This window comes from Rutidosis leptorrhynchoides, chromosome 6, assembly GCF_046630445.1.
Source record: "Rutidosis leptorrhynchoides isolate AG116_Rl617_1_P2 chromosome 6, CSIRO_AGI_Rlap_v1, whole genome shotgun sequence".
Classification (NCBI taxonomy): domain Eukaryota; kingdom Viridiplantae; phylum Streptophyta; class Magnoliopsida; order Asterales; family Asteraceae; genus Rutidosis; species Rutidosis leptorrhynchoides.
The window spans coordinates 118,089,581-118,161,669 of NC_092338.1; positions in this window are offsets into that span (position 1 = coordinate 118,089,581).

The following is a 72,089-nucleotide window of genomic DNA, read 5'->3' on the forward strand; positions in this document are numbered from 1 at the left end:
AGCCACCATATCCTACGTATGACCCTGCCGAAGCATTCTATAGCACCTATGGTTATGCCTGGAACCCCTATTGGTACCAATATCATCCTTAGTTTACTTATTATTTTTTTTTTTATTTTGTAATTTGTAATTATTGATACGTTTAATACTTTTGTTAATATTGTAATCATTTTTATAATTATCTAACTTTTATTCTTAGATTTTAATAATTTTTGAATGTGGGGTAATATACCAAACTTCAAAAATATGTATATATGTTTGCAGTTTATCTTATGTACACAACAGGGTAAAACAACGCATTTTCAAAGACTGGCATTAAGTTCAGCAAAAGCAACTAATTTTGACGACAAGATGCAAAATATATGTGAAATAACAACAAGACGGAATGAACAAATGATGTGTACCATTTATCATTCAGCAAACAAACGCCAATATATTTGGAAACTTTGGTAAAAATTTAATCATTTTCACACAAATCACCCTCAATAATTTAAATTATTCCTGATTTCTTGCAAATGAGGGCATTGCAAGATCTTAAGTGTGGGAAGGGGTTAAATTCCTTCGGATTTTAAAATTTTTTACTTTATACACTTGGTTACCATTAAAAATACTAGTAAAGCAGTAGTTGTATTAGAATCTAGTGCTCTCTGATAAAAAAGAACAGCCCTAGTCTTATATACTGACTACCCAATTTTAGTAAAATTTTTCAAAATTTTCAATTAAATGAATTCAAAATCATGTTTATACATATTTATGAACGATAAAACTAGGTTTTAACACCGAAATTATTGTTACCTCGGAAAGGACATAAATTAAGAAACAAACTAAAATGTCAAAATTCATTTAAAATGGAATAGAGGACGATAAAAAGAAAAATAAAAAGCCAAGTGTGGGAAAATTTACCAAGTTATTTTAAACATATGTCACATATATCTGTAACAAATAACTGAAAATACTTTTGCTTTGGACTAAACTAAACTGTTTTACCCGATAAAAGAAAATAAGAGATGGATCTACACGATGAATCAATTCCATCATTAAAAGGAAGTAAAGTCTTCCGAAAAAGACACGCGCTTCTTGATTTAGGTCATGAAGTTGTCGTCCAGACCAGCTGTAGGTTGACGAAAAATCTAGAAAAGTCATCTCTAAAATCAGCAGGAAATCCACGGACCTCAGCATTAAACAGGGTCGCCATGTGGTCAGATTTATCCTAACCATGAGAAGGATTTATCTCGTACAATGGGAGGGCACCGTGCAAATTAGCTTGATAAGACTAATGAATCAGATCCCCAGAAAGGATAATCTCCTTAAAGATAAAAAATCAGCTTTTAAGACTGATATTACTCAATCCTAGAGATTGACCCTAAAGATTGAGAATTCAAACTCATAGAAGTCAATGATATCTAAACTCGAGCTTGAACGAGAAAATATTTTGATCAAAATTACAAACCGATTTGTTTTCTGAAAACCCTATTTTCAATGCGTTCATTACCATTGAACGTAAAATCCTAGGAATTCACCTGGAATTCATTAGGTCACCTGAACTAAATAGGGTGTCAACCGTAAGAACGGTGGTTGCATAGTGGTCAAAGACAGGACCTTGTGCCAGACCGAAAAATTATAAGGGTGAGCTTTACTATTGCTCCTACCAAGGATAGTAATTGCGTCCGACACGTTATAGACCATAATTAAAAGCATGTCAGGGGACATTGCCTTAACAGTTGCTTGTTCAACGCTTTCCTTTACAACCGGACGGTAGTTTACCGAAAGGTAATATACGGGACAAGTAAACTGGACGTGTTGCTTTCCAAATACAAGGTTAGCAAGTGGGTGACACAAAACCGCAAGTTTTGAGCTAAAATTTTCAAATCTAAAACCCACCAAACCCACAAAAATATTTTGCAAACACCGGTAAAGGGTTATCCCGGAAAACTTATCTAGGGTAAAAACTAGATTTAATTTTCAAAAGATCAAATGTTTTCATAAAGATCCAATTTCCTTAATGGATCTAAATTTTTATAGTCATGTGGGACTGTAAACCATATTGTTACTACCATTGTTTATACCGCCGTATAGAAATCACTGATGTACAAAGTGTGAAGAATAAAGAAGTGATTCTAGTATTTCAAGACGATATTGCTTGAGGACAAGCAACGCTCAAGTGTGGGAATATTTGATAATGCTAAAAACGAACATATATTTCATAGCATTATTCCTCAAGAAAGACAAGCTTTTAGTTGCAATTGTTGTATTTACAAGTGATATTCGTTTAAATAATAAAAGGTGAAGACAAAAGACAGATTCGACGAATTGAAGACGCAAACGACCAAAAAGCTCAAAAGTACAAAAGACAATCAAAAAGGTTCCAATTATTGATAAGAAACGTCTCGAAATTACAAGAGTACAAGATTCAAAACGCAAAGTACAAAATATAAAATTGTACGCAAGGACGTTCGAAAATCCGGAACCGGGACCAGAGTCAACTCTTAACGCTCGACGCAACGGACTAAAGATTACAATGTAACTAGGCATATAAATATAATATAATATATAATTAATTATATTAATTATATATATATTATATATATATTATAAAACCGTCGGCAGAGAAAGACTCCAAGGGTGTGAGCTGTAAATTCATTCTCCGCGACTCGCGGAGTTTGAAGAGGATTTTACCGCGAGTCGCGGAGCCCCAAAAATCGACTCTGCCTATAAAGCAAACCGAATTCTGATCATTTTTCATAATCTATTTTCTCTCTTCTCTCATATATACGATATATATATATATATATATATATATATATAATTTATATTTTAATTTTAATTTTAATTATAATTCTAATAATAAGGGTATGTTAGCGAATGTTGTAAGGGTGTAAGTCGAAATTCTGTCCGTGTAACGCTACGCTATTTTTAATCATTGTAAGTTATGTTCAACCTTTTTACATTAATGTCTCGTAGCTAAGTTATTATTATGCTTATTTAAAACGAAGTAATCATGATGTTGGGCTAATTACTAAAATTAGGTAATTGGGCTTTGTACCATAATTGGGGTTTGGACAAAAGAACGACACTTGTGGAAATTAGACTATGGGCTATTAATGGGCTTTATATTTGTTTAACTAAATGAAAGTTTGTTAATGTTAATATAAAGATTTACAATTGGGCGTCCCTATAAATTACCATATACACTCGATCGGACACGATGGGCGGGGTATTTATATGTACGAATAATCGTTCATTTAACCGGACACGGGAATGGATTAATAGCCACTAGAATAATTAAAACAGGGGTGAAATTACATTCAAGGGTAATTGGTGTAATTGTTAACAAAGTAGTAAAACCTTGGTTTACACGCAGTCGATAACCTGGTGTATTCATTAAACAAAGTATTAAAACCTTGTTACAATTCCAATCCCCAATTAGTTGGAATATTTAACTTCGGGTATAAGAATAATTTGATGAGGACACTCGCACTTTATATTTATGACTGATGGACTGTTATGGACAAAAACCAGACGGACAGATTAAATAATCCAGGACAAAGGATAATTAACCCATGGGCATAAAACTAAAATCAACACGTCAAACATCATACAAACATGGACTCCAAATCTTGTCCTTATTTTAGTATGCAACAGCGGAAGCTCTTAGTATTCACCTGAGAATAAACATGCTTTAAACGTCAACAAAAATTTTGGTGAGTTATAGGTTTAACCTATATATATCAAATCGTAACAATAGACCACAAGATTTCATATTTCAATACACAACCCATACATAGAGATAAAAATCATTCATATGGTGAACACCTGGTAACCGACATTAACAAGATGCATATATAAGAATATCCCCATCATTCCGGGACACCCTTCGGATATGATATAAATTTCGAAGTACTAAAGCATCCGGTACTTTGGATGGGGTTTGTTAGGCCCAATAGATCTATCTTTAGGATTCGCGTCAATTAGGGTGTCTGTTCCCTAATTCTTAGATTACCAGACTTAATAAAAAGGAGCATATTCGATTTCGATAATTCAACCATAGAATATAGTTTCACGTACTTGTGTCTATTTTGTAAATCATTTATAAAACCTGCATGTATTCTCATCCCAAAAATATTAGATTTTAAAAGTGGGACTATAACTCACTTTCACAGATTTTTTACTTCATCGGAAAGTAAGACTTGGCCACTGGTCGATTCACGAACCTATAACAAATATGTACATATATATCAAAGTATGTTCAAAATATATTTACAACACTTTTAATACATTTTGATGTTTTAAGTTTATTAAGTCAGCTGTCCTCGTTAGTAACCTACAACTAGTTGTCCACAGTTAGATGTACAGAAATAAATCGATATATATTATCTTGAATCAATCCACGACCCAGTGTATACATATCTCAGTATTGATCACAACTCAAACTATATATATTTTGGAATCAACCTCAACCCTGTATAGCTAACTCCAACATTCACATATAGAGTGTCTATGGTTGTTCCGAAATATATATAGATGTGTCGACATGATAGGTCGAAACATTGTATACGTGTCTATGGTATCTCAAGATTACATAATATACAATACAAGTTGATTAAGTTATGGTTGGAATAGATTTGTTACCAATTTTCACGTAGCTAAAATGAGTAGTTTTTTACCAATTTAGTTTTGCTCGCCATTTCTTCGTTTCTAATCCGTTTTGAGTGATTTAAGCTGCCACGGTTTCGTATTGAACTTGACTTTATGAAACTAAACAGAAAAGGTATAGGTTTATAGTCAGAAATACAAGTTACAAGTCATTTTTGAAAGAGGTAGTCATTTCCGTCGAAAGAACGACATCTTGATGTCTGTTTTGAAAAACATACTTTCACTTTGAGTTTAACCATGATTTTTGGATATGGTTTCATGTTCATAGGAAAAATCATTTTCCCAGAAGCTTTTAAATCAAAGTTTTTCATAGTTTTTAATTATCCAAACCAAAACAGCCCCCTGTTGTAACTACGACGGCGTAAATCCGGTTTTATGGTGTTTATCGTGTTTTCTGGTTTTAAATCATTAAGTTAGCATATCATATAGATATAGATCATGTGTATAGTTGATTTTAAAAGTGTAGTTAGAAGGATTAACTTTATTTGCGAACAAGTTTAGAATTAACTAAACTATGTTCTAGTGATTACTAGTTTACCACTTCGAATATGATAGCTTTTTATGTATGAATCGAATGATGTTATGAACATCATTACTACCTTAAGTTCCTTGGATAAACCTACTGGAAAAGAGAAAAATGGATCTAGCTTCAACGGATCCTTGGATGGCTCGAAGTTCTTGAAGCAGAATCATGACACGAAAACAAGTTCAAGTAAGATCATCACTTGAAATAAGATTGTTATAGTTATAGATATTGAACCAAAGTTTGAATATGATTATTACCTTGTATTAGAATGATAACCTACTGTAAGAAACAAAGATTTCTTGAGGTTGGATGATCACCTTACAAGATTGGAAGTGAGCTAGCAAACTTGAAAGTATTCTTGATTTTATGTAACTAGAACTTGTAGAATTTATGAAGAACACTTAGAACTTGAAGTTAGAACTTGAGAGAGATCAATTAGATGAAGAAAATTGAAGAATGAAAGTGTTTATAGGTGTTTTTGGTCGTTGGTGTTGATAATGCTAAAAACGAACATATATTTCATAGCATTATTCCTCAAGAAAGACAAGCTTTTAGTTGCAATTGTTCTATTTACAAGTGATATTCGTTTAAATAATAAAAGGTGAAGACAAAAGACAGATTCGACGAATTGAAGACGCAAACTACCAAAAAGCTCAAAAGTACAAAAGACAATCAAAAAGGTTCCAATTATTGATAAGAAACGTCTCGAAATTACAAGAGTACAAGATTCAAAACGCAAAGTACAAAATATAAAATTGTACGCAAGGACGTTCGAAAATCCGGAACCGGGACCAGAGTCAACTCTTAACGCTCGACGCAACGGACTAAAAATTACAAGTTAACTAGGCATATAAATATAATATAATATATAATTAATTATATTAATTATATATATATTATATATATATTATAAAACCGTCGGCAGAGAAAGACTCCAAGGGTGTGAGCTGTAAATTCATTCTCCGCGACTCGCGGAGTTTGAAGAGGATTTTACCGCGAGTCGCGGAGCCCCAAAAATCGACTCTGCCTATAAAGCAAACCGAATTCTGATCATTTTTCATAATCTATTTTCTCTCTTCTCTCATATATACGATATATATATATATAATTTATATTTTAATTTTAATTTTAATTATAATTCTAATAATAAGGGTATGTTAGCGAATGTTGTAAGGGTGTAAGTCGAAATTCTGTCCGTGTAACGCTACGCTATTTTTAATCATTGTAAGTTATGTTCAACCTTTTTACATTAATGTCTCGTAACTAAGTTATTATTATGCTTATTTAAAACGAAGTAATCATGATGTTGGGCTAATTACTAAAATTGGGTAATTGGGCTTTGTACCATAATTGAGGTTTGGACAAAAGAACGACACTTGTGGAAATTAGACTATGGGCTATTAATGGGCTTTATATTTGTTTAACTAAATGAAAGTTTGTTAATGTTAATATAAAGATTTACAATTGGGCGTCCCTATAAATTACCATATACACTCGATCGGACACGATGGGCGGGGTATTTATATGTACGAATAATCGTTCATTTAACCGGACACGGGAATGGATTAATAGCCACTAGAATAATTAAAACAGGGGTGAAATTACATTCAAGGGTAATTGGTGTAATTGTTAACAAAGTAGTAAAACCTTGGTTTACACGCAGTCGATAACCTGGTGTATTCATTAAACAAAGTATTAAAACCTTGTTACAATTCGAATCCCCAATTAGTTGGAATATTTAACTTCGGGTATAAGAATAATTTGATGAGGACACTCGCACTTTATATTTATGACTGATGGACTGTTATGGACAAAAACCAGACGGACAGATTAAATAATCCAGGACAAAGGACAATTAACCCATGGGCATAAAACTAAAATCAACACGTCAAACATCATGATTACGGAAGTTTAAATAAGCATAATTCTTTTATTTCATATTTAATTTCCTTTATTTTATATTTAATTGCACTTCTAATTATCGCACTTTTATTTATTGTTATTTAATTGCACTTTTAATTATCGTACTTTTTAATTATCGCAAGTTTATTTTATCGCACTTTTATTATTCGCAATTTCATTATCGTTATTTACTTTACGCTTTAATTTAAGTCTTGTATTTATTTTATATTTTACATTAGGTTTTAACTGCGACTAAAGTCTTAAAATCGACAAACCGGTCATTAAACGGTAAAAACCCCCCTTTATAATAATAATATTACTTATATATATGTTTGTATTTTTATAAAAGTAAATTAATATAGCGTTGAGCTTTGTTTAAAGATTTCCCTGTGGAACGAACCGGACTTACTAAAAACTACACTACTGTACGATTAGGTACACTGCCTATAAGTGTTGTAGCAAGGTTTAAGTATATCCATTCTATAAATAAATAAATATCTTGTGTAAAATTGTATCGTATTTAATAGTTTTTCCTAGTAAAATATAAACTATTTCGTATACACCTGCTAAAACATCAGGTGTATGGATTAGATATAAAAGATATGTAATTTTGTTTTCATGTAAATAAGTCATGAATGATTACTCATATTTTTGTAATTTTATGAGATATTTCATGCTAGTTGCCAAATGATGGTTCCCACATGTGTTAGGTGACTCACATGGGCTGCTAAGAGCTGATCATTGGAGTGTATATACCAATAGTACATACATCTAAAAGTTGTGTATTGTACGAGTACGAATACGGGTGCATACGAGTAGAATTGTTGATGAAACTGAACGAGGATGTAATTGTAAGAATTATTGTTAAGTAGAAGTATTTTGATAAGTGTCTTGAAGTCTTTCAAAAGTGTATGAATACATATTAAAACACTACATGTATATACATTTTAACTGAGTCGTTAAGTCATCGTTAGTCGTTACATGTAAGTGTTGTTTTGAAACCTTTACGTTAACGATCTTGTTAAGTGTTGTTAACCCAATGTTTATAATATCAAATGAGATTTTAAATTATTATATTATCATGATATTATGATGTATAAATATCTCTTAATATGATATATATATACATTAAATGTCGTTACAACGATAATCGTTACATATATGTCTCGTTTCAAAATCATTAAGTTAGTAGTCTTGTTTTTACATATGTAGTTCATTGTTAATATACTTAATGATATGTTTACTTATCATAATATCATGTTAACTATATATATATATATCCATATATATGTCATCATATAGTTTTTTACAAGTTTTAACGTTCGTGAATCACCGGTCAACTTGGGTGGTTAATTGTCTATATGAAACCTATTTCAATTAATCAAGTCTTAACAAGTTTGATTGCTTAACATGTTGGAAACACTTAATCATGTAAATAACAATTTCATTTAATATATATATAAACATGGAAAAGTTCGGGTCACTACACTGTAGATTTTGGAAATAAGATAAAAATGTATAAGTGGATACATATAACTACATAATAATGCTTTCAGAAATAAAGTTATGATCTTAGTTTTGGATTAGTGAATGATTAAGTGTGATTACATGAGTTGCTTTGTGTTAATTTATGTTTATTGAGTCACATGGGTAAACTAAATATAATAGCCAACTGAAAATGGGTCAAATGGGTTGACAGTGACTCAAATTATAACTTCTAAATCATTTTGATAAACATTGTATATACTTTCAAGTCTACCAAATTCGAATCATTTTGACCTCCACTAAAAATGACCCATTCTGCTGCAAACTCTGACCCGTACGTGACACCCCAACAAAAACCGTTAAATACAAATATTTACATCTACATTCCTAGTTAAAAAAACTACTAATAAACTACGTAACTACATACAACGACCAACATATATAATACCAATGAAAATACCTTAATGTGGAAGCGTTGCAGACTGCGAATGCGATAAGCTGGAGATGATAAATAGTACATGAATGGCGACGACTTAACATGCAATACAACAGCTATAAATTATATTTTGTAAACAAAAAATCAACGACGAAACAAAGACAGTCCAATACTAAAGATGAAGCATCAAAACACTAATAACACACCCATATGATTCAAAGACATACATATACACATGCTTATTGTAACGATCCGGATTTTTCCGCTAATATATAGAAGATTAATATTTACATAATTAATGTTTCCAACATGTTAAGCAATCAAACTCATTAAGATTTGGTTATTTGAAATGAATTTTATACAAATGTTTGGCCACCCAATTTGTCTGGCGATTCACGAACGTCATAACTCAAAATAATTATATAATGATGTATATATGGATATATATATATATATACTTATGATTTGATAAAATGATATTTAAGTATCTCATTACATATAATAACAATTGGTTATATACATAAAATGAGATTACTAACTTAAAGACTTCAAGATTATATATATATATATATATATATATATATATATATATATATATATATATATATATATATATATATATATATATAACGATTAACGTTGTAATAACTTCTAAATTAAAATGTATGTATATGTATTGTATTAATATGTATTATGTATTAATACACTTTTGAAGGACTTAACCATACATACTAACATACTTAAATACTATGAGTATATACCAATATGAAATACCAATTATAGCCTCCTTAGTAGCCCTATGAGTCACAAGACAAGGATAAACATGATGGAGACTTGTAGAAACCAACATTTAACTTCTAGTTTGCATTATTATGCTATATTCCAAATTTTGATAAAGTCTCTTAACCATATGCATGAACCACGACTTTTAACACTCTTTTTTACTCATTCATATCAGCTATTTAACTTACCGTCACTCTCATAATACTCACACACAATAACTCCAAGTATTCTCTCCCATTTCTTACTCTTTAAACACTCTTTAAACACACATACTTCAAGTACAAGAAAATCTTCATTCACTTTGATCATAAACTAGCTTCAAGAATACTTTGTTAACTCATCTACTCCTCTTTATCAAGGTAAGAATCATATATAAGCTTTGGTTCAATTCATATACTTATAACTATCTTAATTCAAGATAGAAATCTTATTCGAACTTTTGTTCATTCTACGATTCTACTCCAAGGATTACAAGCCATCAAGGATATCTTAGATCACAAGATTATCATCTTATTTTCTCAGAAACTTTGTTCATTTAATTTGAGGTAGTCACCTTATTCATAATCTTTTTCGATTCATATCCATATAGCTATCTTATTATGAGTTTATAACTTACAACAACAAGAACATAGTTTAGATTAATTCTAAACTTGTTCACAAACAAATTTAATCCTTCTAACTTGACTTTTAAAATACTTCAACACATATATTATGACAGTATGTCAAGCTAACATAAGGATATAAAACTTATAAACACGAAGAACACCTTAAAACTGAACATACGCCGTCATAGATCATCGGGGGCTGTTTTGGGTTTAATTTTAAAAACCTATCTTAAACTTTGAATTGAAATATTTCATTTGGTGAAAAATCTTATTTTATATGGATATGAAATATATCCAAAATCCATGGTTAAACTCTAAGTGGAAGTATGTTTTTCAAAAGGGTCATCAAGATGTCGTTCTTACGATGGATATGACTATCTTCTCTTATTTGACACCTAAGCTGTATTTTCGACTATAAACTTATACTTTTTCTGTTAATATTAATAATGTTGAGTTCGATACGAAACCATGGAAACTCGAATCACTCAAAACGGATTTGTAACGAAGAAATTATGGGTAAAATAAAATTGGATATTTTTGCTTGTTTTTAGCTACGGTTTTGATTAATAAAAATGGATGCTAACCTTATCCTAGCTAACTTACCTTCTATCCTACATGTATTTATACATGTCTTGTTCCCGAACTTATGGAAATACAATTTATAATAGTCGTGATTAAGTTCTACGACAATATATTATAGTCTTAATAAAGATCGTAAGACACCATATATATATATATGACTTGATCACCGTGGATCCGTATACAGCGTTTTGACATATCATTTTGATTTCTTCTATATATATTATTGGAACGAACTATAAGACACCATTGGCAGTAATTTCGAGTTAGCTGTGGGTCGAAGTGGATTCCAAAATATTATATACTTTGAGTTGTGATCGAGCCTGAGACATGTATACAATGGGTCGCGGAGTGCTTCAGACAATATACATATTAGGTGTCTTATTGTATTAAGATAATATATTATAGTGTTAGTGAATTCTAACACAATATACGCATTTATATTTATATATATATTTATACTGTTGGACTATTGGACTATTGGACTACGAACGTTGGACTACTAACAATGGACAATTAAAATTATCACAAGTATCTTAAGTATGGAATATTAATTATATATATATATCTTGACACAAGAATATTATTATTAGGTTCGTTAATTTGTCAAAAGGCCAAGTCTTATCACCATCTATTCGGAAATCATCACAAGTGAGTTATAGTCCCATTTTTACTATCTAAATTATTTTGGGATGAGAATACATGCAAATTTATAAATGTTTTACAAAATAAGCACAAGTTCATGAAACTACATTCTACGACTGTTTTGTTATACCAGATATCTGTACTTATTATTATTATGCTGGGTAACCTAAGAATTAGTGAAAAACACTAATTGACGCGAATTCTAAAGGTAGATCTACGGGCACCAACCACCCCCATTTTCGAATAGTGGAAATGCTTTAGTACTTCGAAGGGTTCTTGTCATACATTTTATAGTGGAATGTATGATGCCAGATATCTTAAGCGCTCTATGTTAAGGTCGGTTACCAGGCGACTCATCGTATGAATGATTTTTGCAGTTGTAATGATCCTGCGCATTTAATTAAATGAAATCTTGTGGCTTATTAAATGTTATGATTATTATATAGAAATTAAACCTATGACTCACCAACATTTTTGTTGACGTTTTAAGCATGTTTATTCTCAGGTGAATATTAAAAATGCTTCCGCTGTCGTATGCCAACCCAAGGTCAAGATTTGGAGTCGGCATAATTGTTTATATTGTTTAAACTTGCATTCGGAGTATTTGTTGTAATATATTTGATCATATTGTAATGGGTTGTGTAAAAACTTATTTATTTGAGGAGATTGTCTTTGATAGACAATCTAAATTATGTCATTAAGACCTTTATTCAATAATAAAGGTTATGGTTGTTTTTAAAAACGAATGCAAGATTTGAAAAACGTCTCATATAGAGGTCAAAACCTCGCAAAGAAACCAATTAATATGAAACGTTTATAATAAATATGAACGGGGCATTTCAGTTGGTATCCGAGCGTTGGTCTTAGAGAATCAGAAAATTTTTCATTAGTGTGTCTAACTGATTTTTTGATGCATTAGTGAGTCTGGACTTCGATCGTAATTATTTTAAAAATGATTGCTTAATATAATTGTTGGAAACATAAGATTATTAACATATAAATATTATAAGATATATCATTCTCTTAACATGCCTGCTATTATGTGATAGATGACTTCATCCGATCATATAAGCATCTCTAGTGATTCAGATTTCATTTACTTATCAAGTGATTTGGAGGCTGAGTCAAAGCATACGACTTATGAACTAACGGAAAAGTTAACTTTTGGTGCTGCCATTAGAGTGGAAAATTGTTGGGAAATTGGGAAGATTCACAATTGCCAGTAGAGGTTCCAGAAGAGGATCCAGAAGAAAATCCCGAAGAGGAACCCGAAGAAGAGGATCCTGAAGAAGTTGTGGAAATTACTGAACCACAACATGATTTGGAAAAATCTTTGGCTGTTATACCCGATCCCAAACCCGATGAACCTATTATGACCCAAAATGTTTGTGATCATCCACCTGAACCACCTAAGAGACCATTTTATAAAATGACCGCTCGTATAACGACTGTTGGTTTTGCTCCCAAACAATTAGCCGAAAGAACCAATTTGGAGGAATTGGAAAAAGAACTATCCAAACGAAAATCCAAGCGTTTGGCCGAGAAATAAACAACGTCAACATCTAAGAAATCTCGCCGTTCTTGAACCATCGGCAGCTATCCTGTATTCCATGCATTGTATAATATGTATTTTATTGTGTGTTTAAGTTTGTAAGAAAATCCGCAATGTAATTTTCCTTATGATTGTATAATAATAAGAATAAGCATGGAAGGTTTATTATTATTATTACAACTTATTATTACGTAGTAACGTAATAACTTACCATAGTTTTTCATATTAGAATTTTAGTAGTTAATTTGTGTGTTAGCTGCTAAGTATGAACATTATTATAGTTATAAAACGCTAATATGAAGAAAAGGCTTTTATAATAATAAGTTCATATTAAGCTACAAAATACTTTTTGGCTACTTCTAAAATTCTATATGATTAACTCAGTCGGCTATTTTTGAAGGAAATGGCTCCTCCAGCTACTAGACAACAACAATTGAACACAGAAGAACTTCAAGCTTTCGCTGCAAATATGGCTGCAGTGGTGAATGCAATGAACAACAATAACCAATCGGGTTCCAGCAGTGGAGGAAACAATGGCAACCGGGTAGAATGTTCCTATAAAGCTTTTATGGCCTGCAAACCCAATGAGTTTGAAGGAACTGAAGGACCCGTTGGACTAAAGCGGTGGACAGAGAAGGTTGAAGCTGTGTTCGCAATCAGCAACTGCGCAGAAGAGGATAAAGTTAAGTATGCCACACATACTTTCAGGGGTACTGCTTTGACATGGTGGAATACCTACATGGATTACGTAGGACAGAATACCGCCTACGCACTTCCATGGTCCGCTTTCAAGCACATGATGACTGAAGAGTACCGTCCCAGAACTGAAATCAACAAGCTCAAGGGAGAGCTTAAAGCACTGACAGCCCAAGGGTTAGATGTCACTACCTACGAGCGATGTTTCAATGAACTGGCTTTAATGTGTCCTGGAGCATTTGAGGACGAAGAAGCAAAAATTGAAGCATTCATAAAAGGGTTGCCGGAACGAATCCAAGAGCATGTAGGTGCTAACGACCCTGCAACAATGCAGAAAGCGAGCCGTATAGCCCACAAATTGATAGGCCAAATTACAGGAAGGATAAAGAAAGAAGGGGCCGAGGAGGCCATAATGAAACAGGGAAAAAGAAAGTGGGAGGAAAGCAGTGATCAGGGTCACCAGTACAACAACAACAATCAAAACAACAACTACAACAACAATCGCAACCACCCCAACAACAACAATAATCGCAACAACAACCGCAACAATAACCGCAACAACCATCCAAATAATAATAACAACAACAACAATCCTAATCACAACAATAACAACAACAAACGACTCAACAACAATAACCCTAACAACAACAACAACAACAACAACAACAACAACAACAACAACAACAACAACAACAACAACGACAACAAAAGGCAAAGAACTATATGCCCCAGGTGTGATACGTTTCATCCGGAATGGTTTTGTATAGAATTATGTACCAAGTGTAATAGGAATGGCCATATTGCAGCAAAGTGTGAAGTCTACGGACCAAATAGAAACAAAGGAGTAAATAATGCCGGAACAAATAATAACAGCATTGTTTGCTATGGATGTGGAAAACCGGGCCATACCATAAACCAGTGCAGGAATGGAAATAGGCAAGGCCGTGGGAGAGCCTTCAACATTAATGGGGAGAAAGCACAGGAAGACCCGGAGCTTGTTACGGGTACGTTTCTTATCAACAATACACATGCTTATGTTTTATTTGATTCAGGTGCCGATAGAAGTTATATGAGTAGAGAATTTTGTGCCAAATTAAATTGCCCGTTAACGCCTTTGGATAAAAAGTGTATAGTTGAAGTAGCAAGCGGTAAACTAATTAAGGTTGATAAAATTTGCCGAAATCGAAAAATTAGTTTAGTTAGCGAAACGTTTGCAATTGATTTAATACCAGTGGAATTGGGAAGCTTCGACGTAATTATTGGAATGGACTGGATGTCCAAGGTGAAAGTCGAAGTTGTTTGTCATGAGAAGGCGATTCGCATTCCGAGAGAAAACGGGTTACCCTTAATGGTGTACGGAGAAAAGGGTAATGCCAAATTAAATCTTATTAGTAATTTGAAGGCACGCAAACTAATAAGAAAAGGTTGCTATGCCATACTAGCACACGTCGAGAAGGTTGAAAAAGAAGAAAAGAAAATCGATGACGTTCCTGTTGCAAGAGAATTTCCTGAAGTGTTTCCGGACGAATTACCGGGACTACCTCTACACCGATCCGTTGAATTTCAAATAGATCTTGTACCAGGGGCCGCACCAATAGCTCGTGCTCCATATAGACTTGCGCCCACCGAAATGAAAGAATTTCAAAGTCAGCTACAAGAATTATTAGAACGTGGTTTTATCCGACCGAGTACGTTACCATGGGGAGCTCCAATTTTGTTCGTTAAAAAGAAAGATGGGTCTTTTCGCATGTGTATCGATTACCGTGAGCTGAACAAAGTAACCATCAAAAACCGATACCCTTTACCCCGAATCGACGACCTATTTGATCAACTCCAAGGTTCGAGCGTATACTCCAAAATCGACTTAAGATCGGGTTATCATCATCTGAGGGTTAAAGAAGTCGATATACCAAAAACAGCCTTCAGAACTCGTTATGGCCATTACGAATTCATGGTTATGCCATTCGTTCTAACCAATGCACCCGCAGTTTTCATGGATCTCATGCACCGAGTATGTAGTCCATATTTAGATAATTTTGTTATTGTCTTTATTGATGACATTCTTATCTATTCGAAGAATAACCAAGAACACGAACAACACTTGAGACTTGTATTAGAGTTGTTAAGAAAAGAACAACTTTATGAAAAATTCTCTAAGTGCGCTTTTTGGTTAAATGAAGTACAATTTCTTGGCCATGTAGTCAGTAGTAATGGAATCAAAGTTGATCCCGCCAAGATCGAAGCCATCAAAAATTGAGAAACCCCGAAAACTCCAACGCAAATACGTCAATTTTTGGGTTTAGCCGGTTATTATAGGAGATTTATTCAAAAAATTTCCCGAGTAGCCAAACCTTTAACTGCCTTGACACACAAGGGAAAAAAGTATGAATGGACTTCCGAACAAGAGGGTGCCTTCCAATTGTTGAAAAAGAAGTTGACTACGGCACCTATTTTATCGTTACCTGACGGAATGGAAGATTTTGTTATCTACTGCGACGTATCAAGAATGGGTTTTGGGTGTGCTCTTATGCAATGGAAGAAGGTGATTGCATATGCTTCTCGACAACTCAAAATTCATGAACAAAACTACACCACATATGATCTGGAATTGGGCGCCGTTGTTTTTGCATTAAAGATGTGGAGACATTATCTATATGGGGTCAAGTTTATTGTATACACCGACCACAAAATTCTCCAACATATTTTAAATCAAAAGCAACTAAATATGAGGCAGCGTAGGTGGGTTGAGCTGTTAAATGATTATGATTGTGAAATCCGTTACCACCAGGGGAAAGCGAATGTGGTAGCCGATGCCTTGAGTAGAAAGGAAAGAGAACCTATTCAAGTAAAAGCTATGAAGATGATTATTCATACTAATCTTACTACTCGAATAAAAGAGGCACAACAAGAGGTTTTGAAGGAAGGAATTTTTGGAAAGGAAATACCCAAAGGATTAGAAAAACAGCTTAATATTCGGGAAGACGGAACCAGGTATTTAGCTAAAAGAATTTGGTTACCAAAGAATGGGGATTTGAGGAAAGTGGTACTAGATGAAGCACACAAAACCAGATATTCAATACATCCTGGAACGGGGAAAATGTACCAAGACCTCAAGAGAAACTTTTGGTGGCCAGGGATGAAGGCCGATACAGCCACATATGTAGGAGCATATTTGACTTGTTCTAAAGTCAAAGTTGAACATAAAAAACCATCGGGTTTACTCCAACAACCTGAAATCCCAGAATGGAAATGGGAAAACATTACCATGGATTTCATTGCTAAGTTACCGAGAATCGCAGGTGGTTATGATATGATTTGGGTAATAGTCGATCATCTTACTAAGTCAGCACACTTTCTGCCAATAAAAGAAGAGGATGGTATAGAGAAATTAGCACGATTATACCTGAAAGAAGTTGTTTCTAGACATGGTATACCAATCTCTATTATCTCTGATCGTGATAGCAGATTTACTTCCAAATTCTGGCAGGCATTACACGAAGCGTTGGGAACTCGTCTAGATTTAAGTACTGCCTATCATCCACAAACTGATGGGCAGAGTGAAAGGAAAATTCAGACACTCGAAGACATGTTACGAGCATGTGTTATTGATTTTGAAAGCAGTTGGGATCGACATCTACCGTTAGCTGAGTTTTCCTACAACAACAGCTACCATTCTAGTATTGAGGCGGCACCATTCGAGGAACTTTATGGTAGGAAGTCCAGGTCTCCGATTTGTTGAAGTGATGTGGGGGATAAACAGATTACAGGTCCAGAAATTATCCAAGAAACCACCGATAAAATCATTCAGATTCAGCAACGATTGAAAACAGCCCGGAGTCGACAAAAGAGCTATGCAGATGTTAGGAGAAAACCTTTAGAGTTTGAGGAGGGTGATATGGTTATGCTTAAGGTATCACCTTGGAAAGGTGTTATTCGTTTTAGAAAGCGGGGGAAATTGAGCCCAAGATACATTGGGCCATTCAAGATTGAAAAAAGCATTGGGCCGGTGGCCTATCGACTTGAGCTACCTCCACAATTAGAAAAGATTCACAACACCTTTCATGTTTCGAACCTGAAGAAATGCCTAGCTACCGAAGATCTCATTATCCCTTTAGACGAAATTAAGATTGACGAGAAACTAAATTTCGTCGAAGAACCCGTCGAAATTATGGATCGTGAGGTCAAACGACTCAAACAAAGTAAGATACCAATCGTTAAGGTTCGATGGAATACTCATAGAGGACCTGAATTTACTTGAAAATGAGAATACCAAATGAAGCTGAAGTACCCACATTTGTTTCCCGATATCGCACATTAACTAGGTACAATTCTAAATTTCGGGACGAAATTTAATTTAACGGGTGTGTAATGTAACGACCTGGATTTTTCCGCTAATATATAGAAGATTAATATTTACATAATTAATGTTTCCAACATGTTAAGCAATCAAACTCATTAAGATTTGGTTATTTGAAATGAATTTTATACAAATGTTTGGCCACCCAGTTTGTCTGACGATTCACGAACGTCATAACTCGAAATAATTATATAATGATGTATATATGGATATATATATATACTTATGATATGATAAAATGATATTTAAGTATCTCATTACATATAATAACAATTAGTTATATACATAAAATGAGATTACTAACTTAAAGACTTCAAGATTATATACATATATATATATATATATATAACGATTAACGTTGTAATAACTTCTAAATTAAAATGTATGTATATGTATTGTATCAATATGTATTATGTATTAATACACTTTTGAAGGACTTAAACATATATACTAACATACTTATACTCAACAAAGATAGCTATACTCATAATCTCATTCAATTCCATCAAGAATTCTATTCGTATTCATTCGGTATTTACACCCGTATCATACCCAGCTTCCATACTTAAATACTATGAGTATATACCAATATGAAATACCAATTATAGCCTCCTTAGTAGCCCTATGAGTCACAAGACAAGGATAAACATGATAGAGACTTGTGGGAACCAACATTTAACTTCTAGTTTGCATTATTATGCTATATTTCAAATTTTGATAAAGTCTCTTAACCATATGCATGAACCATGACTTTTAACACTCTTTTTACTCATTCATATCAGCTATTTAACTTACCTTCACTCTCATAATACTCACACACAAGAACTCCAAGTATTCTCTCCATTTCTTACTCTTTAAACACTCTTTAAACACACATACTTCAAGTACTAGAAAATCTTCATTCACTTTGATCATAAACTAGCTTCAAGAACACTTTGTTAACTCATCTACTCCTCTTTATCAAGGTAAGAATCATATATAAGCTTTGGTTCAATTCATATACTTATAACTATCTTAATTCAAGATAGAAATCTTATTCGAACTTTTGTTCATTCTACGATTCTACTCCAAGGATTACAAGCCATCAAGGATATCTTTGATCACAAGATTATCATCTTATTTTCTCAGCAACTTTGTTCATTTAATTTGAGGTAGTCACCTTATTCATAATCTTTTTCGATTCATATCCATATAGCTATCTTATTATGAGTTTATAACTTACAACAACAAGAACATAGTTTAGATTAATTCTAAACTTGTTCACAAACAAATTTAATCCTTCTAACATGACTTTTAAAATACTTCAACACATGTATTATGATAGTATGTCAAGCTAACATAAGGATATAAAAGTTGTAAATGAAATGTCCCGTTCTTATTGATTAAAAACGTTCCATATTAATTGATTTCGTTGCGAGGTTTTGACCTCTATATGAGACGTTTTTCAAAGACTGCATTCATTTTAAAACAAACCATAACCTTTATTTCATCAATAAAGGTTTAAAAAGCTTTACGTAGATTATCAAATAATGAAAATCTAAAATATCCTGTTTACACACGACCATTACATAATGGTTTACAATACAAATATGTTACAACAAAATAAGTTTCTTGAATGCAGTTTTTACACAATATCATACAAGCATGGACTCCAAATCTCGTTCTTATTTAAGTATGCGACAGTGGAAGCTCTTAATAATCACCTGAGAATAAACATGCCTAAAACGTCAACAAAAATTTTGGTGAGTTATAGGTTTAACCTATATATATCAAATCGTAACAATAGACCACAAGATTTCATATTTCAATACACATCCCATACATAGAGATAAAAATCATTCATATGGTGAACACCTGGTAACCGACATTAACAAGATGCATATATAAGAATATCCCCATCATTCCGGGACACCCTTCGGATATGATATAAATTTCGAAGTACTAAAGCATCCGGTACTTTGGATGGGGTTTGTTAGGCCCAATAGATCTATCTTTAGGATTCGCGTCAATTAGGGTGTCTGTTCCCTAATTCTTAGATTACCAGACTTAATAAAAAGGGGCATATTCGATTTTGATAATTCAACCATAGAATGTAGTTTCACGTACTTGTGTCTATTTTGTAAATCATTTATAAAACCTGCATGTATTCTCATCCCAAAAATATTAGATTTTAAAAGTGGGACTATAACTCACTTTCACATATTTTTACTTCGTCGAGAAGTAAGACTTGGCCACTGTTGATTCACGAACCTATAACAATATATACATGCATATTAAAGTATGTTCAAAATATATTTACAACACTTTTAATATATTTTGATGTTTTAAGTTTATTAAGTCAGCTGTCCTCGTTAGTAACCTACAACTAGTTGTCCACAGTTAGATGTATAGAAATAAATCGATAAATATTATCTTGAATCAATCCACGACCCAGTGTATACGTATCTCAGTATTGATCACAACTCAAACTATATATATTTTGGAATCAACCTCAACCCTGTATAGCTAACTCCAACATTCACATATAGAGTGTCTATGGTTGTTCCGAAATATATATAGATGTGTCGACATGATAGGTCGAAACATTGTGTACGTGTCTATGGTATCTCAAGATTACATAATATACAATACAAGTTGATTAAGTTATGGTTGGAATAGATTTGTTACCAATTTTCACGTAGCTAAAATGAGAAAAATTATCCAATCTTGTTTTACCCATAACTTCTTCAATTTAAATCCGTTTTGAGTGAATCAAATTGCTATGGTTTCATATTGAACTCTATTTTATGAATCTAAACAGAAAAAGTATAGGTTTATTGTCGGAAAAATAAGTTACAAGTCGTTTTTGTAAAGGTAGTCATTTCAGTCGAAAGAACGACGTCTAGATGACCATTTTAGAAAACATACTTCCACTTTGAGTTTAACCATAATTTTTGGATATAGTTTCATGTTCATAATAAAAATCATTTTCTCAGAATAACAACTTTTAAATCAAAGTTTATCATAGTTTTTAATTAACTAACCCAAAACAGCCCGCGGTGTTACTACGACGGCGTAAATCCGGTTTTACGGTGTTTTTCGTGTTTCCAGGTTTTAAATCATTAAGTTAGCATATCATATAGATATAGAACATATGTTTAGTTAATTTTAAAAGTCAAGTTAGAAGGATTAACTTTTGTTTGCGAACAAGTTTAGAATTAACTAAACTATGTTCTAGTGATTACGAGTTTAAACCTTCGAATAAGATAGTTTTATATATATGAATCGAATGATGTTATGAACATCATTACTACCTCAAGTTTAGTAGATAAACCTACTGGAAGTGACAAGAAATGATCTAGCTTCAAAGGATCTTGGATGGCTTGAAAGTTCTTGAAGTAGGATCATGACACAAAAACAAGTTAAAGTAAGATTTTTACTCGAATTAAGATAGTTTATAGTTATAGAAATTGAATCAAAGTTTGAATATGAATATTACCTTGAATAAGAAAGATAACCTACTGTATATAACAAAGCTTTCTTGATCTTAGATGATTACTTGGAATGGATTAGAAAGCTTGGAAGTAAATTAGTAAACTTGAAGGGATTTTTGAAGTGTTCTTCCTATGATGATTATAGCTTGATTCTTGAAGTGATATTTGATGAAGATGATGATTAACTACTGGAAAAATACGTTCATAATAGTGTGTGTGTGTGTTGAGAGAGAATTAGAAAGAGAATTGGAAGTGAAATGGAGTGAATGATGAGTGGTAATTGGTGAGTGGTGAGTGGGGTTAAAAGGAGTTCTAGTTAGTTGACTAGCTCATGGTAGAAGTTAAAATTGATAAGTCATACATGACATAATCAAGAGTGGAATCCCATGCTAGTTTCTATTGGTATATACCCATAGTAAGTACGTTTTGAAGTTGTGTATAATACGGGTAAGAATACGACTAGAATTCTTGATGAAAGAAAAGAATGGGAAAGTAACTGTAACCATTTTCGTTAAGTATGAGTGTTTTGATATATGTCTTGAAGTCTTCCAAAAGTATTTTAATACATCTAAATACACTACATGTATATCCATTTTAACTGAGTCATTAAGTCATCGTTAGTCGTTACATGTAAGTGTTGTTTTGAAACCTTTAAGTTAACGATCTCAATTAATGTTGTTAACCCATTGTTTATTATATCTAATGAGATGTTAAATTATTATATTATCATGATATTATGATATATTAATATATCTTAATATGATATATATACATTTAAATGTCGTTACAATGATAATCGTTACATATATGTCTCGTTTCGAAATCCTTAAGTTAGTAGTCTTGTTTATATGTATATAACTCATTGTTAATATACTTATGGAGATACTTACTTATCATAATCTCATGTTAACCATATGTATATCCATATATATATATTGTCATGTCGTTTTTACAAGTTTTAACGTTCGTGAATCGCCGGTCAACTTGGGTGGTCAATTGTCTATATGAAACATATTTCAATTAATCAAGTCTTAACAAGTTTGATTGCTTAACATGTTGGAAACATTTAATTATGTAAATATCAATCTCAATTAATATATATAAACATGGAAAAGTTCGGGTCACTACAGTACCTACCCGTTAAATAAATTTCGTCCCGAAATTTTAAGCTGTTTAAGGTGTTGACGAATCTTCTGGAAATAGATGCGGGTATTTCTTCTACATCTGATCTTCACGCTCCCAGGTGAACTCGGGTCCTCTACGAGCATTCCATCGAACCTTAATAATTGGTATCTTGTTTTTCTTAAGTCTTTTAACCTCACGATCCATTATTTCGACGGGTTCTTCGATGAATTGAAGTTTTTCGTTGATTTGGATTTCATCTAACAGAATAGTGAGATCTTCTTTAGCAAAATATTTCTTCAAATTCGAGACGTGGAAAGTGTTATGTACAGCCGCGAGTTGTTGAGGTAACTCAAGTCGGTAAGCTACTGGTCCGACACGATCAATAATCTTGAATGGTCCAATATACCTTGGATTTAATTTCCCTCGTTTACCAAATCGAACAACGCCTTTCCAAGGTGCAACTTTAAGCATGACCATCTCTCCAATTTCAAATTCTATATCTTTTCTTTTAATGTCAGCGTAGCTCTTTTGTCGACTTTGGGCGGTTTTCAACCGTTGTTGAATTTGGATGATCTTCTCGGTAGTTTCTTGTATAATCTCCGGACCCGTAATTTGTCTATCCCCCACTTCACTCCAACAAATCGGAGACCTGCACTTTCTACCATAAAGTGCTTCAAACGGCGCCATCTCAATGCTTGAATGGTAGCTGTTGTTGTAGGAAAATTCTGCTAACGGTAGATGTCGATCCCAACTGTTTCTGAAATCAATAACACATGCTCGTAGCATGTCTTCAAGCGTTTGTATCGTCCTTTCGCTCTACCCATCAGTTTGTGGATGATAGGCAATACTCATGTCTAGACGAGTTCCTAATGCTTGCTGTAATGTCTGCCAGAATCTTGAAATAAATCTACCATCCCTATCAGAGATAATAGAGATTGGTATTCCATGTCTGGAGATGACTTCCTTCAAATACAGTCGTGCTAACTTCTCCATCTTGTCATCTTCTCTTATTGGCAGGAAGTGTGCTGATTTGGTGAGACGATCAACTATTACCCAAATAGTATCAAAACCACTTGCAGTCCTTGGCAATTTAGTGATGAAATCCATGGTAATGTTTTCCCATTTCCATTCCGGGATTTCGGGTTGTTGAAGTAGACCTGATGGTTTCTGATGCTCAGCTTTGACCTTAGAACACGTCAAACATTCTCCTACGTATTTAGCAACATCGGCTTTCATACCCGGCCACCAAAAATGTTTCTTGAGATCCTTGTACATCTTCCCCGTTCCAGGATGTATTGAGTATCTGGTTTTATGAGCTTCTCTAAGTATCATTTCTCTCATATCTTCAAATTTTGGTACCCAAATCCTTTCAGCCCTATACCGGGTTCCATCTTCCCGAATATTAAGATGCTCCTCCGATCCTTTGGGTATTTCATCCTTTAAATTTCCCTCTTTTAAAACTCCTTTTTGTGCCTCCTTTATTTGAGTAGCAATGTTATTATGAATCATTATATTCATAGATTTTACTCGAATGGGTTCTCTGTCCTTCCTGCTCAAGGCATCGGCTACCACATTTGCCTTCCCCGGGTGGTAACGAATCTCAAAGTCGTAATCATTCAATAATTCAATCCACCTACGCTGCCTCATATTCAGTTGTTTCTGATTAAATATGTGTTGAAGACTTTTGTGGTCGGTATATATAATACTTTTGACCCCATATAAGTAGTGCCTCCAAGTCTTTAATGCAAAAACAACCGCGCCTAATTCCAAATCATGTGTCGTATAATTTTGTTCGTGAATCTTCAATTGTCTAGACGCATAAGCAATCACCTTCGTTCGTTGCATTAATACACAACCGAGACCTTGCTTTGATGCATCACAATAAATCACAAAATCATCATTCCCTTCAGGCAATGACAATATAGGTGCCGTAGTTAGCTTTTTCTTCAATAACTGAAACGCTTTCTCTTGTGCATCATCCCATTCAAATTTCTTCCCTTTATGCGTTAATGCAGTCAAGGGTTTTGCTATTCTGGAAAACTCTTGGATGAACCTTCTGTAGTAACCAGCTAGTCCTAAAAACTGGCGTATGTGTTTTGGAGTTTTCGGGGTTTCCCACTTTTCAACAGTTTCTATCTTTGCCTGATCCACCTTAATACCTTTTTTTGTTCACTATGTGACCGAGGAATTGAACTTCTTCCAACCAAAATGCACACTTTGAAAATTTAGCGTACAATTCTTCCTTCCTCAATACTTCTAACACCTTTCTCAAATGTTCACCGTGTTCTTGGTCATTCTTTGAGTAAATAAGTATGTCATCAATGAAAATAATGACAAACTTGTGAAGGTATGGTCCACACACTCGGTTCATAAGGTCCATGAACACAGCTGGTGCATTAGTTAAACCAAATGGCATGACCATAAACTCGTAATGACCGTAACGTGTTCTGAAAGCAGTCTTTGGAATATCATCTTCTTTCACCCACATTTGATGATACCCGGAACGTAAGTCAATCTTTGAATAAACAGACGAGCCTTGTAGTTGATTAAATAAGTCGTCGATTCTCGGTAGTGGGTAGCAGTTCTTGATGGTAAGTTTCTTCAACTCTCGGTAGTCGATACACAACCTGAATGTACCATCTTTCTTCTGGACAAACAAAATAGGAGCTCCCCACGGTGATGTTCTTGGTCGAATGAAACCACGCTCTAAAAGTTCTTGTAATTGGCTTTGCAGTTCTTTCATCTCGCTGGGTGTGAGTCTGTAAGGAGCACGAGCTATTGGTGCAGCTCCTGGTACAAGATCTATTTGAAATTCAACAGATCGATGTGGGGGTAATCCCGGTAATTCTTTCGGAAATACATCAGGAAATTCTTTTGCAATGGGAACATCATTGATGCTCTTTTCTTCAGTTTGTACTTTCTCGACGTGTGCTAGAACAGCATAGCAACCTTTTCTTATTAGTTTTTGTGCCTTCAAATTACTAATAAGATGTAGCTTTGTGTTGCCCTTTTCTCCGTACACCATTAAGGGTTTTTCTTTTTCTCGTATAATGCGAATTGCATTTTTGTAACAAACGATCTCTGCTTTCACTTCTTTCAACCATTCCATACCGATTATCACATCAAAACTCCCTAACTCTACTGGTATCAAATAAATCTTAAATGTTTCGCTAACCAGTTTAATTTCTCGATTCCGACATATATTATCTGCTGAAATTAATTTACCATTTGCTAATTCGAGTAAAAATTTACTATCCAAAGGCGTCAATGGACAACTTAATTTAGCACAAAAATCTCTACTCATATAGCTTCTATCCGCACCCGAATCAAATAAAACGTAAGCAGATTTATTGTCAATAAGAAACGTACCCGTAACAAGCTCCGGGTCTTCTTGTGCCTCTGCCGCATTAATATTGAAAACTCTTCCGCGGCCTTGTCCATTCGTGTTCTCCTGGTTAGGGCAATTTCTAATAATGTGGCCCGGTTTTCCACATTTATAACAAACTACATTGGCATAACTTGCTCCGACACTACTTGCTCCGCCATTACTCGTTCCGACACCATTTTTTCCTTTCGTTCTATTAACCCCTGGTCCGTAGACCTCACACTTCGCCGCGCTATGACCATTTCTTTTACGCTTGTTGCAAAATTTGGTGCAGAACCCCGAGTGATACTTTTCACACCTTTGGCATAGCTGCTTCTGATTGTTGTTGTTGTTGCGGTTATTATTGTTGTTGGGATGATTGTTGTAGTTGCTGTTGTTGTTGTTGTTGTTGTTGTTGTTGTTGTTGGGCCGTTTGTTGTAGTTGCGATTGATGTTGCGATTATTGGGATAATTGTTGCGATTATTGTTGTAATTGCTGTTGTTGTTGTATTGGTGATTCTTATCACCGTTTTCCTCCCACTTTCTTTTGACTTGCTTCACATTGGTCTCTTCAGCAGTCTGTTCTTTAATTCTTTCTTCAATCTGGTTCACTAGTTTGTGAGCCATTCTACATGCCTGTTGTATGGAGGTGGGCTCGTGTGAACTTATATCTTCTTGGATTCTTTCCGGTAATCATTTCACAAACGCGTCGATCTTCTCTTCCTCATCTTCGAATGCTCCCGGACACAATAGGCACAATTCTGTGAATCGTCTTTCGTACGTGGTAGTATCAAATCCTTGGGTTCGTAACCCTCTAAGTTCTGTCTTGAGCTTATTGACCTCGGTTCTGGGACGGTACTTCTCGTTCATCAAGTGCTTGAATGCTGACCACGGTAGTGCGTACGCATCGTCTTGTCCCACTTGCTCTAGATAGGTATTCCACCATGTTAACGCAGAACCTGTGAAGGTATGCGTAGCGTACTTTACTTTGTCCTCTTCAGTACACTTACTTATGACAAAAACCGATTCGACCTTCTCGGTCCACCGTTTCAATCCGATCGGTCCTTCGGTTCCATCAAATTCTAAAGGTTTGCAGGCAGTGAATTCTTTGTAGGTGCATCCTACACGATTTCCTGTACTGCTAGATCCAAGGTTATTGTTAGTATGTAGCGCAGCCTGTACTGCGGCTATGTTTGAAGCTAGAAAAGTACGGAATTCCTCTTCATTCATATTCACGGTGTGTCGAGTAGTCGGTGCCATTTCCTTCAAAATAGTCAAATGGAACAAGTTAATCATACAGAATATTAAGAGTAGTTAATAGTATTTCGTAGCATAATATGAACTCATTTATAAAAGCTTTTTCTTCATATTAGCGTTTTATAAGTTTAAATTCGGGTAGTACCTACCCGTTAAGTTCATACTTAGTAGCTAATATACAATTCAACTACTACAATTCTATATGAAAAACTGATTATAATAATATTTCGCGTTCAAACTTTTATACAATATTTTACAAACTTACAATACCGCTTATTTTACATAAAGCATGAAATATAGCACACAATAACTTTGATACAAGATAGTTGTGAAGATAATTCTAGCTAGTACACAAGTCGTTCAGCAAAGGCAATAAAGACACGTAATTCATACGTCCAGAAACAAGTCATGCATTCTGGTTTTACAAGGACTACTTCCCATCCTTGGTCTTGTGGAACATAACTGTTATGGCCGTTGATAAGACAGCGTGTTGTAACGTCGTCAAAGGGACGAGGGTTACGTAATGTCCAACAGTCCCGTAACAATCTAAAAACCTCATTTCTTACCCCAATTACCGACTCCGTCACTTGTGGGAATGTTTTGTTTAATAGTTGTAGGCCGATGTTCTTGTTCTCACTTTGGTGAGAAGCGAACATTACTAATCCGTAAGCATAACATGCTTCTTTATGTTGCATGTTAGCCGCTTTTTCTAAATCACGAAGTCCAATATTCGGATATATTGAGTCAAAATAATTTCTTAACCCATTGCGTAAAATAGCATTTGGGTTCCCCGCAATATATGCGTCAAAGTAAACACATCGTAACTTATGGATTTCCCAATGTGATATCCCCCATCTTTCGAAAGAAAGCCTTTTATAAACCAAGGCATTCTTGGAACGTTCTTCGAATGTCTTACAAACTGATCTCGCCTTAAATAGTTGTGCCGAAGAATTCTGACTGACTCTAGACAAGATTTCATCAATCATGTCTCCGGGTAGGTCTCTTAAAATATTGGGTTGTCTATCCATTTTGTGTTTTTATACTGTAAAATAGACAAGAGTTAGATTCATAAAAAAAATACTTATTAATACAAGCAATTTTTACATATATCATAAAGCATAAGCACACTATATTACATATATTACACCACACGAATACAACTATCTTATTCCGACTCGCTTGTTTCTTCTTCTTCGGTTTTGGTTCGTTTTGCCAAGTTTCTAGGGATATATGATGTTCCCCTAATACGAGCCGTCGTTTTCCACATTGGTTTAGAAAAACCTGGTGGTTTAGAGGTTCCCGGGTCATTGTTACAACTTAAGGACTTCGGGGGTTGACGATACATATAAAGTTCATCGGGGTTGGAATCAGATTTCTCTATTTTTATGCCCTTTCCCTTATTATTTTCTTTTGCCTTTTTAAATTCAGTTGGGGTAATTTCTATAACATCATCGGAATTCTCGTCAGAATCCGATTCATCGGAGAATTGGTAATCCTCCCAATATTTTGCTTCCTTAGCGGAAACACCATTGACCATAATTAACCTTGGTCGATTGGTTGAGGATTTTATTTTACTCAACCGTTTTATTATTTCCCCCACCGGTTCTATTTCTTTATCCGGTTCCGATTCTTCTTCCGGTTCCGATTCTTCTTCTGGTTCCGACTCTTCTTCCGGTTCCTCTTCGGGAACTTGTGAATCAGTCCACGAATCATTCCAATTTACATTTGACTCTTCATTATTATTAGGTGAGTCAATGGGACTTTTTCTAGAGGTAGACATCTATCACATAATATCAAACGCGTTAAGAGATTAATATATCACATAATATTCACATGTTAAAAATATATAGTTTCCAACAAAATTTGTTAAGCAATTATTTTTCAAGTAAACACGGTCGAAGTCCAGACTCACTAATGCATCCTAACAAACTCGATAAGATGCACTAATGCAAAATTCTGGTTCTCTAAGACCAACGCTCGGATACCAACTGAAATGTCCCGTTCTTATTGATTAAAAACGTTCCATATTAATTGATTTTGTTGCGAGGTTTTGACCTCTATATGAGACGTTTTTCAAAGACTGCATTCATTTTAAAACAAACCATAACCTTTATTTCATCAATAAAGGTTTAAAAAGCTTTACGTAGATTATCAAATAATGATAATCTAAAATATCCTGTTTACACACGACCATTACATAATGGTTTACAATACAAATATGTTACAACAAAATAAGTTTCTTGAATGCAGTTTTTACACAATATCATACAAGCATGGACTCCAAATCTCGTCCTTATTTAAGTATGCCACAGCGGAAGCTCTTAATAATCACCTGAGAATAAACATGCTTAAAACGTCAACAAAAATGTTGGTGAGTTATAGGTTTAACCTATATATATCAAATCGTAACAATAGACCACAAGATTTCATATTTCAATACACATCCCATACATAGAGATAAAAATCATTCATATGGTGAACACCTGGTAACCGACATTAACAAGATGCATATATAAGAATATCCCCATCATTCCGGGACACCCTTCGGATATGATATAAATTTCGAAGTACTAAAGCATCCGGTACTTTGAATGGGGTTTGTTAGGCCCAATAGATCTATCTTTAGGATTCGCGTCAATTAGGGTGTCTGTTCCCTAATTCTTAGATTACCAGACTTAATAAAAAGGGGCATATTCGATTTCGATAATTCAACCATAGAATGTAGTTTCACGTACTTGTGTCTATTTTGTAAATCATTTATAAAACCTGCATGTATTCTCATCCCAAAAATATTAGATTTTAAAAGTGGGACTATAACTCACTTTCACATATTTTTACTTCGTCGAGAAGTAAGACTTGGCCACTGTTGATTCACGAACCTAATACAATATATACATGTATATTAAAGTATGTTCAAAATATATTTACAACACTTTTAATATATTTTGATGTTTTAAGTTTATTAAGTCAGCTGTCCTCGTTAGTAACCTACAACTAGTTGTCCACAGTTAGATGTACAGAAATAAATCGATAAATATTATCTTGAATCAATCCACGACCCAGTGTATACGTATCTCAGTATTGATCACAACTCAAACTTTATATATTTTGGAATCAACCTCAACCTGTATAGCTAACTCCAACATTCACATATAGAGTGTCTATGGTTGTTCCGAAATATATATAGATGTGTCGACATGATAGGTCGAAACATTGTATACGTGTCTATGGTATCTCAAGATTACATAATATACAATACAAGTTGATTAAGTTATGGTTGGAATAGATTTGTTACCAATTTTCACGTAGCTAAAATGAGAAAAATTATCCAATCTTGTTTTACCCATAACTTCTTCATTTTAAATCCGTTTTGAGTGAATCAAATTGCTATGGTTTCATATTGAACTCTATTTTATGAATCTAAACAGAAAAAGTATAGGTTTATAGTCGGAAAAATAAGTTACAAGTCGTTTTTGTAAAGGTAGTCATTTCAGTCGAAAGAACGACGTCTAGATGACCATTTTAGAAAACATACTTCCACTTTGAGTTTAACCATAATTTTTGGATATAGTTTCATGTTCATAATAAAAATCATTTTCTCAGAATAACAACTTTTAAATCAAAGTTTATCATAGTTTTTAATTAACTAACCCAAAACAGCCCGCGGTGTTACTACGACGGCGTAAATCCGGTTTTACGGTATTTTTCGTGTTTCCAGGTTTTAAATCATTAAGTTAGCATATCATATAGATATAGAATATGTGTTTAGTTAATTTTAAAAGTCAAGTTAGAAGGATTAACTTTTGTTTGCGAACAAGTTTAGAATTAACTAAACTATGTTCTAGTGATTACGAGTTTAAACCTTCGAATAAGATAGTTTTATATATATGAATCGAATGATGTTATGAACATCATTACTACCTCAAGTTTAGTAGATAAACCTATTGGAAGTGACAAGAAATGATCTAGCTTCAAAGGATCTTGGATGGCTTGAAAGTTCTTGAAGTAGGATCATGACACAAAAACAAGTTCAAGTAAGATTTTTACTCGAATTAAGATAGTTTATAGTTATAGAAATTGAATCAAAGTTTGAATATGAATATTACCTTGAATAAGAAAGATAACCTACTGTATATAACAAAGGTTTCTTGATCTTAGATGATTACTTGGAATGGATTAGAAAGCTTGGAAGTAAATTAGTAAACTTGAAGGGATTTTTGAAGTGTTCTTGAAGTGTTCTTCCTATGATGATTATAGCTTGATTCTTGAAGTGATATTTGATGAAGATGATGATTAACTACTGGAAAAATACGTTCATAATAGTGTGTGTGTGTTGAGAGAGAATTAGAAAGAGAATTGGAAGTGAAATGGAGTGAATGATGAGTGGTAATTGGTGAGTGGTGAGTGGGGTTAAAAGGAGTTCTAGTTAGTTGACTAGCTCATGGTAGAAGTTAAAATTGATTAGTCATACATGACATAATCAAGAGTGGAATTCCATGCTAGTTCCTATTGGTATATACCCATAGTAAGTACGTTTTGAAGCTGTGTATAATACGGGTAAGAATACGACTAGAATTCTTGATGAAAGAAAAGAATGGGAAAGTAACTGTAACCATTTTCGTTAAGTATGAGTGTTTTGATATATGTCTTGAAGTCTTCCAAAAGTATTTTAATACATCTAAATACACTACATGTATATACATTTTAACTGAGTTGTTAAGTCATCGTTAGTCGTTACATGTAAGTGTTGTTTTGAAACCTTTAAGTTAACGATCTCAATTAATGTTGTTAACCCATTGTTTATTATATCTAATGAGATGTTAAATTATTATATTATCATGATATTATGATATATTAATATATCTTAATATGATATATATACATTTAAATGTCGTTACAACGATAATCGTTACATATATGTCTCGTTTCGAAATCCTTAAGTTAGTAGTCTTGTTTATATGTATATAACTCATTGTTAATATACTTATGGAGATACTTACTTATCATAATCTCATGTTAACCATATGTATATCCATATATATATCGTCATGTCGTTTTTACAAGTTTTAACGTTCGTGAATCGCCGGTCAACTTGGGTGGTCAATTGTCTATATGAAACATATTTCAATTAATCAAGTCTTAACAAGTTTGATTGCTTAACATGTTGGAAACATTTAATCATGTAAATATCAATCTCAATTAATATATATAAACATGGAAAAGTTCGGGTCACTACAGTAAACACGAAGAACACCTTAAAACTGAACATACGCCGTCATAGATCATCGGGGGCTGTTTTGGGTTTAATTTTAAAAACCTATCTTAAACTTTGAATTAAAATATTTCCTTTGGTGAAAAATCTTATTTTATATGGATATGAAATATATCCAAAATCCATGGTTAAACTCTAAGTGGAAGTATGTTTTTCAAAAGGGTCATCAAGATGTCGTTCTTACGACGGATATGACTATCTTCTCTTATTTGACACCTGAGCTGTATTTTTGACTATAAACTTATACTTTTTCTGTTAAGATTAATAATGTTGAGTTCGATACGAAACCATAGAAACTCGAATCACTCAAAACGGATTTGTAACGAAGAAATTATGGGTAAAACAAAATTGGATATTTTTGCTTGTTTTTAGCTACGGTTTTGATTAATAAAAATGGATGCTAACCTTATCCTAGCTAACTTACCTTGTATCCTACATGTATTTATACATGTATTGTTCCCGAACTTATGGAAATACAATTTATAATAGTCGTGATTAAGTTCTACGACAATATATTATAGTCTTAATAAAGATCGTAAGACACCATATATATATATATATATATATATATATGACTTGATCACCGTGGATCCGTATACAGTGTTTTGACATATCATTTTGATTTCTTCTATATATATTATTGGAACGAACTATAAGACACCATTGGCAGTAATTTCGAGTTAGCTGTGGGTCGAAGTGGATTCCAAAATATTATATACTTTGAGTTGTTATCGAGCCTGAGACATGTATACAATGGGTCACGGATTACTTCAGACAATATACATATTATATGTCTTATTATATTAAGACAATATATTATAGTGTTAGTGAATTCTAACACAATATACGCATTTATATTTATATATATATTTATACTGTTGGACTATTGGACTACGAACGTTGGACTACTAACAATGGACAATTAAAATTATCACAAGTATCATAAGTATGGAATATTAATTATATATATATATATATATCTTGACACAAGAATATTATTATTAGGTTCGTGAATTTGTCAAAAGGCCAAGTCTTATCACAATCTATTCGAAAATCATCACAAGTGAGTTATAGTCCCATTTTTACTATCTAAATTATTTTGGGATGAGAATTGATGTTATGCGAGGTGTATATGAAATAGCTTATATTTTACTAGGAAAAACTATTAAATATGATACAATTTTACACAAGATAATTATTTATTTATAGAATGAATATACTTAAACCTTACTACAACACTTATAGGCAGTGTACCTAACCGTACAGTAGTGTAGTTTTTAGTAAGTCCGGTTCGTTCCACAGGGAAAAATCTTTTAAACAAAGCTTAACGCTATATTAGTTTTAATTTATAAAAATACAAATATATATAAGTAATATTATTATTATAAAAGGGGGGTTTTTATCTTTTATTGACCGGTTTGTCGATTTTAAAACTTTAGTCGCAGTTAAAACCTAATGTAAAATATTAAAAATAAATAAAAGATTAAATTTAAAGCGTAAAGTAAATAACGATAATGAAATTGCGATAAATAAAAGTGCGATAAAATAAAATTGCGATAATTAAAAAGTACGATAATTAAAAGTGCAATTAAATACAATAACAATAAATAAAAGTGCGATAATTAGAAGTGCAATTAAATATAAAATAAAGGAAATTAAATATGATATAAAAGAATTATGCTTATTTAAACTTCCGTAATCATGATGTTTGACGTGTTGATTTTAGTTTATTCCCATGGGTTAATTTTTCTTTGTCCTGGATTATTTAATATGTCCATACGGATTTGTCCATAATAGTCCATCAGTCATAAATATAAAGAGCGAAAGCCTTCGTCAAATTATTCTTATTCCCGAAGTCAAATATTCCAACTAATTGGGGATTCGAATTGTAACAAGGTTTTAATACTTTGTTTAATGAATACACCAGGTTATCGACTGCGTGTAAACCAAGGTTTTACTACTTTGTTAACAATTACACCAATTACCCTTGAATGTAATTCACCCCTGTTTCAACAAGTCTATTAACTATTAATCCAGTTCCGTGTCCGGTAAAATGAATAATTATTGGTATTTATAGATATTCCCCCCACCGTACCCAGTCAAGCGTATGTGGTTATATATAAATACGTCAAATTATAAGTTTGTATATTAAATTAACAAGGTATTGTTTAGTTAATATAAAACCCATTAATAGCCCATAGTCTAATTTCCACAACTGTCGTTCTTTTATCCAAACCCCAATTATGGTACAAAGCCCAATTACCCAATTTTAATATTTTTAGCCCAACATCATGATTACTTCGGTATTAAATAAGCATAATAATAATTTAGCTACGAGACATTAATGTAAAAAGTTTGAACATAACTTACAATGATTAAAAATAGCGTAGCGTTACACGGACAGAATTTCGACTTACACCCTTACAACATTTGCTAACATACCCTTATTATTAGGATTTAAAATTAAAATTAAAATTAAAATATAAATATAAATATTTACGTATACATATATAGAGAGAGATTGATTTTATGGATATTTTTTACGATCAGAATGCGCGAGCTTTTATAGGCAGTTTCATAATTAGGGGCTCCGCGAGTCGCGGCACTTCTCTTCTTCAAACTCCGCAACTCGTGGAGTTTGTAAATCCAGCTCACAAAGGTTTGGCTCCTAGCTTGCCGACGGTTTATAATATATTATATAATATATAAATAATTATAAGAATTATTTAAATATTATATTATATTTATGTGCATAGTTGACTTGTAATTTTTAGTCCGTTGCGTCGAGCGTTAAGAGTTGGCTCAGGTCCCGGTTCCGGATTTTCGAACGTCCTTGCGTACAATTTAATATCTCGTGCTTTGCGTTTTGAATCTTGTACTTTTGTAATTTTGAGACGTTTCTTATCAATAATTGGAACCTCTTTGATTGTATTTTGTACTTTTGAGCTTTTTGGTCGTTTGCGTCTTCAATTCGTCGAATCTGTCTTTTGTCTTCACCTTTTATTATTTAAACGAATATTACTTGTAAATAGGACAATTGCAACTAAAAGCTTGTCTTTCTTGAGGAATAATGCTATGAAATATATGTTCGTTTTTAGCATTATCAAATATTTCCACACTTGAGCGTTGCTTGTCCTCAAGCAATATAGTCTTGAAATACTAGAATCACTTCTTTATTCTTCACACTTTGTATATCAGTGATTTCTATATGACGGTATAAACAATGGTAGTAACGATGTGGTTTACAGTCCCACATGACTTATGAAAATTTAGATCCTTTAGGAAATTGGATCTTTATGAAAACATTTGATCTTTTGAAAATTAAATCTAGTTTTTACCCTAGATAAGTTTTCCGGAATAACCCTTCACCGGTGTTTGCAAATTCTTTTTGTAGGTTTGGTGGGTTTCAGATTTGAAAATTTTAGCTCAAAACTTGCGGTTTTGTGTCACCCACTTGCTAACCTTGTATTGGGAAAGCAACACGTCCAGTATACTTGCTCCGTATATTACCTTTCGGTAAACTACCGTCCGGTTGTAAAGGAAAGCGTTGAACAAGCAACTGTTAAGGCAATGTCCCCTGACATGCTTTTAATTATGGTCTATAACGTGTCGGACGCAATTACTATCCTTGGTAGGAGCAATAGTAAAGCTCACCCTTATAATTTTTCGGTCTGGCACAAGGTCCTGTCTTTGACCATGCTATGCAACCACCGTTCTTACGGTTGACACCCGATTTGGTTCAGGTGACCTAATGAATTCCAGGTAAATTCTCAGGATTTTACGTTCAATGGTAGTGAACGCATTGAAAATGGGTTTTCAGAAAACAAATCGGTTTTAATTTTGATCAAAATATTTTCTCGTTCAAGCTCGAGTTTAGATATCATTGAATTCCATGAGTTTGTAATTCTCAATCTTTAAGGTCAATCTCTAGGATTGAGTAATATCAGTCTTAAAAGCTGATTTTGATCTTTTAGGAGATTATCCTTTCTGGGGATCTGATTCATTAGTCTTATCCAGCTAATTTGCACGGCGCTCCCCCATTTTACAAGACAGATCCTCTCATGGTTAGGATAAGTCTGACCACTTGGCGACCCTGTTTGATGCTGAGGTCTGTGGATTTCCTGCAGATTTTAGAGATGACTTTTCTAGATTTTTCGTCAACCCACAGCTGGTCTGGACGACAACTTCATGACCTAAATCAAGAAGCGCGTTTCTTTTTCGGAAGACTTTACTTCCTTTTAACGATGGAATTGATTCATCGTGTAGATCCATCTTTCTTACAGTAATTCGGGTAAAACTTTTTAGTTTAGTCCAAAGCAAAAGTATTTTCAGTTATTTGTTACAGAAATATGTGACATATGTTTAAAATAACTTGGTAAATTTTCCCACACTTGGCTTTTATTTTCCTTTTTATTGTCCTCTATTCCATTTTAAATGAATTCTAACATTTTGGTTTGTTTCTCAATTTATGTCCTTTCCGAGGTAACAATAATTTCGGTGTTAACACCTAGTTTTATCGTTCATAAATATGTATAAACATGATTTTGAGTTCATTTAATTGAAAATTTTGAAAAATTTTACTAGAATTGGGTAGTTAGTATATAAGACTAGGGCTGTTCTTTATTATCAGAGAGCACCAGATTCTAATACAACTACTGCTTTACTAGTATTTTTAATGGTAACCAAGTGTATAAAGTAAAAATTTTAAAATTTCGAAAGAATTTAACCCCTTCCCACACTTAAGATCTTGCAATGCCCTCATTTACAAGGAATCAGTAACAATTTAAATTATTGAGGGTGATTAGCGTAGAAAAATGATTAAATTTTACCAAAGTTTCCAAACATATTGTTGTTTGTTTGCTGAATGATAAATGGTGCACATCATTTGTTCATTCCGTCTTGTCGTTATTTCACATATATTTTGCATCTTGTCGTCAAAATTAGTTGCTTTTGCTGAACTTAATGCCAGTCTTTGAAAATGCGTTTTTTTACCCTGTTGTGTACATAAGATAAACTGCAAACATATATACATATTTTTTAAGTTTGGTATATTACCCCACATTCAAAAATTATTAAAATCTAAAAATAAAAGTTAAAAAATTATAAAAACTATTACAATATCAACATAAGTGTTAAATGTAGTAACATTACAAAAATAAAATAAATAAAACTAAATAAACTAGGGTTGATACTGATACCAGTAGGGGTTCCATGCATAACCCTATGTGTTATAAAATGCTTCAGCTGGGTTATAAGTAGGATACGGTGGTTGGATCTCTATAGACCAGGGAGGAAATACGGGCGTTGGAGTAGGAATATAGTTTCTACCTATATGTTGGCAATGAGCTATGATTTGGTTTTGATGAACTTGCCAATCTTCAAATGCTCGATGTCTAGCATTTTCATACTCTTGTGAAGCTATAAACCTTTACATTTCTGTCATTTCATTTCCCCCTCCCACATTACCTGGCTGTTGATTTCTCTCAACCTGTGGATGTCTTCCATTATATCTTACTGCGGCGTTATTTCACCTTTTCAAAACCTTAGCACCATGATATACATTTAAACCAATTGTATCTCGGGGTTCTGGTTCTTCGATTAATAATCCCCCCCCCCCCCGACTTATATCCACATCGAGATACTCAGTAATTAATGTAATAAATATACCACCTCCTATTATACTGTGCGGTCTCATCCCCCTAACCATAGCTGATAAATTATAACCCACACAATAAGGTATACTTACAGCGCTTTGTGGGTCTCGAATACACATGTGGTAAAATAAATCTTGCTCATTTACCTTTTCCTTATTTTTACCTCGCTGTGTAATCGAGTTCGCTAGAAACCTATGAATTACTCTTAACTCAGCTCTATCTATATCCAAATAAGAGTAATTTCCCCCTTTAAATCGGTGATGGCTAGTCATTTGACTCCATACACCATGCGTATCAAAATTTTCATCAATCTTCCTACCATTCAATATCAACCCTCGACAATCGGCAGATGCTAGCTCCTCAGGCGTATATATACGTAAGGCCTGAGCCATGTCTAGTAGAGACATGCTGTGCATCGAACCTCCTAACAAAAATCTAATAAAAGTTCGATCGGTTAAACTAGTTACCCGATCATTTATTTCTATACTACACAATAATTCTTCACACCATACTTTATATACAGGTCTACGCATGTTGAATAATCGTACCCAATCGTTAAAAGTAGAATTATCATACCTCTGTGTAAGTAATTCCCTAATTGGCTCGGCCAATTCTACGGCTTCTAACGGTTCCCATTCTATTACCCTAGGTACTTCAACAGCTTTAGAATGAAGAGTGTGCAAGCCCCTTTGGTATTTTGGATAATCTATCCAATGTCTATCTAATCTCAAGTTCGGGTGCAAATTTTCCACGTGCATATCTGAAAATGTCATAACTGGATGAGGTATATCTTGTTTGTAATAGTTATCAACATCCTATTGTTCCGCATTCTCAGGAGGAGCAATGCGAGTTTAGGATGAAGATTCACCCCTTTCAGTCTGCAAAACACATCAAACACAATTTTTGTGCATCCAAATATGCATTAGTGTCAGCAAAATCATCAATCAAAATAATTACAATGACATGTTCAATTTATATCAAACTTATGCTCATTTTCATATTTTTATCAAATCTACACTTTTCAAATAATCATATACGAAAATGTTCGCCAAGTTCATAAGCATTCAACTCAAATAACATGTCAAAATAATCATTATTAGCAATTAAACAAGTTTCAAATGGCATTATCTCTCAAAAATCAAGTTCATGAATTTTAGACTTGAAAAAGTCCACTTTAATTCTCAAAAATCATGTTTAGGCTCAAAGTTTGGATCATTTAACTACCTAAACATGTTACACTACTTAATTTAGCAATAATTCATGACAAAAATCGGCCATAACCTGTTTATATCAAAAAGCCCCAAATTGCTCAAGAACACAAACCCTAGATTACTCAAAATTTGAAGTTTAAGGCTTCTAATCATGTTAAATAGCATCAATCTAGGTTATACAAGCATAATACATAAGCAATTTAAGCATAAGTACACTAAAAAGCATCAAAATTGAATTGAGTATAAAATTGCTCAAGAACACTAAATTTTCGGATTAAAGGGTGTTTTGGTGTAGAAATTTACCGTTTTCCTTGAGTAATTCCTTGATAGCATCCTTCTCAACATGATTTTGTGAAAGATTTGATGAAAAATGGTGAAAAAATACGAATTTGTGTGTGTTTTTTTGGGTGTGTTTTTGCAGTATTTGTGGTGTGTGTTGGGGACTGATCTGTTCTGTTCGTTTTATTTTTTTTTATGGATTTTTGATTCTCCGCGAGTCGCGGTATTTTTGTTCTTCAAACTCCGCGAGTCGCGGCTTTTTTTTTTTTTTATATAATCCTTAACTTATAAAACAAATATAAAATAAATTTAAAATTTTATTTTCCTTGGTTTTTTAGGACGAGGTCGTTTCGGATCGATGTCCTAGTCCGTCCCTCTACAAAATTTTAAAATTTGTAATTTTTAAGCGCGGTTTTAATAGTAAGATTTTTGGGTTTTTTAATGTTTTTGGCATACTTTAATTCAATAAGATTAAAAATAATGATAATAAAAGTTCTCGTCCCTCCCTCGGGTAAAGCAATTTCGGTTCAAAGACCTAGTCTTCAACTCACGACGAATTTTAAAAATCATATTTTTAACTTAGCGAAATAAAGTAAATTTTTGTTTTTAAATTCACACAACTTAAATTTAAAATGCATAAAATTAAAAATTCATATTTAAAAATTCACACCAAACTTAAATTATATTTTTGTTTTTTATACATACAAACTTATATTAATTTTTCAAATATTTACAATTTTAAATATATTGATTTAAAAAGTTTACAATATTATTTTAATTTTTATATATTAATTTTAAAACATGGTAAAAATAAAATTAAAAATCTTTTTGGCTTTTATCCCACTTTAATCAATCAAATATTATCAAAAACATGCGCCCCTCTTTTCGGTAAAGTAATTTCGGTTCCATGACCTAATTTAACTCATGACGAATTTTTGAAATATTTTGTGTTGATTGATTAAAGATATTTATACCTTAAGAATAAACATTAAATTTCGCAGTGATGTAATAAATTTTTGTATGATATCAATAATTTCGGTCGCATGACCTAATTTTATTGAATACCAATTTAATACTTTATAGCGAACAAATTACCATTTATTATCAAAAGGTTAAAAAAAAAAAAAAAAAAAACTGTACAAACTTACCTGTGAAATAGATTTCTTAGTGATATGCTCTAGCCCACTCATAAGATAGTCGGACTAATTGGTTTTCCATGGCTACATAGGCGTAACCTCGAGCATTTAATGTTTTTTCTTCTAAACATATGAACGGTCCGTCTCTGCATAAAGTAACAAATTCGGTATTTGAATAGGTTTGATTATTTGAACATTTACCTTCGTGTGACCATTTTCCGCATTTGTGACATTTTTCAAGGTGTCGTGCTCTTCTTTTCGCTGCGGATTTTGATTTTCCTTTACCAAATTGTAACTTATTATCTTCGCATCTGGATTCTTTTCTTACTCCATCCAATTTACCTCTGATTAATGATACTATTTCACTTGGAAGTGTGTCATTATTACGTTTAGTGATCAAAGCGTGTAGCATTAGACCATGGTTTAATTCACAGGAAGTCTTCATTTCGTAAAAGCCTAAAAAAAATAAAAATTCAGAATGGGGGGAAAAGACTAGTTCTTTAGGGTCTGCTAGGGAAAGACCATTCGGGTTCCATTTTCGAGAACTACACGAAAACAGAAAATCTAACTCTAACAGAAATACATAAACCTCCCTACACTTAGTTGAAATTGTGATTAACATTATTTTTAATTGAATCATCAACAACTTGTATATCTTTGACTTTTACTTCAATCCATTTGTTGATTTCCTCCGTAACTTTCACAAATTCAACTAACGTCGCCTTTTCTTTTGGCGATAAATTGGATACTAATCGGTTACATAACTTAAAGTTTCCTTTAATCTTAGCATCGTGAATCCGTTTATAAAGTTTCTTCGTTGAACTGTTAAAAATGGGTTCATCTAATTTCGTATCATCAACGGCATTCTTTGTGATTGGATCATCATTAAGTGTTTCTTCATCTTCCCCACACTTATACGTTTTTATTGGTCTAACAGTTTTGGTTGGTGGAGATCTAAACTTTCGGTTCACAAAGGTGATCGATGTATCACCATCCCTAAGTGTCATTCTACCTTCTCTTACATCAATGAATGCCTCGGTGGTTGCTAAAAATGGGCGACCTAGAATTAGAGGAATATCAAGGTTTTCCTCCATATTAATCACTATGAAGTTTGCAACAAAGGTCAAACTTCCCACGTTAACAAGTAAATTATTTGCTATTCCAACCGGGTGTTTAATGGTTTGGTCAAATGATTGAACACCTATTTTGGTTGGTTTTAATTTACCCATGCCTAATCTTTTGTATAAGGAAAGAGGCATAATATTTGCATTTGCTCCTAAATCTGCGAGTCCATTATATACAGCACCATCATTAAGCAAGCAATAAATGATAAATTCACCCGGGTCTCCTGCTTTAGTAAGTCGAGTTGGTTTGTAAACCTTTTTTGGGTGTTCTTTTCTTGGTTCTTTCACTTCTATTTGAACTTCTTGTTCACATTTTTCTTCGTTTCTTGGAATGGGAGGTTTGTATAAGAATTCTTCTTCATCACTCAAATTTGACTCCTCCCTATATTCCAATTTTGATTTTTCATATGTTGTTGATAACATATTTATGTTTTCATTTTGAAGGTTTTCTTGGGTGGTGAAATTATGATTAACTTCATTGTCAACTTCCATCGGTCCATGTATGTAATGTTTAACTCTGTGACCATTAACTTTAAATTCAATCCCATTTGAATTTATTAATTCTACTGTTCCGTATGGGAAAACTCTTTTGACTATGAATGGTCCAGACCATCTTGATTTCAATTTTCCAGGAAATAGCTTGAATCGTGAATTAAAAAGAAGAACTCTATCTCCTTCTTTAAATTCTTTTGAACTTCTGATTCTTTTATCATGCCATTTCTTCGTTCTTTCCTTATAGATTAATGAATTTTTGTATGCTTCATGTCTTAATTCTTCTAATTCGTTTAATTGACTTAATCGTGGACGTCCAGCTTCATGTAAATCAAGATTACATGTCTTCAAAGCCCAAAATGCTTTGTGTTCAATTTCTACTGGAAGATGACATGCTTTTCCATAAACGAGTCTAAAAGGTGTGGTTCCAATTGGAGTTTTGTAAGCTGTTCTAAAAGCCCAGAGTGCATCCTCCAATTTTATGGACCATTCCTTCGGATTTGATCCTACGGTTTTCTCTAGAATACGTTTTAAAGCTCGGTTGGTATTTTTAACTTGTCCACTTGTCTGTGCATGATATGCAGTGAAGATTTTATTAGTTACTCCATATCTTTTAAGAACTTTCTCAAGTTGATTATTACAGAAATGAGTTCCCCGATCACTTATTAAAGCTTTCGGTGTTCCAAACCTTGCAAAAAGACATTTTAAAAATTTGACTACAACTCGTGCATCGTTAGTTGGGAGAGCTTGTGCTTCTGCCCATTTAGATACATAATCAATGGCTACGAGAATGTATAGATTATTATGAGATTTTGGAAATGGACCCATAAAGTCAATACCCCAAATGTCAAATACTTCACATACTTGAATGACATTTTGTGGCATTTCATCATGTTGACTTATTTTTCCGGCCCTTTGACATGCATCACAGGATTTGCATAGAAGGTGTGCGTCTTTGTAAATTGTAGGCCAATAGAATCCAGCATCGTAAACTTTTCTTGCTGTAAGTTGAGGCCCATAATGCCCTCCTGTTGGTCCTGTGTGACAATGGTTTAAGATTTTACTAGCTTCATCTCCGAATACACATCGGCGTATTATTCCATCTGGACAACTTTTAAACAGATGTGGATCTTCTCAGAAATAGTGTTTTATATCACTAAAGAATTTCTTTCATTTTTGGTATGACAATCCTTTTTCAAGGAATCCACAAACTAAGTAGTTTGCATAGTCTGCAAACCATTGAATTTCATTATAATCTATCTTCAATAGATATTCATCAGGAAAGTTGTCTTGTATGGCCGATTCATTTAGAACTTCTAATTCGGGATTTTCAAGACGAGAAAGATGATCAGCGGCGAGATTTTCTGCTCCTCTTTTATCTCAGATTTCAATATCAAACTCTTGTAAGAGTAAGATCCAACGGATTAATCGTGGTTTAGCATCTTGTTTCGAAAATAGGTATCTAAGAGCAGAATGGTCGGTATAGACCACCGTTTTTGCTAGAACGAGATATGATCGAAATTTGTCAAAAGCAAAGACAATAGCAAGGAGTTCTTTTTCAGTAGTTGTGTAATTTGTTTGTGCTCCTTGTAACGTCTTACTAGCATAATATATAGGTTGAAATCGTTTTTCAATCATTTGTCCTAAAACAGCTCCCATTGCAAAATCACTTGCATCGCACATTAGTTCAAACGGTAGATTCCAATTTGGTGTTATCATGATCGGCGCATTAGTGAGTTTCTCTTTAAGAATATTAAAAGATTTGATACATTCATCTAAAAAGATGAATGGAGCATCCTTTTCTATGAGTTTATTCATAGGAGTGGCAATTTTAGAAAAATCTTTTATGAAACATCGGTAAAAACCGGCATGCCCTAGAAAACTCCTAACTCCTCTAACATTGGTGGGATGTGGAAGTTTAACAATTACATCTACTTTAGCTCTATCCACTTCAATTCCTTCCTTTGAAATTTTATGACCAAGAACGATGCCTTCTTTAACCATGAAATGGCATTTCTCCCAATTAAGAACTAGATTTGATTGTTCGCATCTAGTAAGCATTCGTTATAGATTAACTAGACATGATTCAAATGTATCACCGAAGACTGAAAAGTCATCCATGAAAACTTCCATGCATTCTTCTATCATGTCGTGAAAAATCGCCATCATGCACCTTTGAAAGGTTGCAGGGGCGTTGTAAAGTCTAAATGGCATGCGTTTGTAAACAAAAGTACCATAAGGGCACGTGAATGTGGTTTTCTCTTGGTCTTCGGGTGCTATTAGAATTTGAAAATATCCGGAAAAACCATCAAGAAAACAATAGTAAGTATTTCCGGCTAATCTTTCCAACATTTGATCAATGAAAGGTAAGGGAAAGTGATCTTTTCTGGTGGCGTCATTTAATTTTCTATAATCAATACACACACGCCATCCTGTTACAGTCCTAGTAGGAATAAGCTCATTTTTTCATTTGTGATGACAGTCATGCCACCTTTCTTAGGCACGCATTGAACTGGGCTTACCCATGGACTATCAGAAATTGGATAAATTAAACCTGCATCAAGCAGTTTAATAATTTCTTTTTTAACAACATCTTGCATATTCGGATTTAGTCTTCGTTGGCGTTGCACATACGTTTTATGACCTTCTTCCATAAGGATTTTATGTGTGTAATACGAAAGACTTATTCCTTTAATATCATGAATCTTCCATGCAATGGCTGGTTTATGAGCTTTCAACATAGAAATGAGTTGAGATTTCTCATTTTCAGTAAGAGAAGATGATATTATTACAGGTAATTCAGATTCACCATGTAAATAAGCGTATTCCAAATGGTTTGGAAGTGGCTTTAACTCTAATTTTGGAGGTTCTTCTATCGATGTTTTATATCGATATCTGTCTTCTTCTTTTAGCATTTGAATTTCTTCTGTTGTTGGTTCATATCCATTAGCTATTAGTGTAGCTAACATTTCAGTTTCATCAATTGGTTCAGTACCTTCTCCTAAAGAACATTCTCCTGTTCCTTGTAATTCTGGAAATTCTTCTAACAATTCTGCATGTGAATCAATAGTTTGAATATAATAGCATGTATCATCTGCAGATTGCGGTTGTTGCATTGCTCTATCAACTGAAAAGGTAACACTCTCATCCTCTATACTTAGGGTCAGTTTCTTACCGAACACGTCTATCATTGCTTTAGCCGTGTTTAAGAATGGTCTTCCTAATATGAGAGGAACTTGAGAATCTTCTTCCATGTCCAGAACAACAAAATCTACTGGAAATACTAAAGTACCAACTTTAACTAGCATGTTCTCCATTATCCCTCTAGGATATTTTATTGATCTACCGGCTAGTTGTATGCTTATTCTTGTTGGTTTCAATTCTCCAAGGTCTAGTTTAGCGTATAGTGAATACGGCATTAAATTTATACTAGCACCTAAGTCTGCCAATGCTTCTATTGAACTAAGACTTTCCAGAAAACATGGAATTGTGAAACTTCCTGGATCAGATAGTTTTTCTGGTATCTTATTCAACAGCACTTCTGAACAATTAGCATTCATAGTGACAGCCGAGAGTTCTTCCATTTTCTTTCTATTCGAGATTAGATCTTTCAGAAATTTAGCATATCTAGGCATTCCTGAAATTACATCAATGAAAGGAAGATTTACATTTATCTGTTTAAACATATCCAAGAATTTAGATTGCTCGGCTTCAAGTTTCTCTTTTTTCATTTTATTCGGGTAAGGAAGTGGTGGTTGGTATGGTTTAACATAAGGTTTAGCCTTAACTGTGTTATCTTCATTAACCTTTTCAACTACCGGTTCTTTTTCCTTATCTTGTTCAGGTTGTGGTTCTTGTGGAGTAGGAATAACTTCATCAGAAATTATAGGTATTTCAGGTGGTTTAAGTGTTGTACCACTTCTTGTGGTAATGGCTTTAGCTGTTTCATTCCAGGGGTTATGAAATGTCCCGTTCTTATTGATTAAAAACGTTCCATATTAATTGATTTCGTTGCGAGGTTTTGACCTCTATATGAGACGTTTTTCAAAGACTGCATTCATTTTTAAAACAAACCATAACCTTTATTTCATAAATAAAGGTTTAAAAAGCTTTACGTAGATTATCAAATAATGATAATCTAAAATATCCTGTTTACACACGACCATTACATAATGGTTTACAATACAAATATGTTACATCGAAATCAGTTTCTTGAATGCAGTTTTTACACAATATCATACAAACATGGACTCCAAATCTTGTCCTTATTTTAGTATGCAACAGCGGAAACTCTTAGTATTCATCTGAGAATAAACATGCTTTAAACGTCAAAAAAATGTTGGTGAGTTATAGGTTTAACCTATATATATCAAATCGTAACAATAGACCACAAGATTTCATATTTCAATACACATCCCATACATAGAGATAAAAATCATTCATATGGTGAACACCTGGTAACCGACATTAACAAGATGCATATATAAGAATATCCCCATCATTCCGGGACACCCTTCGGATATGATATAAATTTCGAAGTACTAAAGCATCCAGTACTTTGGATGGGGTTTGTTAGGCCCAATAGATCTATCTTTAGGATTCGCGTCAATTAGGGTGTCTGTTCCCTAATTCTTAGATTACCAGACTTAATAAAAAGGGGCATATTCGATTTCGATAATTCAACCATAGAATGTAGTTTCACGTACTTGTGTCTATTTTGTAAATCATTTATAAAACCTGCATGTATTCTCATCCCAAAAATATTAGATTTTAAAAGTGGGACTATAACTCACTTTCACAGATTTTTACTTCGTCGGAAAGTAAGACTTGGCCACTGGTTGATTCACGAACCTATAACAATATATACATATATATCAAAGTATGTTCAAAATATATTTACAACACTTTTAATATATTTTGATGTTTTAAGTTTATTAAGTCAGCTGTCCTCGTTAGTAACCTACAACTAGTTGTCCACAGTTAGATGTACAGAAATAAATCGATAAATATTATCTGGAATCAATCCACGACCCAGTGTATACGTATCTCAGTATTGATCACAACTCAAACTATATATATTTTGGAATCAACCTCAACCCTGTATAGCTAACTCCAACATTCACATATAGAGTGTCTATGGTTGTTCCGAAATATATATAGATGTGTCGACATGATAGGTCGAAACATTGTATACGTGTCTATGGTATCTCAAGATTACATAATATACAATACAAGTTGATTAAGTTATGGTTGGAATAGATTTGTTACCAATTTTCACGTAGCTAAAATGAGAAAAATTATCCAATCTTGTTTTACCAATAACTTCTTCATTTTAAATCCGTTTTGAGTGAATCAAATTGCTATGGTTTCATATTGAACTCTATTTTATGAATCTAAACAGAAAAAGTATAGGTTTATAGTCATAAAAATAAGTTACAAGTCGTTTTTATAAAGGTAGTCATTTCAGTCGAAAGAACGACGTCTAGATGACCATTTTAGAAAACATACTTCCACTTTGAGTTTAACCATAATTTTTGGATATAGTTTCATGTTCATAATAAAAATAATTTTCCCAGAATAACAACTTTTAAATCAAAGTTTATCATAGTTTTTAATTAACTAACCCAAAACAGCCCGCGGTGTTACTACGACGGCGTAAATCCGGTTTTACGGTGTTTTTCGTGTTTCCAGGTTTTAAATCATTAAGTTAGCATATCATATAGATATAGAACATGTGTTTAGTTGATTTTAAAAGTCAAGTTATAAGGATTAAATTTTATTTGCGAACAAGTTTAGAATTAACTAAACTATGTTCTAGTGATTACAAGTTTAAACCTTCGAATAAGATAGCTTTATATGTATGAATCGAATGATGTTATGAACATCATTACTACCTCAAGTTCCTTGTATAAACCTACTGGAAATGAGAAAAATAGATCTAGCTTCAAAGGATCCTTGGATGGCTTGAAAGTTCTTGAAGCAGAATCATGACACGAAAACAATTTCAAGTAAGATTTCCACTCGAAATAAGATTGTTATAGTTATAGAAATTGAATTAAAGTTTGAATATGATTATTACCTTGTATTAGAAAGATAACCTACTGTAAGTAACGAAGGTTTCTTGATCTTGGATGATTACTTGGAATGGATTTAGAAAACTTGGAAGTAAACTTGCAATCTTGGAAGTATTCTTGATTTTATGAAACTAGAACTTTTGGAATTTATGAAGAACACTTAGAACTTGAAGATAGAACTTGAGAGAGATCAATTAGATGAAGAAAATTGAAGAATGAAAGTGTTTGTAGGTGTTTTTGGTCGTTGGTGTATGGATTAGATATAAAGGATATGTAATTTTGTTTTCATGTAAATAAGTCATGAATGATTACTCATATTTTTGTAATTTTATGAGATATTTCATGCTAGTTGCCAAATGATGGTTCCCACATGTGTTAGGTGACTCACATGGGCTGCTAAGAGCTGATCATTGGAGTGTATATACCAATAGTACATACATCTAAAAGCTGTGTATTGTACGAGTACGAATACGGGTGCATACGAGTAGAATTGTTGATGAAACTGAACGAGGATGTAATTGTAAGCATTTTTGTTAAGTAGAAGTATTTTGATAAGTGTCTTGAAGTCTTTCAAAAGTGTATGAATACATATTAAAACACTACATGTATATACATTTTAACTGAGTCGTTAAGTCATCGTTAGTCGTTACATGTAAGTGTTGTTTTGAAACCTTTAGGTTAACGATCTTGTTGAATGTTGTTAACCCATTGTTTATTATAACAAATGAGATGTTAAATTGTTATATTATCATGATATTATGATATAAAATATATCTTAGTATGATATATATACAGTTAAATGTCGATACAATGATAATCGTTACATATATGTCTCGTTTCGAAATCATTAAGTTAGTAGTCTTATTTTTACATATGTATTTCATTGTTAATACACTTAATAATATATTTACTTATCATTTAACATAATTAACGAAGTGTATCAATATCTTAATATGATTCATATGTACCTAGTAAGACGTTGTTATAACGATAATCGTTATATATATCGTTTTCGAGTTTCTTAAATTAATAGTCTCATTTTTATGTATATAACTCATTGTTAAAATACCTAATGAGATACATACTTATAATAAAATCATGTTAACTATATATATAACCATATATATGTCATCATATAGTTTTTACAAGTTTTAACGTTCGTGAATCACCGGCCAACTTGGGTGGTCGATTGTTTATATGAAACCTATTTCAATTAATCAAGTCTTAACAAGTTTGATTGCTTAACATGTTAGAAACACTTAATCATGTAAATAACAATTTCATTTAATATATATATAAACATGGAAAAGTTCGGGTCACTACAGTACCTACCCGTTAAATAAATTTCGTCCCGAAATTTTAAGCAGTTGGAGGTGTTGACGTATCTTCTGGAAATAAATGCGGGTATTTCTTCTTCATCTGATCTTCACGCTCCCAGGTGAACTCGGGTCCTCTACGAGCATTCCATCGAACCTTAACAATCGGTATCTTGTTTTGTTTAAGTCTCTTAACCTCACGATCCATTATTTCGACGGGTTCTTCAATGAATTGAAGTTTTTCATTGATTTGGATTTCGTCCAACGGAATAGTGAGATCTTCTTTAGCAAAACGTTTCTTCAAATTTGAGACGTGGAAAGTGTTATGTACAGCTGCGAGTTATTGAGGTAGCTCCAGTTGGTAAGCTACTGGTCCGACCCGATCTATAATCTTGAATGGTCCAATGTACCTTGGATTTAGTTTCCCCCGTTTACCAAATCGAACAACGCCTTTCCAAGGTGAAACCTTAAGCATGACCATTTCTCCAATTTCAAACTCAATATCTTTTCTTTTACTGTCCGCGTAGCTCTTTTGTCGACTCTGGGCGGTTTTCCATCTTTGTTGAATTTGGATGATTTTCTCGGTAGTTTCTTGTATTATTTCCGGACCCGTAATCTGTCTATCCCCCACTTCACTCCAACAAATAGGAGACCTACACTTTCTACCATAAAGTGCTTCAAATGGCGCCATCTCAATGCTTGAATGGTAGCTGTTGTTGTAGAAAAATTCTGCTAACGGTAGATGTTGATCCCAACTGTTTCCGAAATCAATAACACAAGCTCGTAGCATGTCTTCAAGTGTTTGTATCGTCCTTTCGCTCTGCCCATCAGTTTGTGGATGATAGGCAGTACTCATATCTAGACGAGTTCCCAATGCTTGCTGTAATGTCTGCCAGAATCTTGAAATAAATCTGCCATCCCTATCAGAGATAATAGAGATTGGTATTCCATGTCTGGAGACGACTTCCTTCAAATACAGCCGTGCTAACTTCTCCATCTTGTCATCTTCTTTTATTGGCAGGAAGTGTGCTGACTTGGTGAGACGATCAACTATTACCCAAATAGTATCATAACCACTTGCAGTCCGTGGCAATTTAGTAACGAAATCTGATAAGGCTAAAAAGGAACATATATTTCATAGCATTATCCCCCAAGAAAGACAAGATTTTAGTTGCAATTGTTCCATTTTCAAGTGATATTCGTTTATATTAAATAAGTGCGAAGACAAAAGGCAGATTCGACAAATTGAAGACAAAAAGGTCCAAAAAGCTCAAAAGTACAAGATACAATTAAAAAGGTTCAAATTATTGATGAAGAACGTCTAAAAATGACAAGAGTACAAGTTACAAAACGCAAAGTACACGATATAAAATAGTACGCAAGGACGTTCGAAAATCCGGAACCGGGACATGAGTCAACTCTCAACGCTCGACGCAACGGTGTAAAAATTACGAGTCAACTATGCACAAGAATAAAATATAATATTTAAATAATTCATAATAAGAATAATATTAAATAATAAAAAGTTGTTAATTTAGCATAGTTCAGGGGTCGTAAATGAAAATTCAATTTCATATTTTGCCTATAAAAGGCGATGATTATCGATCAATTTAAAAGCATCCCTTTTTCTATCCTAAAAATCTATTATCAATATCAATATCTAAAAATCTCTATCATAATGTTAATGTAATAAGATATAACAATAATCTTAATTTTAATTTTAAATTATGATAATAATAAGATTTATGATAGAGATCGTTTGAGTGTGTAAGTCGAAATTCTGTTCGTGTAACGCTACGCTATTTTTAATCATTGTAAGTTATGTTCAACCTTTTTATATTAATGTCACGTAGCTAAGTTATTATTATGCTTATTTAAAACGAAGTAATCATGATGTTGGGCTAATTACTAAAATTGGGTAATTGGGCTTTGTACCATAATTAAGGTTTGGGCAAAAGACCGACACTTGTGGAAATTGGACTATTGACTATTAATAGATGGGGGGTATTGTCTAATTGAGTGACAACTCATTGGAGTCTGTCGAACCTATCTTCAAATTAATTATCCTAATAATTAATAATGATTATGGTTGTCCTATTTAGTGACGTTCATATGGAATCTATTATAATCATTTAATTAATTATTCGGGTTGGGTAATTGATTATTCAAACTGATCAAGTGGGTAAATTAATATTCATATCTAATCAAAACAGGGGTAGATTACATACAGTGATAACTGGTGTAATTGTTGACAGAAGTGATAACTGCGTCACAGTTTAAATCCTTAATTAGTTGGAATATTTGACTTTGGGTATAAGGGTAATTTGATGAGGACACTCGCACTTTATATTTATGACCGATGGACTATTATGGATAAAAACCAGATAGGTATCAAATAAACCAGGACAAAGGACAATTAACCCATGGTAATAAATTAAAATCAACACGTCAAACATCATGATTACGGAAGTTTAAATAAGTATAATTCTTTTAATATATTTCTCATCGTATCTTTATTTACTGTCATTTTATTACTCGCAATTTTATTTACTGTCATTTTATTTATTGTCATTATTTTACGCACTTTAATTATCGTCATTTATCTTTACGCTTAAAATATAGAATCGACAAACCGGTCATTAAACGGTAAAACCCCCCTTTTATAATAATATTACTACTTATATAATTATATATATTTTGTATAAATATAGTTAAAAATATAGTAAGTATCACCAGCTCCCTGTGGAACGAACCGGACTTACTAAAAACTACACTACTCTACGATTAGGTACACTGCCTATAGTGTTGTAGCAAGGTTTAGGTATATCCCATCCGTAAATTAATAAAACTTGTGTCATATTTTGTAGTATTTTGTATTAAAAATAATACTATTTCGTACCCTCACGCTACCACATCAAGTTTTTGGCGCCGCTGCCGGGGAACGCTAAAACGCTATATTTTTAATTATAATAATATTGAAATAAAATATAATAATATAATAATATTGAAATAAAATATAATAATATAATAATATTGAAATAGAATATAATAATATAATACGTAAATTTTAAAAAAGTCGTATTTATTAAATACTTCAGGGGTATATTATGTAACTTATAATTAATAATTTCTATAATGTCACTTTCATGTGAATAGTAAATTAATTAATTTCTTTTCATTTACTATTCATAAATAGTAAATGAGTTAAAAAAAATTGTGTAAAAAAAAAAAACTTTTTTTTAAAGAAAAAAAAATTCGTTTTTTATAAAAAAAAAAAAATTGTAAAAAAAAAACGTTTTTTTTTAAAGAAAAAAAAATTCGTTTTTTATAAAAAAAAAAAAATTGTAAAAAAAAAAACGTTTTTTTTTTAAAAAAAAAATTCATTTTTTTAAAAAAAAAAAAATTGTAAAAAAAATCGTTTTTTTTTAAAAAAAAAAAAATTTTAAAAAAAATAATAAATAATAATATTTTTTTTTAAGTTTTATTACCTTTAGATTTTTAGATTATAGTCGCAACTTTTAGTATTAAGTTTAGTTTTGCCATAGTTATTTTCATTTTTAGATTTTTAGGCTTTGCCGTAAAATTCCTTAAGTGCTTATTCCTTAGACTAAGTTTTAGGTGCTTTAAAATTTTGCGACGCCATTTTTCGCGCTATTTTCTTATTTTTATTTTTCGACGCGTTTACCTATGTATCAATTACAATTACAATTCCAATTAGTGATCTCCATTTGTAGCTTTAATTTTAAGATAGTGATCGTTATAAGGTTGGATTAACCGCGTGTTTACAAACCACTCTTCGTCTTTTTCATTTTTCGACACTTTTCGACGCGCACTCTTTTTCTCTCTTATTTCTCGCCATTCTAGTTTTTAGGACTTAGATTTTTTTCTACTTCTTCTCTAAATTTCTTAAAATTACGAAAATTTATTTTAAGTGGTTAAATTGATAGACATCAAAATTTTCTGGTTCGTAGTAATAGTTGGATTTGTACGTGGACCGGGTTATTGGAGCCAAACAGTACTCAATTATATTGAGACCAAACGAATCATGCCCCTCTGCTGCATCTTTTGGCTATTTGAAACGTGGGCAAAATCAGAAAAGTCTATTAATTGGATAACTTATATAATTTTTCTTTCCTTTTAAAAACTAATAGGATATTCAGTGAATGCACCGAGTAAAACGTTCACCACCTTTCATACGTTCACCACCTATAACTCGATCAAGACATCTAGCCAATATTGTCGCCGTTGATTTTTCTTTAGAATCATCATCTAGTCGACCAAGAACTCCAACTCAAATTTCCGATAATCCATCTTTTGAACCCAACCTCACAATTGAGAATCCGGAGAATATTCAGGGACAATTCCAAGATCCAGAACCACTAATCATTCCTCCTGAACCACAAACCATTAAATCAGAATCTTCTAGTGATTCGTATTCAACAAATTCAATTATGGAAAATCTGGAACCTCTAAGTATGGAAGACCGAATGAGAGCCACACGCACGGGCCAAGGTCACGCCATTATTAAGCCAGACATTAATGCGCCAGATTATGAAATCAAAGGACAAATCCTACACATGGTAACTAATCAGTGCCAATATAGTGGTGCGCCGAAGGAAGATCCAAACAAACATCTTCGTACGTTTAATAGGATCTGTACACTATTCAAAATCCGAGAAGTTGAGAATGAACAGATCTATCTCATGTTGTTTCCCTGGACTTTAAAGGGAGAAGCCAAAGATTGGTTAGAATCGTTACCTGAAGGGGCGATTGACACATGGGATGTTTTAGTTGAGAAATTTCTTAAAAGATTCTTTCCGGCATCTAAAGCCGTGAGACTTCAAGGAAAAATTGTTACGTTCACACAAAAGTCAAATAAAACTCTATATGAGGCGTGGACAAGATTTGGAAAGTTGTTGAGAGGATGTCCTCAACACGGTTTAGACACTTATCAAATAGTACAAATATTCTACCAAGGTGTCAACGTTGCTACACGAAAAGACATCGACATAACAGCTGGTGGTTCCATTATGAAGAAAACCGCAACTGAAGCTTACAAAATTATTGATAACACAACCTCCCACTCGCATGAGTGGCACCAAGAAAAAGATATTTTTCGTTCATCTAAAGTGGCTAGAGCCGATTCTAGCCATGACTTTGATTCCGTTTTAACAAAAATAGATGCTTTCGAAAGACGAATGGAAAAGATGAATAAAGATATTCACGCAATACGAATCAGTTGTGAGCTATGCGGTGGACCACACTTATTGAAAGATTGTCACATTGAACCAACATTTGAACAACGAGAGAATGTTTCCTATATGAACCAAAGGCCTGGAAATAATTATCAAAATAATTATCAACCGCCAAAGCTAAACTTCAATCGAAATCAAAACATTCTTTACAATCCAAAAGGACCCGAAAATAACTGGTATAACCAACAAGGTCCGAATAACCAACCAACTCAAAACAACACTTTCAATCAACAAAGACCTGGCTTATATAAACCACAACAACAAACCGAAGAGAAAAAGTCAAATATGGAAGACGTGGTATTCAAGCTAGTTGAATCTCAAACACAATTTATTGAAACTCAAACCCAAACGAACGAGAGATTTGATCAGTCATTAAGAACTCAACAAGCTTCCATTTTGAATCTAGAAAAACACGTAGGTACTCTTGCTAGCATGATGAGTGAGAGGGAACAAGGAAAGCTACCGAGTAATACTGAAGTAAATCCTCGAAATGAGAATGTTAATATGGTCTCAACGAATTCTGAAAAACCAGCTCCAGAAAATGGGAAGGTTTTAGATGTGAGTAACAATGAAGAAGTTACACCACCACCACCCGAGTATGTAAAGCCAGTGGTGGCACCATACAAACCACCCATCCCGTTTCCAAGAAAAGGAGTGGAGTATGAGCAAGTAATAGGTAATAAAGTTGGTGATACCATTGGAAAGAAGAAGAAGAAAAAGAATAAGAAAGTGCAAGAAACAAAAACAGTAGAAGTAAACCCGGTGAATACAGTTCCACCAAAACATCCACCTAGGGTAGGTGATCCGGGTGAATTTATTGTTCCTTGTCTACTTAGTGATTGTGTCATGTATGATGCACTAGCAGATTTAGGTGCAAGTGTAAGTGTTATGCCTCTTTCCTTATATAAGAGAGTAGGTGTAGGTAAGTTAAGTCCAACGGATATGAGTGTTCGACTCTTTGATCAAACCATTAAACACCCAGTTGGAATTGTTGACAATCTACCCGTTCAAGTAGGCAATTTAACCTTTCTAGTCGAATTTATTGTCATTAACATAGAAGAGGACCCAAACATTCCTCTAATTTTAGGTCGACCATTCTTAGCGTCCACCAAGGCGTTATTTGATGTAGGAAATGGTAGAATGACACTTAGTAGTGGTGACAAATCGATCACCTTTATGATTCGAAAGACTAAATCTCCACCAACCAAAACCGTTGAACCAGCAAAAACGATTGGTAAGAACCATGTTGTTTTACCAACTCCAACGGTAATACTTAGCAATAATGAAACGCCTAAGTGTGGGGAAAATGAAGTAACACCTAATGATGACATGATAACAAAGAACCCCGTTGTTGATACGAAATTAAATGATCCCGTTATTAATAGTTCAATGAAGAAACTTATTAAACGGATTCGCGATGCTAAAACCAAGGGGAACTTTAAGTTATGTAACCGGTTAGTATCCAATCTATCACCTAAAGAAAAGGAGAAACTAGTTGAAATTGTGGATATTACATAGGAATCCGACCAATGGCTTAAAGAAAAAGTCACGGATATGCAAGTTGATTATGGACCAAGAGAAATTAACGATGAAGTTAATCACAATTTTGACACCACGGCTACCTAAGTGTGAGGAGATTCAAATATTCTAAAAAGAAAATGCTGTTTGGAGTTAGTTGTTCTGTTCTCGTGTAGTTCCGAGAATGAAATCCGATTGGTCTTTTCCGCTAGCAGACACTAAAGAACTAGTTTTCTCCCTCCATTCTGAATTTTTGTTTTGTAGGTTTTTTTTATGAAATTAATATGCATTTTAATTTAAGTTTTTAAAAACAAAATTTACTTTAATTCATTAAGTTGAAAAAATGATTTCTAAAATTCGTCGTGAGTTGAAGACTAGGTCATTAAGCCGAAATTACTTTACCCGAGGGCGGGGCGACAAATTTTGTTATCATTATTTTTAATTTTATTGATTTAAAGTATGCCAAAAATATTATACTTTATAAATTTTTGAAAAGTGGGGTTATAAACCAAACTTCAAAAATATATATATATATATATATATATATATATATATATATATATATATATGTTTGTATTTTATCTTATGTACAAAACAGGGTAAAACAATGCACTTTCAAAGACTGTCATTAAAGTTCAGCAAAAGGTACTAATTTTGACGACAAGACGCAAAACAACAAATATGATATAACAAATGAAGGAATGAACGATGAGGCGCCATCTATCATTCGACGAGCTTTGTAATTACAAACTCGGTATTTTTAATCACTTTACTACGCTAATCACCCTCAATAATTTAAATTGTTACTGATTTCTTGCAAATGAGGGCATTGCAAGATCTTAAGTGTGGGAAGGGGTTAAATTCTTTCGGATTTTAAAAAAAAATTTTGATTTAAACACTTGGTTACCATTAAAAATACTAGTAACGCAGTAGTTGTATTAGAATCTAGTGCTCTCCGATAACAAGGAACAGCCCTAGTCTTATATACTGACTACCCACTTCTAGTAAATTTTTCAAAATTTTCAACAAAATGAATTCAAAATTATGTTTATACATATTTATGAACGATGAAAACTAGGTCATTGAGCCGAAATTATCGTTACCTCGGAAAGGACATAAATTGAGAAACAACTAAAATGTTAGAATTCATTTAAGAATGGAATAGAGGAGAAAAAGGCAAAGAAAAACATAAATAAAAGCCAAGTGTGGGAAAACTTTACCAAGTTATTCAAAACATATATCACATATTTTTGTACAAATAATTGAAAATACTTTTGTTTTGAACAATAATCAATAATCAACTGTTTTATCCGATGAAAGAAAAGATAAAAAGATGGATCTACACGATAAATCAATTCCATCATTTGAAGGAAGTAAAGTCTTCCGAAAAAGACACACGCTTCTTGATTTAGGTCATGAAGTTGTCGTCCAGACCAGCTGTAGGTTGACGAAAAATCTAGAAAAGTCATCACTAAAATCAGCAGGAAATCCACGGACCTCAGCATCAAACAGGGTCGCCAAGTGGTCAGATTTATCCTAACCATGAGAAGGATTTATCTCGTACAATGGGGAGGCACCGTGCAAATTAGCTTGATAAGACTAATGAATCAGATCCCCAGAAAAGGATAATCTCCTTAAAGATTAAAAATCAGCTTTTAAGACTGATGATACTCAATCCTAGAGACTGACCTTAAAGATTGAGAATTCAAACTCATGGAATTCGATGATATCTAAACTCGAGCATGAACGAGAAAATATTTTGATCAAAAACAAAAACCGATTTGTTTTCTGAAAAACCATTTTCAATGCGTTCATTACCATTGAACGTAAAATCCTAAGAAATTAACCTGGAATTCATTAGGTCACCTGAACCAAATCGGGTGTCAACCGTAAGAACGGTGGTTGCATAGCATGGTCGGAGACAGGACCTTGTGCCAGACCGAAAAATTATAGGATGATCTTTACTATCGCTCCTACCAAGGATAGTTCTAGCATCCGACACGTTAATAAGACCATAATCATCTGCATGTCACGGGACATTGCCTTAACAGTTTCTTGTTCATCACTTTCCTTTACAACCGGACGGTAGTTTACCGAAAGGTAATATACGGAACAAGTAAACTGGATGTGTGCTTTCCGATACCGGGATAGCAGTGGATTACATGAACCTAAATGTTTTTAGCCAAAATATTGATCCACAAATATATTTTGCAACACCAATGGTGGATCAAATCAGAAAACTTATCTAGGGTAAAAGCTAGATTGAATTTTCAAAAGATCAAATGTTTTCATAAAGATCCTATTTCCTAAAGGATCTAAATTTTTATAGTCATGTGGGACTGTAAACCGCCTTTCAAATGTGCACTTTGCTTTGGAAACCGAAAGTAAATCGGCTATTTGATTGCAAGTGTCGTTGACCTAAACCCAAGGCAACTGTGGATGACACACCCACCTTTAACCATATCGTTACTATCATTGTTTATACCACCATATCAAAATCACTGATGTATAAAGTGTGAAGAATAAAGAAGTGATTTGTATGTTTTTATTTCAAGTTATGTATTGCTTGAGGACAAGCAACGCTCAAGTGTGGGGATATTGATAAGGCTAAAAAGGAACATATATTTCATAGCATTATCCCCCAAGAAAGACAAGATTTTAGTTGCAATTGTTCCATTTTCAAGTGATATTCGTTTATATTAAATAAGTGCGAAGACAAAAGGCAGATTCGACAAATTGAAGACAAAAAGGTCCAAAAAGCTCAAAAGTACAAGATACAATTAAAAAGGTTCAAATTATTGATGAAGAACGTCTAAAAATGACAAGAGTACAAGTTACAAAACGCAAAGTACACGATATAAAATAGTACGCAAGGACGTTCGAAAATTCGGAACCGGGACATGAGTCAACTCTCAACGCTCGACGCAACGGTGTAAAAATTACGAGTCAACTATGCACAAGAATAAAATATAATATTTAAATAATTCATAATAAGAATAATATTAAATAATAAAAAGTTGTTAATTTAGCATAGTTCAGGGGTCGTAAATGAAAATTCAATTTCATATTTTGCCTATAAAAGGCGATGATTATCGATCAATTTAAAAGCATCCCTTTTTCTATCCTAAAAATCTATTATCAATATCAATATCTAAAAATCTCTATCATAATGTTAATGTAATAAGATATAACAATAATCTTAATTTTAATTTTAAATTATGATAATAATAAGATTTATGATAGAGATCGTTTGAGTGTGTAAGTCGAAATTCTGTCCGTGTAACGCTACGCTATTTTTAATCATTGTAAGTTATGTTCAACCTTTTTATATTAATGTCTCGTAGCTAAGTTATTATTATGCTTATTTAAAATGAAGTAATCATGATGTTGGGCTAATTACTAAAATTGGGTAATTGGGCTTTGTACCATAATTAAGGTTTGGGCAAAAGACCGACACTTGTGGAAATTGGACTATTGACTATTAATAGATGGGGGGTATTGTCTAATTGAGTGACAACTCATTGGAGTCTGTCGAACCTATCTTCAAATTAATTATCCTAATAATTAATAATGATTATGGTTGTCCTATTTAGTGACGTTCATATGGAATCTATTATAATCATTTAATTAATTATTCGGGTTGGGTAATTGATTATTCAAACTGATCAAGTGGGTAAATTAATATTCATATCTAATCAAAACAGGGGTAGATTACATACAGTGATAACTGGTGTAATTGTTGACAGAAGTGATAACTGCGTCACAGTTTAAATCCTTAATTAGTTGGAATATTTGACTTCGGGTATAAGGGTAATTTGACGAGGACACTCGCACTTTATATTTATGACCGATGGACTATTATGGATAAAAACCAGATAGGTATCAAATAAACCAGGACAAAGGACAATTAACCCATGGTAATAAATTAAAATCAACACGTCAAACATCATGATTACGGAAGTTTAAATAAGCATAATTCTTTTAATATATTTCTCATCGTATCTTTATTTACTGTCATTTTATTACTCGCAATTTTATTTACTGTCATTTTATTTATTGTCATTATTTTACGCACTTTAATTATCGTCATTTATCTTTACGCTTAAAATATAGAATCGACAAACCGGTCATTAAACGGTAAAACCCCCCTTTTATAATAATATTACTACTTATATAATTATATATATTTTGTATAAATATAGTTAAAAATATAGTAAGTATCACCAGCTCCCTGTGGAACGAACCGGACTTACTAAAAACTACACTACTCTACGATTAGGTACACTGCCTATAGTGTTGTAGCAAGGTTTAGGTATATCCCATCCGTAAATTAATAAAACTTGTGTCATATTTTGTAGTATTTTGTATTAAAAATAATACTATTTCATACCCTCACGCTACCACATCAAAATCCATGGTAATGTTTTCCCATTTCCATTCCGGGATTTCAGGTTGTTGTAGTAGACCTGATGGTTTCTGATGTTCAGCTTTGACCTTAGAACACGTCAAACATTCTCCTACATATTTAGCAATATCGGCTTTCATACCTGGCCACCAAAAATATTTCTTAAGATCCTTGTACATCTTCCCCGTTCCAGGATGTATTGAGTATCTGGTTTTATGAGCTTCCCTAAGTACCATTTCTCTCATATCTCCAAATTTTGGTACCCAAATTCTTTCAGCCCTATACCGGGTTCCGTCTTCTCGAATATTAAGATGCTTCTCCGATCCTTTGGGTATTTCATCCTTTAAATTTCCCTCTTTTAAAACTCCTTGTTGCGCCTCCTTTATTTGAGTAGTAAGGTTAGTGTGAATCATTATATTCATAGATTTTACTCGAATGGGTTCTCTGTCTTTTCTGCTCAAGGCGTCGGCTACCACATTTGCCTTCCCCGGATGGTAACGAATCTCAAAGTCGTAATCATTCAACAATTCAATCCACCTACGCTGCCTCATATTCAGTTGTTTCTGATTAAATATGTGTTGAAGACTTTTGTGGTCGGTATATATAATAATTTTGACCCCATATAAGTAGTGCCTCCAAGTCTTTAATGCAAAAACAATCGCGCCTAATTCCAAATCATGCATTGTATAATTTTGCTCGTGAATCTTCAATTGTCTAGACGCATAAGCAATCACCTTCGTCCGTTGCATTAATACACAACCGAGACCTTGCTTTGATGCGTCTCAATAAATCACAAAATCATCATTCCCTTCAGGCAATGACAATATAGGTGCCGTAGTTAGCTTTTTCTTCAATAATTGAAACGCCTTCTCTTGTTCATCCTTCTATTCAAATTTCTTCCCTTTATGCGTTAATGCAGTCAAGGGTTTTGCTATTTTGGAGAAATCTTGGATGAATCTTCTGTAGTAACCAGCCAATCCTAAAAATTGACGTATATGCTTTGGAGTTTTTGGGGTTTCCCACTTTTCAACGGTTTCGATCTTTGCCGGGTCCACCTAGATACCTTCTTTGTTCACTATGTGACCTAGGAATTGAACTTCTTCCAACCAAAATGCACACTTTGAAAACTTAGCGTATAGTTTTTCTTTCCTCAATACTTCTAGCACTTTTCTCAAATGTTCTTCGTGCTCTTGATCATTCTTTGAGTAAATAAGTATGTCATCGATGAAAACAGTGACAAACTTGTCAAGATATGGCCCACACACTCGGTTTATAAGGTCCATGAACACAGCTGGTGCGTTAGTCAATCCAAACGGCATAACCATAAACTCGTAATGACCATAACGCGTCCTAAAAGCAGTTTTTAGAATATCATCCTCCTTTACTCGCATTTGATGATATCCAGAACGTAAATCGATCTTCGAATAAACTGACGAGCCTTGTAGTTGATCAAATAAGTCGTCAATTCTCGGCAGCGGATAACGGTTTTTGATGGTAAGTTTGTTCAACTCTCTGTAGTCAATATATAACCTAAATGTACCATCCTTCTTCTTGACAAACAAAACAGGAGCTCCCCATGGTGATGTGCTTGGTCGAATTAAACCACGTTCTAATAGTTCTTGCAGTTGGCTTTGCAGTTCTTTCATCTCACTGAGTGCGAGTCTATAAGGAGCACGAGCTATTGGTGCAGCTCCTGGTACAAGATCTATTTGAAATTCAACAGATCGATGTGGAGGTAGTCCCGGTAATTCTTTTGGAAATACATCGGGAAATTCTTTTGCGACGGGAACATCATTGATGCTCTTTTCTTCAGTTTGTACTTTCTCGACGTGTGCTAGAACATCATAGCAACCTTTTCTTATTAGTTTTTGTGCCTTCAAATTACTAATAAGATGTAGCTTCATGTTGCCCTTTTCTCCGTACACCATTAAGGGTTCTCCTTCTTCTCGTACAATGCGAATTGCATTTTTATAACATACGATCTCCGCTTTCACCTTCTTCAGCCAGTCCATGCCAACTATTACATCAAGACTCCCTAACTCTACTGGTATCAAATCAATCTTAAATATTTCGCTACCCAGCTTAATTTCTCGATTCCGGCATATATTATCTGCTGAAATTAATTTACTGTTTGCTAATTCGAGTAAAAATTTACTATCCAGCGGCGTCAATGGACAACTTAATTTAGCACAAAAATCTCTACTCATATAGCTTCTATCCGCACCCGAATCAAATAAAACGTAAGCAGATTTATTGTCAATAAGAAACGTACCCGTAACAAGCTCCGGGTCTTCCTGTGCCTCTGCCGTATTAATATTGAAAACTCTTTCGCGGCCTTGTCCATTCGTGTTCTCCTGGTTCGGGCAATTTCTAATAATGTGGCCCGGTTTTCCACATTTATAACAAACTACATTGGCATAAATTGCTCCGACACTACTTGCTCCGCCATTACTCGTTCCGACACCATTTGTTCCTTTCGTTCTGTTAACCTCTGGTCCGTAGACCTCACACTTCGCCACGCTATGACCATTTCTTTTACACTTGTTGCAAAATTTGGTGCAGAACCCCGAGTGATACTTTTCACACCTTTGGCATAGCTGCTTCTGATTGTTGTTGTTGTTGCGGTTGTTATTGTTGTTGGGATGATTGTTGTAGTTACTGTTGTTGTTGTTGTTGTTGTTGTTGTTGGGCCGTTTGTTGTAGTTGCGATTGTTGGGATAATTGTTGCGATTATTATTGTAATTGATGTTGTTGTTGTATTGGTGATTCTTATCACCGTTTTCCTCCCACTTTCTTTTGACTTGCTTCACATTGGCCTCTTCAGCCGTCTGTTCTTTAATTCTTTCCTCAATCTGGTTCACTAGTTTGTGAGCCATTCTACATGCCTGTTGTATGGAGGTGGGCTCGTGTGAACTTATATCTTCTTGGATTCTTTCCGATAATCCTTTCACAAATGTGTCGATCTTCTCTTCCTCATCTTCGAACGCTCCCGGACACAATAGGCACAATTCTGTGAATCGTCTTTCGTACGTGGTAATATCAAATTCTTGGGTTCGTAACCCTCTAAGTTCTGTCTTGAGCTTATTGACCTCGGTTCTGGGACGGTACTTTTCGTTCATCAAGTGCTTGAATGCTGACCACGGTAGTGCGTACGCATCATCTTGTCCCACTTGCTCTAGATAGGTATTCCACCATGTTAACGCAGAACCTGTAAAGGTATGCGTAGCGTACTTCACTTTTTCCTCTTCAGCACACTTACTTATGGCAAACACCGATTCGACCTTCTCGGTCCACCGTTTCAATCCGATCGGTCCTTCGGTTCCATCAAATTCCAAAGGTTTGCAGGCAGTGAATTCTTTGTAGGTGCATCCTACACGATTTCCTGTACTGCTAGATCCAAGGTTATTGTTGGTATGTAGCGCAGCCTGTACTGCGGCTATGTTTGAAGCTAGAAAAGTACGGAATTCCTCTTCATTCATATTCACGGTGTGTCGAGTAGTCGGTGCCATTTCCTTCATAATAGTCAAATGGAACAAGTTAATCATACAGAATATTAAGAGTAGTTAATAGTATTTTGTAGCATAATATGAACTCATTTATAAAAGCTTTTTCTTCATATTAGCGTTTTATAAGTTTAAATTCGGGTAGTACCTAGCCGTTAAGTTCATACTTAGTAGCTAATATACAATTCAACTACTACAATTCTATATGAAAAACTGATTATAATAATATTTCGCGTTCAAACTTTTATACAATATTTTACAAACTTACAATACCGCTTATTTTACATAAAGCATGAAATATAGCACACAATAACTTTGATACAAGATAGTTGTGAAGATAATTCTAGCTAGTACACAAGTCGTTCAGCAAAGGCAATAAAGACACGTAATTCATACGTCCAGAAACAAGTCATGCATTCTGGTTTTACTAGGACTACTTCCCATCCTTGGTCTTGTGGAACATAACCGTTATGGCCGTTGATAAGACAGCGTGTTTTAACGTCGTCAAAGGGACGAGGGTTATGTAATGACCAACAGTCTCGTAATAACCTAAAAACCTCATTTCTTACCCCAATTATCGACTCCGTCACTTGTGGGAACGTTTTGTTTAATAGTTGTAGCCCGATGTTCTTTTTATCACTTTGGTGAGAAGTGAAAATTACTAACCCGTAAGCATAGCATGCTTCTTTATGTTGCATGTTAGCCGCTTTTTCTAAATCATGAAGTCCTATATTCGGATACATTGAGTCAAAATAATTTCTTAACCCGTTGCGTAAAATAGCATTTGGGTTCCCCACAATATATGCATCAAAGTAAACACATCGTAACTTATGGGTTTCCCAATATGATATCCCCCATCTTTCAAATGAAAGTCTCTTATAAACCAAGACATTCTTGGAACGTTCTTCGAATGTCTTACAAACTGATTTCGCCGTAAATAGTTGTGCCGAAGAATTCTGACCGACTCTAGACAAGATTTCATCAATCATGTCTCCGGGTAGGTCTCTTAAAATATTGGGTTGTCTATCCATGTTGTGTTTTTATACTGTAAAATAGACAAGAGTTAGATTCATAAAAAAAATACTTATTAATACAAGCAATTTTTACATATATCATAAAGCATAAACACACTATATTACATATATTACACCACACGAATACAACTATCTTATTCCGACTCGCTCGTTTCTTCTTCTTCGGTTTTGGTTCGTTTTGCCAAGTTTCTAGGGATATATGATGTTCCCCTAATGAGAGCTATCGTTTTCCACAATGGTTTAGAAAAACCTGGTGGTTTAGAGGTTCCCGGGTCATTGTTACAACTTAAGGGCTTCGGGGGTTGACGATACATATAAAGTTCATCGGGGTTGGAATTAGATTTCTCTATTTTTATGCCCTTTCCCTTATTATTTTCTTTTGCCTTTTTAAATTCAGTTGGGGTAATTTCTATAACATCATCAGAATTCTCGTCGGAATCCGATTCATCGGAGAATTGGTAATCCTCCCAATATTTTGCTTCCTTGGCGAAAACACCATTGACCATAATTAACCTTGGTCGGTTGGTTGAGGATTTTCTTTTACTTAACTGTTTTATTATTTCCCCCACCGGTTCTATTTCCTCCTCCGGTTCCTCCTCTTCCGGTTCTGATTCTTCTTCCGGTTCTGATTCTTCTTCCGGTTCTTCTTCGGGAACTTGTGAATCAGTCCAATATATATTCGACTCTTCGTTATTATTAGGTGAGTCAATGGGATTTGTGTTAGAGGCAGACATCTATCACACAATATCAAACATGTTAAGAGATTAATATATCACATAATATATACATGTTAATAATATATAGTTTCCAACAAAAATGTTAAGCAATTATTTTTGAAGAAAAACACGGTCGAAGTCCAGACTCACTAATGCATCCTAACAAACTCGATAAGACACACTAATGCAAATTTTCTGGTTCTCTAAGACCAACGCTCGGATACCAACTGAAATGTCCCGTTCTTATTGATTAAAAACGTTCCATATTAATTGATTTCGTTGCGAGGTTTTGACCTCTATATGAGACGTTTTTCAAAGACTGCATTCATTTTTAAAACAAACCATAACCTTTATTTCATAAATAAAGGTTTAAAAAGCTTTACGTAGATTATCAAATAATGATAATCTAAAATATCCTGTTTACACACGACCATTACATAATGGTTTACAATACAAATATGTTACATCGAAATCAGTTTCTTGAATGCAGTTTTTACACAATATCATACAAACATGGACTCCAAATCTTGTCCTTATTTTAGTATGCAACAGCGGAAACTCTTAGTATTCATCTGAGAATAAACATGCTTTAAACGTCAAAAAAATGTTGGTGAGTTATAGGTTTAACCTATATATATCAAATCGTAACAATAGACCACAAGATTTCATATTTCAATACACATCCCATACATAGAGATAAAAATCATTCATATGGTGAACACCTGGTTACCGACAATAACAAGATGCATATATAAGAATATCCCCATCATTCCGGGACACCCTTCGGATATGATATAAATTTCGAAGTACTAAAGCATCCAGTACTTTGGATGGGGTTTGTTAGGCCCAATAGATCTATCTTTAGGATTCGCGTCAATTAGGGTGTCTGTTCCCTAATTTTTAGATTACCAGACTTAATAAAAAGGGGCATATTCATTTTCGATAATTCAACAATAGAATGTAGTTTCACGTACTTGTGTCTATTTTGTAAATCATTTATAAAACCTGCATGTATTCTCATCCCAAAAATATTAGATTTTAAAAGTGGGACTATAACTCACTTTCACAGATTTTTACTTCGTCGGGAAGTAAGACTTGGTCACTGGTTGATTCACGAACCTATAACAATATATACATATATATCAAAGTATGTTCAAAATATATTTACAACACTTTTAATATATTTTGATGTTTTAAGTTTATTAAGTCAGCTGTCCTCGTTAGTAACCTACAACTAGTTGTCCACAGTTAGATGTACAGAAATAAATCGATAAATATTATCTTGAATCAATCCACGACCCAGTGTATACGTATCTCAGTATTGATCACAACTCAAACTATATATATTTTGGAATCAACCTCAACCCTGTATAGCTAACTCCAACATTCACATATAGAGTGTCTATGGTTGTTCCGAAATATATATAGATGTGTCGACATGATAGGTCGAAACATTGTATACGTGTCTATGGTATCTCAAGATTACATAATATACAATACAAGTTGATTAAGTTATGGTTGGAATAGATTTGTTACCAATTTTCACGTAGCTAAAATGAGAAAAATTATCCAATCTTGTTTTACCAATAACTTCTTCATTTTAAATCCGTTTTGAGTGAATCAAATTGCTATGGTTTCATATTGAACTCTATTTTATAAATCTAAACAGAAAAAGTATAGGTTTATAGTCGGAAAAATAAGTTACAAGTCGTTTTTATAAAGGTAGTCATTTCAGTCGAAAGAACGACGTCTAGATGACCATTTTAGAAAACATACTTCCACTTTGAGTTTAACCATAATTTTTGGATATAGTTTCATGTTCATAATAAAAATAATTTTCCCAGAATAACAACTTTTAAATCAAAGTTTATCATAGTTTTTAATTAAATAACCCAAAACAGCCCGCGGTGTTACTACGACGGCGTAAATCCGGTTTTACGGTGTTTTTCGTGTTTCCAGGTTTTAAATCATTAAGTTAGCATATCATATAGATATAGAACATGTATTTAGTTGATTTTAAAAGTCAAGTTATAAGGATTAACTTTTATTTGCGAACAAGTTTAGAATTAACTAAACTATGTTCTAGTGATTACAAGTTTAAACCTTCGAATAAGATAGCTTTATATGTATGAATCGAATAATGTTATGAACATCATTACTACCTCAAGTTCCTTGTATAAACCTACTGGAAATGAGAAAAATAGATCTAGCTTCAAAGGATCCTTGGATGGCTTGAAAGTTCTTGAAGCAGAATCATGACACGAAAACAATTTCAAGTAAGATTTCCACTCGAAATAAGATTGTTATAGTTATAGAAATTGAATTAAAGTTTGAATATGATTATTACCTTGTATTAGAAAGATAACCTACTATAAGTAACAAAGGTTTCTTGATCTTGGATGATTACTTGGAATGGATTTAGAAAACTTGGAAGTAAACTTGCAATCTTAGAAGTATTCTTGATTTTATGAAACTAGAACTTTTGGAATTTATGAAGAACACTTAGAACTTGAAGATAGAACTTGAGAGAGATCAATTAAATGAAGAAAATTGAAGAATGAAAGTGTTTGTAGGTGTTTTTGGTCGTTGGTGTATGGATTAGATATAAAGGATATGTAATTTTGTTTTCATGTAAATAAGTCATGAATGATTACTCATATTTTTGTAATTTTATGAGATATTTCATGCTAGTTGCCAAATGATGGTTCCCACATGTGTTAGGTGACTCACATGGGCTGCTAAGAGCTGATCATTGGAGTGTATATACCAATAGTACATACATCTAAAAGCTGTGTATTGTACGAGTACGAATACGGGTGCATACGAGTAGAATTGTTGATGAAACTGAACGAGGATGTAATTGTAAGCATTTTTGTTAAGTAGAAGTATTTTGATAAGTGTCTTGAAGTCTTTCAAAAGTGTATGAATACATATTAAAACACTACATGTATATACATTTTAACTGAGTCGTTAAGTCATCGTTAGTCGTTACATGTAAGTGTTGTTTTGAAACCTTTAGGTTAACGATCTTGTTGAATGTTGTTAACCCATTGTTTATTATAACAAATGAGATGTTAAATTGTTATATTATCATGATATTATGATATATAATATATCTTAGTATGATATATATACAGTTAAATGTCGTTACAATGATAATCGTTACATATATGTCTCGTTTCGAAATCATTAAGTTAGTAGTCTTATTTTTACATATGTATTTCATTGTTAATACACTTAATAATATATTTACTTATCATTTAACATAATTAACCAAGTGTATCAATATCTTAATATGATTCATATGTACCTAGTAAGATGTTGTTATAACGATAATCGTTATATATATCGTTTTTGAGTTTCTTAAATTAATAGTCTCATTTTTATGTATATAACTCATTGTTAAAATACCTAATGAGATACATAATTATAATAAAATCATGTTAACTATATATATAACCATATATATGTCATCGTATAGTTTTTACAAGTTTTAACGTTCGTGAATCACCGGTCAACTTGGGTGGTCGATTGTTTATATGAAACCTATTTCAATTAATCAAGTCTTAACAAGTTTGATTGCTTAACATGTTGGAAACACTTAATCATGTAAATAACAATTTCATTTAATATATATATAAACATGGAAAAGTTCGGGTCACTACAGGTTAGCATTTGTATCACTAGGTAGACTTCCCGGTTTTCTTTCACCTATTAACCTTGCTAGGTTACTTACTTCTTGTTCTAAATTTTGAATAGAAGCTTGTTGATTTCTAAATGCTTGAGCATTTTGTTCATTTGTTTGTTTCTGAGATGTGAAAAACTGTGTTTGAGTTTCAACTAGCTTCGTCATCATATCTTCTAAATTTGGCTTTTTATCATCGGTTTGTTGTGGTTTGTTTTAAAAATTAGGTCTTTGCTGATTGTAAGTATTATTGGATACTTGTTGATTGCTAGGACCTTGTTGGTTGTTGTATGGAACCTTTCGGTTATAATTCTGGTTTTGATTGTAAATTGGTCTTGGCGGTTGATAATTATTCTGATAATTATTTCCAGGCCTTTGGTTTATGTATGAAATATTCTCTCTTTGTTCCATTGTTAGTTCAATACTGAGACAATCTTTTGTCAAATGTGGTCCTCCACACTGCTCACAACTAATTCGTATTGAGTGAATATCCTTAGTCATCTTTTCCATTCGTCTCTCGACAGCATCTATCTTTGCTGAAATGGAATCTAAGTCATGGCTAGAATCGACTCTAGCTGCTTTAGATGATATAACGATATCTTTTTCTTGGTGCCACTCATGTGAGTGGGAAGAAGTGTTATCAATAATTTTATAAGCATCAGTTTCGGTTTTCTTCATAATGGAACCACCAGCTGCTATGTCTATGTCTTTCCTCGTAGTGATGTCGCATCCTTGGTAGAATATTTGTACTATTTGACAAGTGTCTAAACTATGTTGCGGACATCCTCTTAATAACTTTCCAAATCTTGTCCACACCTCATATAGAGTTTCATTCGGTTTCTGTGTGAACGTAACAATTTCTCCTTGAAGTCTCACGGCTTTAGATGCCGGAAAGAATTGTTTAAGAAATTTTTCAACTAAAACGTCCCATGTATCGATCGCCCCTTCAGGTAACGATTCCAACCAATCTTTGGCTTCTCCCTTTAAAGTCCAGGGAAATAACATGAGATATATCTGTTCATCTTCCACTTCTCGGATTTTAAATAGTGTGCAGATCCTATTAAAGGTACGAAGATGTTCATTTGGATCTTCCTTCGGCGCACCACTAAATTGGCATTGATTAGTCACCATATGTAGAATTTGTCCTTTGATTTCATAATCTGGCGCATTAATGTCTGGATGAGTAATTGCGTGACCTTGGCTAGTGCATTTAGTTCTCATTCGGTCTTCCATACTTAAAGGTTCCAGATTTTCCATGATTGAATTTGTTGAATCTGAATCACTAGAGGATTCTGATTTAATGGTTCGTTCCTCAACAATCTCTGTTTGAATGATTGGTGGTTCCGGAGGAAAAATTAATGGTTCAGGATCTATGAATCGTCCCTGAATATTCTTCGGATTCTCAATTGTGAGATCGGGTTCAAAAAATGGATTATCGGAAATTTGAATTGGAGTACTTGGTTGACTGGATGACGATTCTAAAGAAAAATCAACGACGGTAATATTAGCTAGATGTCTTGATCTGGTTACAGGTGGTGAACGTACAAAAGGTGGTGAACGTCTTGCTCGGTGCATTCACTGAATATCCTATTAGTTTTTAAAAGGAAAGAAAAATTATATAAGTTATCCAATTAATAGACTTTTCTGATTTTGCCCACGTTTCGAATAGCCAAAAGATGCAGCAGAGGGGCAGGATTCGTTTGGTCTCAATATAATTGAGTACTGTTTGGCTCCAATAACCCGGTCCACGTACAAATCCAACTATTACTACGAACCAGAAAATTTTGATGTCTATCAATTTAACCACTTAAAATAAATTTTCGTAATTTTAAGAAATTTAGATAAGAAGTAGAATAAAAATCTATGTCTTAAAACTAGAATGACGAGAAATAAGAAAGAAAAAGAGCGCGTCGAAAAAGGTCGAAAAAGAAAAGGGTTGAAAAATAAAAGGCGTCGAAAAATAAGAAAGAAAAAGAG